Here is a 70,446-nt window from a genome sequence, read left to right as displayed (position 1 = left end):
CATTAAAGAATGAAAATTCCTTTGCTCGAAGCCTCAGTCTTTGGAAATAACAACGTACAGGCCAGAGTCACTGCCGCCACCGCCACCGCCACCTGTGCATGCTGTCTAGGAAGCCCCAGCGAAGGGCACAGGGTCCCCTGGCCTCCCATGGCTTCCCCTCTTCTCTCGGCTTCCTCAGGCCCCATTGGCCATACACAGGTCCTGAGGCAGCCTTTTCCAAGACAGCATGACTTGGCAGAGGTCAGGTCCCCAGAGCTGAGCACTTGGTCATCAGGAGGACGGCGACAGCTGCCTTGCTCTGCAGATCAGCGAAATGTGTTTGCTGAAGATTTCCTGAAGCTCAGTACTGGACAAGGGTCGGGTCACAGATCCTGGGTTGAATGGAGCCCAGTCACAGAAATGACCCCCGCTTGTGTCTGCACAGTGGGGGTGCTGGACCCCTCTGGGGGGTCTGAGCCTCACCCGAGGGGCCCAGCCAAAGAAATGAGTATTAGAAAGAGACTGAAAACTGTCTGCAGATGCAGGTGGGTCCCTGCAGAGAAGTGCAGCAGGGGAGCTCTGGGTGAGCTCCCAGCAAAGCCAGGGCCATGGGCATAAGTCAGGGGGGGACAGAGGCTGGGAGCAGGGAGCAGGTCGGGGACAAGGAGAGATTCACTGGGGATGAGGCATGCTGGCTGCAGGGTGAAGTGGGTGGGTACCTTACACCCTGAGACCCTCAACCACCTCTCTCCCATCCCACTGTGCTCTGGAGCAATGAACCCCACAGTACGGGCCTGGAACCAGCAGCATCAGCAGCCCCTGGAAACTTGTTCCAAGTGGAGTCTCTCACCCCAACCCACACCCAGAATCAGAACCTGGGCAAGCCTAACTTGTGTTTGACCAGCCCTCCGCTAGAGTGGGATGGAGCAAGGGCTCCAGTGAAAGACCAAGGGGGCTAGGCTCACACCTCAGTGACCTCACCTGTAAAATGGGACGCTGCTACCACCTGAGCAGGTAGTGGGATTCTGAATAGTTAGAGGCTCCAGCCCAGGGCTGCCCACAAGCAGGGTCTCCGTAGCCAACAGCCATGAGCTGTTCTCACTCGCACCCACCTTCCCCGAACCTGCCTCAGTTTCCAGGACAGATGATTTGGGCAAGCAAATGATTCGCCCCTTCGCCTTCAAGGGCGACCTCACTTGGTCTCTCTTCCAAGGCTCAGACCTGGGTACTTAAACCCCAAATCTTTCCGATTTGGAGAATGCCGATAAATTACTCCCCCCAGTCTGGGTATCAGCCGGGGAAATAAAACAGGGTCATTCCCTCTTGCCGCCCACACAGGAAAGATCATGAAAGCCCCCACAGCTGGTTCGGAGCTGCTTTTAGTTTGTGGGCAGATGCTCTCAAGACACACTAAAAAAGCAAAAAGTTTGTTGTGAAAGGTACTAAGAAATCAGCCGCACCCAAGAGTCTGGATCCTGCAAGGGAATGAAGCATGAAGCAGGGGCAAAGTTTCAGAGGATTGTGGGTGCTTCATCCAAACTGCTCTCATTCATCCATTATGCGGACTCCTGATGAGGGTCTTGGCATGTCCCAGGGGCTGAACAGGAGTGAAGGGGAGGACATTTAGGGTGGGAAGGGCCACCCAGGTAACTCCTCATCTACTCACTGCCTGAGGCAGCAGGGGTAAAATGACCCGACCACTGACCACAACGTGACCCTGTTCACATGCAAACTCTTGTTCAGGGAGACGTGAGATCTTCACAAGTCGGGGCTGGGGCAAGGTCTGAGCTGAGCTCTGATAGGCAGGGCTAAGGGCGCAAGATGAAGGGGTAGTATGGGAGGGCGGAATAGCCACAAAAATGGAAAAACCAAGGCCGAGTTTCTTGGTTACAGCAGCTGGAGTTGTTATAAAAAGTTCCAGGTGTCCACAGAAGTTACCTGGGGGAAATGTGAGGCCCCTCCCTGCAATGAACATTGAGTCTTAGTGTATTGCTGGATTAGACATTTCTGCTGCCCTCAGGAGGGGTCTTGCCTGGGGTCCTTTCTCTCCAGATCTCCACCCCCCCCAGGGCTGATTACAGCTGTGGTAGGAGGCGGCCTGCCTGTGCCCCCGGACCTCACACCACCGCGAAGCCCGTGAAGGTTTCCTCTCAGTCCCTCCTGTGTGTTTTCTGCAAGCCAGATCCGGGGTCTCCAAAGTGGCCGCCCCTGCTCTTGCCTGGGCTCTGTGTGCCACTTCCCCACCCACACCCACTTATGCTGTGAAGACAAGTCTGAGGTCAACCCCGCTGGCAGGGGACCCCCACGTGGCCCAGAGCCACAGCCACATGACCTGGGCTACCATTCTTCATTCTTCAGTGCCAGCCTCATTCGAGGATGGGTTGCAATTCAAAGGGGACATCTCCCCCCTCACAAGGAAGGCCCTGGCCTGGGGGCGCAGGTGGGGCTGAGAGAAGAACAGCACACAGGACTAGTGGGACCAGCCCCAAGTGGCTGCTTGGTGTCCAGCCAGAGCTGAACAGAGGGAGGCTGTAGGAACCAGGGCTCCCTGGAGGTCCTGGGGCAGACAAAACCCAGGATGGGCAGGTGGGGGCCTGTCTCTGAGCTGGAAGGGAGAAGCTTCCAGACATGATTGCATCTGACCTTCTCCTCGTGTCTCCTCTCTTTGGCGTAGGTCCCACAGTGAGCTCAGCTCCTGCGCACTCCTGGACTTCAGCATGGGGACTTTGTAAAGTTTGCAGTCCACAGGAAATTTCCAGCTCTGGAAGGACCCACATCCTCTGCACAGAGCCCTTCTCATCCCTGAGGGCAGTCTCATCCAGACTCCTCTTGGGGTTGGATGAAGAGATTGGGTAAGGGAGGGGGAAACTGTTCTGAGTGAGGACACCTTAAGCTTCCGAATCATCTTCCTGAGAGACCTTCCTATCAGCCATCCCGCTGGCCTGGAGCACTGAGGTCTCCAGAACCTTCCAGAGCATTCCTCACTTGAGCAATCCCAGCCCAGGGCAACTCCCCAGGGAACCTAGAGAAGGTGAATGCTCCCCTCACTGAGGATCCTGTATCCTTTTCTTTAAAGGGCCAGAGGGAAAAGAAGGAGTCTGGGAAAGGGAAAATCTTTTTTTAAGGGAAAATCTCTCAACAAAACACTTCCTGATGCTTGTCTAACACTAAAAACCTAGTAAAGTCTAAACTTCTTTTGTGAAACACTTCTCAAAAAGGTATTTATCTAAAAGGCATCTGTGTTTGGTCTCAAACGCAAACCCTCCAAATGTCAGGCCTCAAATGATTTATTTGGGGCATGTTGTTCTCTTCCTGAGAGTTCTCTCCCAGCTCACGCCCCTGGCCATGTCGCTCTTACGCTGGTTTGTACAGGTGGCTTCTATTACCACGGCACGAGGCAGCCCAGGAGGGTATGTGAGCTGTCTTGGCAGCGGGCCTCGCACCACCCACCTGTGGTCCTGAACACACCTTGCCTTGGCCCAGGCTGTCCTTTCTCCCTGGAGGTCCTTTTCTCACTGCAGGACATTTGGCCAGCACTCTGAATCCCCCCTAGTCCCCATTCAAAAAGCCTGGGGATCAATGCAATGCAGTTAAACGAGGGGGCACCCTGAGCTTCTTTCGGTGTGTCTTCACAGAGTGTTTGAGTGGGGATTGGGAGCCGAGATTTCTGAGTGATGAGTTAAAGATGAACAACAGAAAGGGCTAGGAGGAAGCAGGAAAGGCTTTCCAGGCAGGTCAGGGCTCAGGAGCAGAGGGACAAGGGTTATGGGGAGGGGCCAGCTCCTTGGGTCGCAGGCTGCACAAAGTCCCCTGACAGCCCTTCATCCTGTATCTTAGGTTGCACTCGCTCATCAGCTCCTTTCCAAAGAGGCCACTGAGAGCATGGCCCTGCCTCTGCTGAGCTGGCTCACTCTACGTGCAGGGGGGCAGGATTTCAGGAGGCAGACATAGTCAGGCCTGGAGCTGGGCCTAGAGAGAAACAGATCCCCAGCAAGGGGACGTCCAGGGTGCACACCAACAATGCCACCTTCTCTTTGCGGCTGTGGTTCTTTAAATCACAGGAAGTCAGGAAACACAATGAAAGCTTCTGAATCCGAATGGAATGCCCACGAGGGCCACACAGCACCCACGTGGCCCAGGGCTGGGCAATTCAGCAGACTCTGGCTTCTCCACTCTCGTTTCACTGTGGGTGGTTTGTGCCAGGAGACTGTCCCACCCACAGGAGCTCCAGGGAGAGACTGGGAGCTGTTTTAGACTTCAATGCCCAGTAAGCACCCTAGCCATGTGCCTATTTAATTTTACATTATTATAAATCCAGTAAAATTAAAAATCCAGTTCCTCAGTAGCACAAAGCCACATTTCAAGTGTCCAACGGCCACATGTGGCCGTGGCCATCACATGGGACAGACAGCACAGTGTGGACTGTTTCCAACACTGGAAACGTTGCATAGGACAACACTCTCCTAAGGGATAAAGGCCAGGCTGGCCTTCTCAGCAGGCAGCGAGGGAGCCCCATGTGGCCTCTGTGAGGGGTCTACAGCTAGGGAAGGAGCCCTGGGTGAGCCTAGGCTCAGGCAGCAACCTCTGGGAAGTACTGGAGTGGACGCACTGAGGGCACCTGTGATCTACCTGAGATCAGCTCCCTGGGGCTTCTGGGCAAGGTGTGCGGTGGCTAACGGCACTGGGGGCAAATGAGGGCCGTGCTCTTAGGCCCGTCTGCAAGCACAGCGGTCTGGCGGAGCCCCCAGCCTGTGCCCCACACTCTGCACTGGCCTGCAGGCAGGCTGTGGGTCCCTCTCCCCACTCCACCAGCTCGCAGAACACCAAAGACCTGAGATGGATCTGGAAGTCGTACACTGTGCCTGGAGCTGCAGCCCACACCGTCCTGGGCAAGGAGCCTTCAGAAGCCATGACAGGCATTAAGTCAGTGGACTTCCTATTTGTCAGCATTCCAATAACACAGCAGGCTTTTCAGGCTCCAAAAGACCACCCAGGCTAGAGTATTTGTTCTGCAAATCCTGCAGGCTGTAACCTTTCAGGCCAGAGCTGCCACTTCCAGAGGGGCAAGGGTAGGCTGCTGAGATGTTCCCTGGGGACAGAGACCTGAACACGGCTCCTTCCTGCTGGGTCAGCTGGGGTCTCAGGGGCCACCCTGATTCCTTCCCACCTCTGGCCTCCCCAGGAGGGCAGTGCTCTTCTCAGAGCTGCACCCTCTACGCCCACGTCAGCCCCCGGGCACCCTGGACGAGGACGCACTGCCCATGTCTCTCACCATCTGGATCAGGTGTAGTGGTGTGCTGGTAACGGTCTGAGAAGCACCACAATGGAGGCTGTTGGTTTTGGTCACTGTAGTATCTCCATTACTAGAAACAGCACCTGGAATACAGACAATGCCCAGCAAATGTCTGTTAGATAAATGAACTCTTCAAGAAGGGCAAGTACATGGGAAATGTGCAGATTGGGTGAAATACGACTCACATATGACTTTTTGAGCAAAAGTAAGTCTCACCTTTATGTTAGTTAATCATTTTTTGTTCCATAACTGGGGAGGGGAAACAAAAACACTAGGGACACTGGGGACCAGGTGGCATTTGAGCCACTTCTCCCCTTCGCCTCAGCGTCCTTCCCACAAAGCAGGCTTCCCTGCAGGCCTCCAGCTCAAACCTCCTGCGACCTTGTCACTAGTTTTTTCTCCCATTGTGGGCTATGTACCAAGGAGAAACATCAACCATCTTACCTGAAGGTTTTGCCATTTTAGTCTGAAACTAGACAAGTCCTAAATAGGCTTTTCGATGGTAAAGGTGAGCTAATTTTTCATTCACCTCCAGCTAATAGGTGGTCCTCTTCCACTTACAGAAGTGAAAGGGCTTCTCAGTGACAGGCCATTTGTCAGAAAGTTATGAGTAAGTACAAGCAAGGCTGTATAGGAAGTGCGTATTGAATGATATGACACACTGGCTTCTAATTGCTGCTGCGTTTCTGATCAATAATACATGTTTTCAAAAAGCCTTCTGTCTGCATTTACACAACGGACTGTAACTACTGCAAAGGATCCATTAAGACCTATTTTAAAAAGTGCATTCGTAAAAACTTGTCTAAATCTGCAGGACAAGGCAGATTATGAAACCGCCTGGGGAGATGTTTTTTCTAAAAAGCATTCGAGCCATATTTGCTGGACTTGCCAATCCGAGCTCCCTGAGATCTATATGGCTTCTTGTGAGCCTTTTCCCGGGCCCAAGTGATACAAGAGGCAGACACTGCCAGGCCTGAGGCCCCATCAAGCTCCAGTGGCCTTGGGCCAGCAGTGCCCTCGGGCTGGAGACTCTGTGGGGACACAGTGGACTCAGTGTGGGCAAAGCCCCGAGGAGCCAGGTGGGGCTCCCAAGTGTGTAATGACGTGATGAGATAAGGTCTGCTGCAACAAAGGAGACTCTCAGCTTCCAGGGCTCTCTCTCCTTCCACTGAGAAGGCTGCAGGTCATGTAGGAGGGTGAGGGAAAAGTGTTAGCTCAGGCAGGCCAGTCTCAGTTGGGCTGCCTTGTCCAGACAGGTGTGCACTATTACCTGTACAGTTGCAGAGCCAGCACAAGGGAAGCAGTCATTTGGATTCAGGGACCACCTGCTTTCTGTGCTAATTCAGCAATGTCCACTGACCTCTATGGCCTCTTGGCCTCAACTCCTACAGCTGATGGGAATCAGTAATGACAACTCATTGGCTGTCTGGGGATTCACTTGTCATTGGGCACCTCGGGAAGGGGACTCTGCTTTCCCATTGAGGCCCAGGGACATTCCAGATCACACAGACAAGAGACAAAGCCAGGACACAGCTCAGAGCCCACCTGCAGCCTTCACACCATGCCACTGCCCTGGCCTCCCAGCCAGACAGCTCCCTGGTCAGAGGACGCTGTAAGAAGAGGGAGGAAAACGCCTCCTGAGCCAGGAACTGTGCAGATCCTGCTGATGCTTCATTTGGGAGTGGCCTCACAACACTGAGAGGCACTAACCGTGACATTCCCAGGTTACAGATGAGGGACCTGAGTCCCAGGGAAGCAGTTAGCCTGGTTCTGGGGCTAGGCGAAAGGAATGGAGCTGAGATTCCTCCTCGAGAAGAGGGAAGGGGAGGAGGCATGAAAGGAGAAGGGCAGAAAAGCAGAGAAGGGGAGGGGAAAAGGAGGGGAAGGAAGTTCAGAGGAGACAAGTCTGTTGTGGGGTCCATGGAAGGGTGAGTTGGGGCAAAGAGTTGAGGTCAGGCCTTCCAGGTGGATGTGGGCCCTGTCTGAGCCTCAGGGTCTCTGACAGTATGCAGGACACAGTTGCTCCTCTCTGGAGCCCTGGGCTGTCTGGACAAGGCAGCCCAACTGAGACTGGCCTGCCTGAGCTAACACCCAGCTCCTGGTCAGGTCCGAAGAGGGTCCTCTCACTGGCCAAGCTGAGGTCCTGTCTGCAAATACCAGCTGTGGGTGAGAGGAAGGCAGGCAGGGCCTCCATACAGCCAGGGGAAGGATATTCCTGAGCCACCTTGGAGCCCCAGCCTGGTGTGTTGTGTGTTTTGGGGACAGCATATTTGAAATGGAGGTAAGTGGACGGGGAGCCCCACGGTGGCCCTCCCAGCCGGTTAGTGAGCACTGGCTCTCCTTGCAGCTGCACCTGTAGGACAGCAAGCAGACCTGCCTATACCTTAACACCCAATGGAGTGACAGTGCAGCAGTTTATTACCTCTGCTTACAGAGGGGAAACTAAGTAACAAGCAACTAGCTGCAGTGCACACAGTCAGCTTCAAAATCCCTATGCTTCCAGCCTCTGTGTCTGGAGCCCCCTCCAAAACCCCCTCTGACCACATCTGGCCCCAGGCAGGGGCCTAACAGGCCTCCTCAGCAGTTCCTGGAATAATGTCTAGCCTTTTAGTGCCTGCAGGACTCGGCTGTGCTCCTGGCTTTGTTTCCTCATCCCTGTAAGGTCCCCGGGGCCAGGATTTCCTATCCTTACACTCAGTCTCCACTCCTAAAAGCAGATTTTCTCCCTGAGTTGCCACAGCCACCTGGGTCCATGATCACAGAGCACCCTACCCTCACCAGCAGCTCCTGCCCACCTGGACAAGCCGGCACCAGATGGGATCCCTGTCTGTGCTGGGCTTGACCTCCCTTCCCTGAGCTGTCTTTTGGGGCCAGACCCAAGGGGCTCCAGGTAGGCCTCACCTGCTCAGAGGCAAGGAATGCTGCAGGAATAACCTGTGAGCTGCCCACCCATGGAGCACATTATCCTGTGCTGAGAGCAAGGCCTCACTAACACTATTTCAGTCACTCCTCCCAGCCATCCAGATGGGGGAGCACTATTTCAGCCCCCATTTTAGAAATGGCAAAACCAGAGAGGTACAGTAATTTGTGCAATGTCACATGACTGTAAGTGGCAAAATTCAAACTGCTCTGACTCACTCCAAAGCAGAATCCCGTATCAGAACCTCTCGCCGGATTCTTTTTTAAGATGTGGATTTTTATGGAGGTGGAGCCCAGGAATCTATGATAAAAGGGGGGCTGTGGGCAGGGGTGGGGAGCACTGCCAACACTGGGACGTACCTCCCTCCCCCAGCTCCTAGAGAGCTTCTCAATGCCTATGGCAGCCCATGTCCCTCAACAGGGCAAGGATGGTACAGCCAAGTGCCAAGCGTAGGCATGGCTATGATTTGTGGAGCACTCACTTGTGCCTGGCACTGAGCTCCACCCTCACACATACTCCCTTTTCTATCCTCATCCGTTCTGAGGGGGATGTTTATAGTTGGAAGCTGAGGCACACAGAGAGATGACTAGGGGAAGCCAGGAGAGAGAACAGGAACCTCCTGCAAACTCTCCCATGCAACTGTCCCAGGCACTCCTAGGACAAAGTGGAGCAAAGGGAGGGGCTTCCTGGGGAATCAGCCCTGCACCTTTGGATTCAGCTGCAGCTCAGGCTCTGACCTCGCTCTGTGGGACCTTAGGGAGGCTGCATTCAGTTCCTCTCTGCTGGGAGAAGCAGCGCCTCACTGGTCTTCTGCTCTTCTGGATCTTGAGCCAATGAACAGTCCTGGGCAGGGCTGAGCCAGCAAGCCCAGGACTTCACTCCTGCCCCTACTGGGTGTCCTTCAGACAAGTCCCTGGGCATGCCCGTGGGGGAGGGGACGCACCCAAGTCCACACATGTTAGTACATACATATGCACATATGCACACACATGAACATGTATGTGCAATGGTACACATGTGAGGCCCCCGTGACACTGATCTAAAAGGAGGGCAATGCCCACACCATAGTGTCAGGTATCTATTCAAGACCCCCAAGGGTGGAGATGGAAAGAGAGTGCAAGGGGGAGGGGGACTCAGGCAGGAGCACAGCCTCAGATGGGACACACAGAGCCAGCCAGAATCCAGCCTGTTCAGTGTCAGCCAAGGCCTGGCCAGGGTACTCCCTGGGAGGTACTAGGGTGAGGGTGGTTGGAAGAATGAGTCAAGTCACCCCTCTTCCGTCTGCATTTTCCTGCCACAGGAGCCTGTTTGTAAAAGTAAAGTCCCCCTTAGCCCCTCCCTTTCTACTCAGGTTCCTTCCCTGGGCACAGCCCTGAGTGTCCAGCCTTGGTAGCCATTAGCACCAGAAATAAGGCTCTATCTACAAATAAGGGAGCCCCCTGTGGCTACCAGCCCTATAAATCTGAGGGTGTGGGGCTCTGGGCATGTGAGACAGGCAACACAACGTCTAATGGTTGAAGGGTGGCTCTCCTGAGCCAGGCATGCTGTGCCCTGGCCTCTTGCCACAGGCCGGCTCTGGCCATCTCAGCTGGCAGAACCCCCAGCCATCCTGTCTTGGCAGCTCCTCCTCCTGCCTGCAAGGCTGACTTCACTTTGACTTCATATCTGCAGAGTGATGTGCAGACCTGTATTCAGCCCTGAGCTCAGCCAGGCAAGAGGGTGGAGCCCCAGCCTCTTGTGCACAGCAGGAAGAAGAGACCCTGAAGGGCGCCCCCAAGGCCAAAGTGCGCTGGACCCTCCCACCCCAAGGCTTCCATTCCTCTGGCCCTGGTGGAGGCCAGACCTCAAAAGGTAGCTAGGGGGTAGGAGGAGAACGGTGGCTTTTTCCCCACAGGGGTCTAGAACCCGTCTCCAACCTCATCCCAGGAACCCCATGTTAGGGGTCTTGAGTTCCCCCTTTCTGGGATTGTATGTGTTTGTGGGTATCCTTTCTTCGGGCAAACATTATATTATTTAAGGCTCCTGTCCCTCCCTGCTACTCGCTCTCCAACTCAGTTCCACATGCAAAGAGCTCTTCTTTCGGGGTGGCTCCTCTCCAAGCACCCCACTAGGCCGCCAGGACCAGGTCTGAGAAATGGCGGAGGATGCGCTCCGCGCCAGGTCCCCGGGTCCGCTCCGGTGTATCCCAGCCCCGCTGCCCAGACCCCGCATCCCCGCGTGTGGGAGGCGGGGAAGGGTGAAGGGTTGGTCCCGCGAGGGTGCACAGGCTGAGACAGAGTGGCTGTGCGTGCGGACCGGGCTGAGGTTGGCAGGCCAGCGGCCGGCGCCCCGCTCCTCGCTCCGACTCCTGCTCCGCTTGGACTCGGCCCGCGCCCCACGTCCCGCACGGGTGCGCCCCGGAGCCTCGCGGATCCGCAGGGGCGCCGCCGGGCGGGTACCCCGGGCCCCGCCCCCACCGCATCCCGCCCGCACCCCGGCCCCGCCCGGCCCGCCCCCTGGCAGCGCCGCCCCGCCCCTGCCCGCTCCTCCCGCGCAGCCCGCGCCTGCCTCGCCTCAGTCCGGCGGCCAGAGCCCGGCCCGAGCAGCGGCGAGCGCCCCGGTGTCGCGCTCCGACGCTCCGCGCCCGCAGTGTCCCCCGCGCCCGCCGCGTCCCGGCGGGATGGAGCGGCCCGGCTGAGCACTACACCCCCTGTCCGAGCCACCGTCCTCTTGCCGCGGTCCCGGCGCACACGGGCGATGGCGAAGACGACGGCGGGGCTGCGGTGGCTGCTTCTGCTGCCGCTGCTCGGCGAAGGTAAGCCCTGCGGCGGCCGGGGCCAAGTTGCGGCGGCGGCGCGGACGCCCCCGAGAACGCGTTCTGCCTGCGGCGGGCCGCGGGGGCGGGGCGGGGGGAGCGAGCTGGTGCGGCGGGCGGGGCGCCTCGGGGCCGGCGCTGGGCGGGTCTCGGGCCGGCCGCGGTCGGGGCCCGCAGTCTGGGCGCGCTAGGACCGAGGCGCGCTCGTACTGTCGCCCTTTCGTCGCAGGCAGCGCGGGACGGGCGAGGTAGCCCTAGAAAGCCAGCGACCTGTGCGCGGAGTTCTGTTTCTGCCGGACATCGCTGCGCCCTGGTGCCCCTTCCGCGCTCCACGTCGGGGCGTTCCTGCTCCTGCCCTGACCCCCCGGCCCGCAGCGGGGTGAGGAGGGGATCTCCTCGCTTATAAAACGTTGCTTCTCTCTCGTGAGTTTTTTGCCGCCCAAGTCTTTTTAAAAACCTAAAGCCTGTGGTTTCTGGGAAGCCTGCCCTCGATGGCCCGCTCAGACTGGCCAGCGCAGCTCACGGAGGGCCCACCGCGGTCCAGCCTCACCGGCAGGCATTTTCAGAGTCGCACGCCGCTGCCAGGCAGGGGCATCTGAAGGTGCGGCCTTTGGGACCACATGACGGCTCTGGGTCAACGTTTAATAAGCACTCTTGCCCATCTTGGAGTACGGTGTAGGGCCGTGTGCCACCAGTGTTGGTGCTGGGAGCATTAGATATGCTCTTGCAAAGGCTGGTCACCACCCCACCCCCAAACCCTGACAGGATGAACCCCAAGGCGGTAGAATCTTTGATTCCCCTCGGTCATGCATTTTACTTCCGTTCAAACCGTCCCTGACTGATTCCCTCCTGCTGTGCTTCTGAATGAAGTTTCCCTCAAAGAGGGAGAGTCCTGCCCACCTCCCGGACACGACTTACAAAGGGTTTTCTCTCCCTATGGCCTTTGGGGACAGAAGAGGCGGTGGCACCCTGTCTCTAGCCCCAGGTCCTGAACAGATTCTGGGTCCACAGGCCTGCACAAGGCTTCGTTTGTGTGACTGGATCCCAGTCTCAAGGAGCAGATACTGAAGCCGGAATCCTGCTCAGTGCATCATAGAGAGGGCAGGGGAGAAGCCCTTTCTTTGCGGTGGGGATGAATGTGGGAAGGGAGTCTGTTTCCAGTATTGGGACCCTGGGCTCAGTGCTGCTAGAGGAAGACAGCAGGAGGCTGTGAATACAGCCTGGGGGCAGCAGTAAACAGGAACAGGGTGTTATAGAGATCTCCTGTAACTCTTGGGTTGCAACTTTGTAATTGTGGGCTTGTGGTCAGGTGTGAGCCAGAAGCAGAGTGCTGAGTGCAGCCTCCCCATACCATCCCACAGCCTTGTGCTTAGCTGTTGTGCTCAGTGGAACTGTGGGGGGGGCTGAACTGTGGGGGCTGGGCTGCAAGGGTGGGCCTGTGGCATTTGGCAGGAATAGGTGGCTTTTCTATCGCTGTGGCCCACAGAGTTGGGTGGCCAAAGACAGGCTCTCCAATCCAGGGAGAGTGAACCCCCAACTCTGCCCATCCTTCCCTTGGGATGACCAAGAAACCACGATCGGTGGCACTGAGAGTGGAGCGGTGGCCCCACACCACACAGGAAGAGACCGCCGAGGCCTTGGAGAGGCCTGTGGGTGCCCTCTACCAGGAGCAGCAGCCCTGGAACTGCCAGAGCCTGGGTCTCAGTGAGCCGCTCCCCCGCTGCTCCCCGCCTGCCACTAGCGGGCCTGCAGCTGCGCCTGGACCCGCCCAGCCTGGGAGCAGCTGGGCCTCTGGGCTCCCTCTTGTGGATGCAGCGCTCCAGTGTCTGACCTGTTGGGAGGAGGGGCTGGGTCTCTAGAGGATGCAGGTCATCCCCTGCTGGGCAAGATACCTCCCCAAGACCGGAAGCTCCCTTCCGTTCTGGGTGACTGACAGGAGGTGGGTATGGGAGGTGACTCAGAAGGGGTCAGTGGCCATGAGCAGAGAACAGGGAAGGAGCAGCGCTGCCTCAGGGCTGGCAGGGGTGGGCTGGAGAACTCAGGGAGGCCCAGAGCAAGGCCATGGAACATAGACAGACACCCCCCAGCCTGCCTCCCCCTAGCCTGTTGTGTATAGCCGCACACACCTTCAGAAAAGGTGCCAACGCAGACAGACTACCAGAGCAGCGCAGGACTTGCCTTCTCACTTACACCCTGGTTTTTGTGCTCACACCCACACACACACACACCCACATCCATTCTTGCACACACATGCTCACACTCATAGTCATCACCAGGACACACTCCTGCCCTTTCTCAAGGAGACATGTTCATGACAGCTGTGGACACACACGCTCCCCGCCTTGCCACTCACACACACTGGGATCCCGCATGTGCACACTGGGACACTGGCCCTGACCCCCGCTCCCCACCCATCTGCGCTGGCTATCTTGAAACCAGAGCTAGAGAACCTCCACCTAGAAGTTGTTCTTAGAAGAGTTTCTGGCCCTTTGCTGCTCAGCTCAGGTCCAGCCATCCCTGAGGCGTAGCTGAGGACTCAGAATCCCAGCTTCTGGGACTCCACCTGCACATGTCCCAGGCTGACCCCTTGTCCGGCACCATCTCCAGGACCGCCTGCAACTCCTCAGTAGGACCACGTTTCTCATCTTCCTGGCCTGGCTTCTTAGGTCCCATTTTGCTCAGCCTTCTTGCTGCAAGGCAGGCCTGGGCAGGTGCTGCTGCCTGGACCAGCAGGTGTCTGAGTGGCCCCTGGCCAGGGACTCTCCCCCGCTAGTCTTACTTTCTCTTTCAGCTCCTCCCTTCTCTTTGGCCAGGAGCTAATAGAAGGTGGATCCTGCTTCACCAGGCTCTCCTGGGCCCTATCCTCTTACCCCCACTCCCCGCTAAGCCCCTCTGGCCTCTGAGAGCTTGACCCTCACTGGCTGCCCTAGACCCCAGCAGGGACCAACCTAGCCAGGGACAGAGGCTGGGCCAGCTGGTGGGCTCCTTAGGGTGGAGCCTGAGAGCAGAGTTAACGGGAAAGTTTAGCGAGCGCATTGCTAAATTGTCTTTATTCTACAAAATTGCTTTAGGGATGGCTAACTAAATCAGTTTCCTTGGTGGTGTGAAGAAAATGGGACTCATTCACCTAATGGGGAGCTAATGGACTTTCAGGCAAGGGAGGAGAAAACTAATTAAAAATTATGGTATCTGTTAAAACCCAGACTGAGGAACTAAGGGGAAGGAAGGGCCCGGAAACTGCCACTCCCACTGAGGCCTTCCCCCACTCTGAGACCTGAGAGAGGACGCCTCCCTCGCCTGGCCATCACTGGATACAGCATCAGCCTCACCACAAGGGGCTCCCAGCCTGCTGGTCTATGCTGAGCACGCCTGTCTGCTAGCTCACTGTGTCCTCCCAAAACCCTGTTTTCCCATTTCACGGGTGAGGCACCTGAGGCTCCCGTAGCCTGTGAACTTGAGCCCAGAGAGAGGACTTAGTGACTCCCCACCCCTAGGTCTCTGACTTTCAGCAAGCCCATTCTCTGGGCCAGAGATGGTGGGAATCGGGTGGGGCTGAGGAGGGGTCCTGGGATGGGAAGGTGGCCCTGAGCCTGCTCCCACACCAGTGACTCACCTGATCAGAGCTCCAGGGACCCTGGGGACAGCCTGGCCCAGGTATGACAGTGTAGTATACCTCTGTGCTGAGTCTGAAACAGGAGTCCCTCTGGGTCTCAGCTGGTTTCTCAGATGGGACCACTGCTTTAGCTGATTGCTGGGAGTCTTGTGGGTCTCGGGACTGCCACCAGGCATGGCTCTGTCATGGCCGGCCCCAGGGGAGGACGCATGTGTGCTCTGGTGTGGCAGGAAGAGGTGTGTGTGCTGGTAGTGCAGGCCAGAAGTGTGTCCCCTGCACCCACCTTCTTCCTGGGGACCCAGCACCTGACAAAAGCTACTGCACTGAAGAGAGAGGGGGTAGGGTGAGGGGCAAGGCTGGGCTTCAGGGGGCATGGGTGCAACTGTGTACCTTTGTCCAGGGCAGGGCCCTCCACCCCAGGACTCCAGGACAGACTGGGAGAAGGAAGCGCCCAAAGGGACACCCAGAAAAAAAGGCAGTGTTGAAGAAGTGCCCCCTCCCCAAAGTGGCTCTTCCTTCCGTGCTGTGGAAGTAGCTACATTTCTACTGTGGAGCCCTTTCCCCCATCCTCTGAGTGTGGGGGAGGACACTTCCTGGTGTGGGGATATTATGCAGTGACCTTGGTGGCCACTCAGTTCAGAGGCTGACCTCTCCCTTCTCCTCATTTATGCAGTTGTTTTTCTGAGTGATTTGGCCCCTGGAAGACTGGAGGGGTCAGTAAGTCTTAGAAAGGTCAGGCCCAACATGTCTCTCTGGGGGCCTGGAGAAGGCACTCCTGGGGGGCTTGAAAGGGTCAGAAGACTTAGGCCTCCGAGATCCCACCTGGCTTTTCCTTCCTCACCCCAGAGTGGCAGAGAGTGGCCACTCTGGGCAGCCCAGGGCTGGCACAATGCTGTGACTCCCGAGTCAGGGCTCCACCTTACTTTGAGGACCTTAGAAGACAGACCCTCTTTGGGCGTAGAGCCCCTGAGGACTTAGAGGCCCTGTGGGCTGGGCCCTTCCCCTGTCCTCCCTCCCCACCTGGTCCTTCCATAGAGCCCTGGCCTCATAGCTGTGTAATTGTGGGAGCCTCTGGGACCCTCCCTCTTCCCCCAAGGCTGGAGGTTATGAAGCCAGTGGACCCCTGAGCTGTCCACCCTGAGAACCCTGGGCAAGGTGGGGGTAAGGCAAGAGGTGGCGCATGGTGTCTGTTCCCTTAGCTCCTCTCCTATTGGAACTGATGGCCTAGAAAGTGCCCCTGTGGAGTAATTGACGCCAGTGGACCTTGAGGGAGGCAGTCCAGGCACCACCTGGGCCCTCAAGGAGAGCAGGTGGCCAGCTTCAAGCAAACACCTCTGTTTGCTTTTGCTTTGTGGGTGGCTCCACAAAGCATAGCAGACAGGACACCACCACAGGAAGGTCACCTGTGCACCTGGATAGGTGTGTGCCCACCTGGTGGGCCAGCCAAAGCAGCCTCTCCATGACATCAGTGATGTCCTTTGGGGCTGGGGCTCTTCAGACCTTCTCAGGGGTGGCACCTGAAGGTCCAGGTCCTGGGGGCCCCAGTTCCCCCCACCCGCCAGATGTGAGGGCCTTTGCTCCTCTGTGACAACGGGTGAAGATGTCTGGATTCTGCAGGACCAAGGGCTCCAGAGAAGTGCCTGAGGGACAGTGTGGCGCGGGAGGAGAAGGCAATGGGGCAGAGCTCCGAGCCCTGCCCGGAGCTCCAGCCCTCATCTGGGCTCTGATTGGAGAAAGAGCTCTGTTGCTAAACAATCAGAAAGCCTGTGCCAAGACAATGCTCATCAGAACTGGTTGGAATCCACCCCCCACGGTCCATGTGCCTGTGTGATTGCCAGAAAATTCAAATGATTCTTACTCTTTCAAAAAGGGAAAAATTAAAAATGTAATTTCCTAAAATTTAACCAAAGGCTAGAAAACACTGGGAAAGATATGCGCTCTGTGCCAGGACCTGGGGATGGGGTGAATGTGGGGCTGAGCTGGTGGCACAGTGTTGGTGGGCATCTGAGTCGAGGGAGAGAGTTTATTGAGATTTTTCCTTGGACTTTTCCGGCCAGTGCAACAGGCAAAGACAGAAACAGTGAAACGGTGAAAGACACGAGCCAGGGCTGGCGCTGGACACGGGCTTTCTCCAGCCTGCTCTCCCATTCTGCCCTCCACACTGACCGTGGGGTCTCCTTTCTGGAGAGGAGAGGGGTGGAGTCAGGCACAGGGCTGTGTGCCAGCAGCCACTGGCCGTGGAGTGACGCAGCGCGCCCCTGTGGAAGCAAGGTGACTGTGTGCTTAGCACCACCGGGAGGGAGTGAGCCCAGTCGGGGAAACTGCGAGTGGTCCCTGCTGCAGTGGGACCACGGAACCCTGGGAGGTCCTGACAGAGAACCCCTTGGAATCTTCTTTGCTTCCCCAGATACCTATCTGCCTGTCTCTGCGAGGAAAGGCAGGACTGCACTTGGTGACAGAAACCCCAACACAGTCCGTGTGTGTCCTGCTTGTGGCGCCTTCGTCACCCACTCCATGCCCAGGGTGCACAGGGAGGGCACAGAGCTCTGAGCAGCCGTCCTGGAGGGGCCCATAGCCAGCAGCCCATGTTTCACAGGCTGGAACCCCGCCACAGGCTGGGGGTCCCTCCCGGAACTTGTGCCCCTGTGCACTGGCTCTTCAGGTGACCTCTAGTCAGCACAGCAGGGGCCTGTGTCAGGCCTAGCAGCTAGGGGAAGAGAGGGAGGGGGTCATGGTGGCAAATGATTACAATTTCCTTTTTTTTTTTTTTGAGGTGAGATTCATGTAACATAAAGTTAACCATGTTAAAGTGAGCAGCTCAGTGGCGTTGGGTACAGTGCTGCATAGGTGTCACCTTTACATAGTTCCCAAACATTGTCATCACCCCAAAAGGAAACCCCATATCGGTTAGGCTTTGCTGCCTGTTTACCCACCCAGCCCCTGCTAACCGCCACTCCCGCTCTGTCTCTACGCATGTGTCCGATTTGGATATTTCACATAAGTGGGCCTTCCACTCACCCGTCCATGTTGTAGCATATATCGGTACTTCGTTCCTTTTCAGGGGTGAGTGATGTTCCGCGGCAGATACAACCACATTTCTTTATCCGTTCATGTCTTGATGGACACTTGGGCTGTGTCCACCTTTTGGCCATTGTGAATCATGCTGCTACGAACATTCATCTGTTTGAATCCTTATTTTCAGTTCTCTTAGGTACCTGCCTAGGAGTGGAATTGCTGGGTCCTAATGGTAATTCTAAGTTTTATTTTTTGAAGAACTGCCAGACTCTTCCACAGCAATTGAACCATTTTACGTTCCCACCAGTAATGTGTGAGGATGCTAGTTTCACCACAACGTCACCAACTTACGTTTTGGTGGTTGGTTTGTTTTTTCTGTTTGTTTGTTTGTTTTTAATTATAGCCATTCTAGTGGGTACAAATGGTATCTCATTGTGGTTTTGATTTGCATTTCCCTAATGATCAGTGATGTTGAGCATGTTTTCACGTGCTTCTTGACCACTTGTATCTTTGGAGAAACGTCTATTTAGGTCCTTTGCCAAGGCTTTAATTGGGTGAGCTGTCTTTTTGTTGTTGGGTCTACTTTGCTTTATCAAATCTCCACGTATTTCTGGGGAGCACTTTCGTCCAGTGGTATTCGTGTCAGTGTCTGAGCCCCAGGTCCCTTTAGGGGAAGACAAGTTCATCTGATGTCCTTCTCTGGGGGTTGAGTCACCATGACCCCACAGGGACCCTGAGGACATTCTCAGAAGACGTAGACCCTAAAGCCTCATTGAACTTAAACATCCCAGAAGCAATTGTGTCACAACTTGTGCGTGAGCCACTGGTGCCCAGGGACTGCACTGTGAAGGACAGGAAGGGAGGGATGCCATGAACCCGTGACCCAGCAGCCCGCCTGCCAAGGCAGTGCCCTGTTTTGCCTCAATACAGAGTCTGAATATAACGAGGCAGAGAGGTAAGTTGATTGCTGTCATTTACACTGTGCAGTGTCATGCTGCCAGTCCTTTGACAGTGGTACTTACTGAGGCAGTGACCGCCCTCCCCACCGTGCCCCCAGAAGACGCACAACTGCCTCTTGGAGCCCAGCATGGGGCAGGGAGGCCTTGGCTGGGGGGTAGCAGGAAGCCTTTACAAGCGTGGCAGGTCTGATTCCAGAGTCGGGACGGGTGGGGAGAAAGGAAATCCAGCTTCTGTCTGCAGGTGCTCTCGACCTGGGCTGTCCCAGCAGCATTTTCAGGGAGTTCTCCGCTGGGGACAGACCCAGAGAGGCCACGTGCCCAGCCAGTTGCACGGCCAGGTGGTGAAGGAGCGTAGCCCTGTCTGCCCTCGACTTTCTGCTTCCTCCTGTCACACTGCAGGCTCTCCTTCGAATTTAGGCTCATTTCCTCTTGTCTTTTCAGGGGCCTAGGAGGACATGTGTGGTTCTAATCGTGTTCCAGCCCCATGTCCCTCACCTCACTGGGGCCACCTAAGCAAAGCCCACCCTAGTTTCCATGGTGCCCACCATCCGACCTCTTGGCCCCAGTCAGGAAGTTCATTCCGTGCCTGCTCCTGCACAGACGCCACATAGACTCATAAGGGATTCAGAATCTGATCTGAAAGGAGCCTCAGCATCAGGTGTAACCCTTTCATTTTGCAGATGGGGAAGCTGAGGCCCAGAGGGAGTTGTGAGCCCGCACCTGGGGAGGCATCAGCTGAGGACTTGGTTACCATGACCTGTTTTCCATACAGCCGCACCAGCCCTGGAGTCGGGTTCCTTTTCACAATTGAAGCTGAGATCTTTGAGCTCTGTCGCCCCCGGGGGCTAGATGACAGTGTCCAAACGCAGGTAGTGTGTGCCCAGCACTGGTCGGCTGGGCATGTAGTGGCCCTTCCAGACTTGCTGACTGGGCTGGCCCAGGTCTACACTGTGCTGCTGCCTGCCTCTCTTGGAGGCTTCCCAGCTCTCTGCCCTCCACTCTCCCAGAAGAGTGTACCCTGAGGCCTTCCTTGCCCCCCCCGCCCGAGGGAGACACCAGCTTCTGCTCCAGAGACTGGTGACCCTGCCTGGGGGTCCTGCCTGCAGCCCACCCTGGCTGTAGCCCACCCTGGCTGTACACCCTGTGCTCACAGCGGGAGTTGGGGGAGGAGAGGACAGGAGGCCCGAAGCTGCCGGGAGGGGCTGAGGGGGGCTCCCAAAGGGAGCACGGTGACATCCCAAGCCTTCCCCTCCTTTCACGAAGGAGGGAATGCGTGCTGGGGCAGGAGGGTAGGCTGGCTTGGCAGAAGTCCACAAGCCCCCTAGAAGATGGGGCTCCCTTTCAGAGGCCCGACTCGGCCCCCGCATTCCTCTCAGACATGACGAGGAGGAGGATCCAGACCTAGGATGGCCTCCCAGCTCCCCTTGGGGCTGCAGTGGTCCCAGCAAAGCCCAGCTCTGACTAACAGGCTGCTGAGGGGTCATGGAGACACCTTTATCCCAGTCACCCCATGTGGGTGTGCTGTGTGGGTGCTGCTCTCCCAGGGTCTGCCTTGACCCCATCTCAGGTACAATCATGGGTCACCATCCAAGTATAGAAGCCAACTTGCTGGATCTACCTTCTCAAATGTTTGGTGGTGCTGAGACCCAGCAGGGCCAGCTGGAAGGACCTTTCATGGCTCACTCCTGTGCCCAACAGTGCCGGGCATGCCAGGCCCCGAGCGTCTGGGGGCCTGGGCAGTTGTGCCCTGCACACCCAGCAGCCATTCCCCTGTCTGTGCCTGTCAGGCGTGTGCCGCTTGAGCAGACTCCTGCCCTGTTACCCTTTCCCATGCCTTCCCCCTACTTCACTGACATGTAAAAGAGTGAATTTGTGCAAGGGAACTTTTAGGGGCACCTGACTTTTAGAAGAGGGTGAAGGAGGCCGGATGGTTATTTATGGTAGCATTTTCCAGCTGGTCTGCAAGCAGGAGGGTGGGTGGCTCAGGGGCCCAGGTTAGGTACCCTGGCTTCTCTGTACATGTGTGCCTGGCCACTGAGCACAGGGCCCTGTGGCCATGCACACTGGCCTGGGAGAGGCCTGGGTGTAAGGCCTGACTCACTGTCTCCATGGCCTTGGGCAAGGTACTTAGCCTCTCTCTGCCTCGGTTTCCCCCTCTGTAAGACAAGAATCATAATCGTTCCTACCTCTGGCAGTTGTATTAAGTAGGACAATGCATGCGAATGACTCTGAATGGGGCCTGTCACCAAGAGTGCTCTGTAGGAGTCTCACAGGTTGATGTTGAACACAGGTGAGAAGGGTGCTGGGCCGGGAGGTGGGGGATGAGGTCGTGTGGGGGTGGGGTGGGGGAATAGGCAGGACCATCTCTGTTCTAGGCGCTTGAGATAGTGGGATGACAGATTTGTTTAAGGCGGAGGGACCAGGGTCAAATCCGATGGTGTCCTCGGTTGTCACCCTCAGGCCAGGGCTGGTATACGCAGTCTGCCGGGGCTGTGGGGCACAAGAGCCCGGAGCCAAAGGGGCCTGGTGACCCGCACACCGCACACAGTCATCAGCAGGCCATTTGGGTGGCCAGTCTTTTTGCAGCCAGGCCTTGCCCTGGGTAAGAAATTAATTGTAACATAATTGGCAGTTTCCTTTGCATGGAAGCCGGAAGGAACTGCCGGTGAGGCTGGTGATTAACTCGGCAGCTGGGCAATCACATTTGGACAGAAGTGTCCATCATCTCAGTGAGGCCACTGCAGCTGGCCTGGACAGGGGTTGACATGTAGGAGGTGGCCTCGGGTGCATGTCTGGGGCCCTGGCCCCTAGAAGCAGAAGGACGGGGCGTACAGGCAGAGGGTGAGTCTGGACTGCTGGCTTCCAAGCTGCTGAGCTGCAGACCTCAGGCCCCGGAACCTCAGCTGAGTCCGGCCTCTTCCCTGCTCTGGGCAGAGGGCTATATGGGTGACAGGGGGGTGTCAGGAGACCCTGGCCCTGGTTGTACCACCACCATTAGTGCAAGAGGTGAATTCTGAATTCTGGGCTTGTTTCCCAGTGCTGAATGAGGAAATGATGTCTCTGACCTACACTCAGAGCTCAGGCAAGGTATGCAAGAAGGAGCTGTTCACTAGTGTGGAGCTCCTGCACGCCTCTGAGGCAAGAGCTGGCCCTGGGTCTCCCTCTTCCACCAGCTGATCTGCCAGGTCTCCAGCATCCCTGCCCAGCCAAGGCCCAGGAGGACAGGTGTCTGGGAAGACACTGCACCCCACATTGGGCCCCCTGCCCTCCTCCACCATGGACCACACCATGGGGGTTCAGGCTAGAGGGATGTAGGTGGGAAGGGCCTTGAGAGCTGTGCTCTGTGTGAAGCTCCCGACCAGACAGGCCTGCAGAAGCCCTGGGCTCTTCTGGGCGGAACTCTCAGGGACATGGAGAGCTCCGAGCTCATTCTGGGGAGCCTGGCAGCCAGCGTATGCCAGGGCAGTTGTTCGCTCCTTCCTGTGTCCTGGGCCGATCCAGCTTGCCCTTGCTGTGTGCCCAGCCTGGCCCAGGAAGGCCACTCAGCCTTGTGGCCACAGTGGCACCGTGCCCAGTGAGGGCTGCTGGCAGCATTTTGGGAAGAAGGAATTTAAGACTGGGACTAGGACTGCACTAGACTGACTAGTATGCCCACTGGGCACCAGTGAACTAGCTGGCCCTGGCACTTATTGTGTGCCCAGTGTATGCATGAAGCTGTCCATCTGTTGGACACACCTACAGAGGCCAGGGTTTTTTCCTCAATGGTTTTGTAAACAGGCTTAAATCCAAGGCATCAAGATTGGGACAAGCTGTCCGACTTCCCCTAAGGAGGCATTGGCTTGTGAGTGAGTACAGCTCAGGAAAGCCAGGGACCCATGAGCAGAGGCACATGGCTCTCAGTGAGGTGCCTGGGGACCCTCAAGTTACCAGAACCTGCCCAGGCCATCCCTCAACCCTGCTCTGTGCCAGGCATCCGACGCAGTGAGCAAGACAGGCCTAGTGCTAGCCCTGTTGGTCCTTACAGCCCAGCTTTCTTCCCACAATGTGTGTGGGTCAAACCTGGCAAGGCCGCTTTCATTGGGAAGCCTCAGGATGGCCAGCAAAGTAAGGATGGGTAGTGGTGGTGATGGGGGTAGTGAGCATGATGATTGTGGGGGGTAAAATGAAGGTGGTGATGATGGTGTAGATGGTGGTGGGAAGGTGAAGGTGATGACGGTTGTGGTGATGATGGTTACAGTAAGAGTGGTGGTTATATAGTGGTGACAGTGTAGGTGGTGCTGATGGGAGTGGGGAAATGGTGGTGCTGCTGCTGGTGGTGGTGGTGTAGCCACACACAGGCAGGCACTGAGAGTGCCGGCAGCCCCACCTACCTAGTGCCACAGTGGGGCCAGCCTGTAGGGCCCTTCCGTGCACTCACAGGCAGGGCTGCGGAGGAAGCAGCCCTGCCAGCCACGGTTCCCACGTGAGCGCAGGCCTGTCTGCTGCTCCTACCCACGCCGCGGGGGGCCCAGCCAGGTCCGTGAGTTCTCTGACCTCTCTGAGCTTCCTCACCTGAAATTGTACTAATGAGAGTAGCCCCTGGGAAGGTGAGATGGTACCATGAGGTGGATCAAGCACTGTGCTGAGAGCGGGGCCTAGTATGTGGACATCAGCCTCTGCTTCTGTCAGCATCAGGTAGGAGCTCTGAGAGTTAAGAGAGCAAAGGCCAGTGTGGTCAGCGGCATGGTGAAAGGGCTGAGCTGCACAGGGTCTCATCCAGGAGCGAGGATGGAGAGGAACATGCACTTGGGAGCCATGGACAAGGTTGGACAGGTGAGCTCAAGGCCCAGAGCCATGGTCTAATGGTGGGAGATTCAGGCCGTGGCTGCTGGCATCAGGCTAGACATGGGAGGCCCAGCAAAGGGATCAGAAAGACAGCTGGGAACAGGTGTGTGTAGTGGCTGCCCAGGGTAGGTGGGAGCCCAGGAGGCCACTGAACTCCTGGGTACAGGGAAGGCAAAAAGGAACTGGGAATATGAGGGAGGCTCCTGGCAGGGTGATGTGAGTGGTTGTACAGGGTCTGGGGTTAGCACCTTGTCATGTGTGGGGAGGACGCAGGGCCACAAAGGCAGAGGGAAGTATTCTGCGTCAAAGTTGGCTGGCCTGGTTCTGGGCTCTGCCTTTTCTGTGGGGACCAAGTGATTTTCTGGAGCAGGGCCACATCATGACCACCGTGGGTCCAGGCCCTGTGACCTCCGTAGGCCCCTTTTCCCATAAGAAAGGTAATTGTGTTTTATGACTGTGCTGGTATAAAAACAAGTATAATCCACACCATTTTATTATTACATATTCTTCTTATTTCTTTCTGATTTTAAGGTAAATTAAAACTAATTTGTGTGGGCCCCTGGCACTGCCCACTGTGCCTGCTGGGCCGTAGGTACTGGGCCTCTACAATGGGTACCCACAATGGCGGTGCCTGTCGAAAATGGAGGCCCACTGGGCCAGTGCTGAGGGTCTGCCCGTGTGACTGGCCTCTATGTCCCTGCACCCACCGAATGGCGAGCTCTTAGTCATTCAGGTCTCTCCTATATCGTTGTGGTCCTGTGAGTGACCAGCAGCCAACACAGGAAACCAGCCATGCCAGCTATTTACCTGGCCTATTAGAGGTCGCCAGGGTGGCTTTGGTGGAATGCCAGAGGGGGCCAAGAACTTCCTGGTTCTGTTTGGCCCTGATTCCGGCTAAAGAGAGCACATCTTGAAAACTGAGACACTCCTCTATGACATCAAAAGCAACAGGCAACAAAAGGAAAACTAGATAAATTGTACTACATCAACATTTAAAACTATCCATCAAAGGACACTCAACGAAACGAAAAAGCAACTTATGGAATGGGAGAAAACATTTGGAAATCATATAGCTGATAAAGCAAGGGTTAGTAGTCAGGATGTATAAAGAGCTCCTACAACTCAACAACAAAAACCCAATTCAAAAATGGGCAAAGGACTTAAACAGACGTTTCTCCAAAGAGGCTGTACAAATAGCCAACAAGCACGTGAAAAGACGTTCAAGAGCACCAGTCGTCAAGGAAATGCAACTCCAAACCACAGTGAGATACCACCTCACACACCAGGATGGCTACTGTCAGAAACAGAAGTTTACAAGCATGAGTAAGGATGTGGAGAAATTGGAACCCTCCGCACTGTCGCCCAGTAGGCATGTAAAAAATTGCAGCCACTATAGGAAACGGTATGAAATTCCTCAAAAAAAATTTTTAAAAAATGATTATCATATGATCCAGAAATTCTATTTCTGGGTATGTAGTCAAAAGAATTGAAATGAGGATCTAAAAGAGATACTTGTACACTGACGTTCATAGCAGCACTATTCACAGTAGCCAAAATGTAGAAGCAACCTGTGTCCATCGATGGATGATTGGTAAACAAAATGTAGGTCTATCCATAAAATGGAATATTATTCAACCTTAAAAAGGAAGGAAATTCTGACACATGCCACAACAGGGATGAACCTTGATGACATACATTACCATAAGTGAAAGAAGCAGGTCACAAAAAGACAAATACCGTGTGATTGCACTTGTAGAAGGCACCTAGAGTAGTCAGATTCAGAGACTGAAAATCGAATGGTGGTCGCCAGGGCTGGAGGGAGTGGGGAATAGGGAGTTGTTGTTTAATGGGGACAGAGTGTCGGCTTTACAAGATGACAAGACTTCTGGAGAGGGATGGCGGTGATGGTTGCACAACATTGTGAATGTACTTAATGCCATTAAACTGTACACTTAGTTATTAAAATGGTAAATTTGATGTCATGTGTATTTTACCACAATTAATTTTAAAAACTGGGACCCACTTTCATGCCCCTCCAAATTTGTTATTTGCCATAGAGCCTCCCCTGATCTGTGCTTTTTTTCCTAAAAGCAAAATTATGTTACAATCCTTTGTAAAAGCAGCCTCCCGCTGGGACAGAGTACAGAGGTTTCAGGGTATGTGAAGCCCACTGCAGGTGACCCTGCCTGTGCATAAACATGTGTGTGCGCACACGTGTGTACACGCATGTGCAGGAGTGAGCACATATGTTCTGGCCAGCATGTACAGTTGGCAATGTCCCTCATCATCAGTAAGTCACCTCCTGAGCTGGGGTCAGTGATTGTGTCCTCAACCGGACACCTGTTTGCTGGCTTTGCAGGTCGGCTAGTGTGCCAGAGGGCACTGCATGCTCACATGCGCCTATGAGCCCAGGAGGGCACGCCCATAGTTCTGTGCACCTGGTGCTGCTGTGGCCACCCTCCACCGTGTCTCCTGGCGTTGGTCAGCCCGCCAGAGTGTCTTAGCTGCGTCTGATTTCACTCACCTCCTCTCCCAAATTCTGACAGTTCCCAAAAGTGCCCAGCCATTTCCCACCAGTTCATGAATCCATTTATTCATTAGTTTGTTCTTCATTGATGCATTCATTGATTCATGACATGAGGTCATTCTTTCAGCTTGTATCTAGTGAGTTGGCCAATGTGGCTAGAAGGTGGGCTCCTGGGAGAGTGGGGAGGAGGTGAGTTGGAGGTGGGACAGATGGGGCCGCCCCCCTGATGAGCAGCTATATTTTTATTCTGCAAGCAGTGGGCAGTTAATGCTATGCCTCAGGCAGAGGGTTGTATGAGGCGACTGAGCCTGGCTGCTCTGTGGCAAATGACCTGTGGGGTCAAGAGTGGGCTCAGGGAGACTGGCTGAGCACTGTGGTGCCCTCCAGGTGGGTGAGGGGAGGGCAGGAATGTGGCAGCTCGGATAGGGCGTAGCAGAGGGCAATCTGGGGGCTGGTGTAAGGGGTGGAAGAGGGAAGGGCTCAGGGTGAGTCTGAGGTGTTTGGCCTAAATGGGGAAAGGGGTGAGAAGAGTAGGAGGAGCAGGGGGAGGCCAGGTTGTCCCCTGCATTAGACTGGGGTGTGGCAGTGGATGGGGCAGGTTAGTGGACATATGCATCTGCACTTGGGATAGAGGTCAGGTCTGAACTGACGAACCCTGCAGTGTCAGGAAAGGTGGTAATTAGAGCCATGGGACTGGCTGCCATGTGCTGGAGGAAAATGTGGAAAGAACAGGAGCTCCTGTCACCTAGAGGAGATCAGCATGGAGGTGAGCGGGCTGGCTAATCATGAAACTGGTAAACAGCAGACAGGAGGTCCTAAAAGCCACCGGTGAGCAGAGAGAACAGCAAGGAGTGACCGTTCGAATGAGCCTGGAGTGCTCAGCAGCAGCAGAATCGTGCTTATAAAGGACTAAGAAAATAACCGTCCTGCAGAATTGTGTGCCCAGCTAAAGTGCCTTTCAAGAATGAGGTGACAGTATTTTTCATTTTAAAAATTTTTCAGTTATAGTTGACATACAGTATTATATTTTAGGTGTATAGCATAATGAGTAGGCAGTTATATGCCTTACAAAGCGATCACCCAGCAAGTCTAGAGTAGGTAAAAGTATTAAAAAAAAAAAAAAAAAGGCAAGAGACACACAAGATCCAGGTTGCTATTTGCTGTGACTGGGATGGAGTGGGTGGTGGGGTGTGGGGACAGCAGTTTTGTGCAGTGTCCAGTTAGGCTGCCCATAGGGTCCTGCAGTGTCTGCTTCCATCAGGAATGTTCCGCCGAAATACATTCCTTCTGTGTGTCAAATGTTCAAATAAAATAAAGAGAAAACGTGAGTGGAATATGGGAGGAGGGGCCATGGGTGGACAGGCCACATCCCGAGAGGCTGATGGTGCCAAGTGCCGGTGTCTGGGCCCTGGGTTGGGGCTGGGAGGACCCCACACAAGGACAGCTGGCCTGCCGGGGGAGGGGTTGCGGGGAGGAGCCTATGGGTCTGTTTCCTTTCCCAGTGAAGATGATGGCATTAGGAAATCATCTGTTAGGGAGACTGCTGTGCCGTAATAAAACTGTCACCTGCGCCATCTGGCACTCGGCAAGGTGGGAGCCAGGCTGCCCGGTGCGTGGGTCTGCAGGAAGGGTGTGCCCTGTATGCAGATGCAGGTGCTGTTGTGGACCACACGTACTTTTTGGATCATGCTGCTTGACAACTTGTTTCCTTTCTTGAGACCCCAAACCTGGCTTTTGTGTGGCAGTCCTAGGATGTTCTCAGTTGTTTGGGGCTCTATGGGTTTCCTTGGCAGGGTGACCACCGTGGGTGGGACTCACTGATGCTCACAGTGGCGTGGAGAGCAGGCTGAGCGGTGGGATGAGAGGCCAAGGGCATTTGGCCAGGAGGTGCCTGCGTGGTTGGATGGCAGTACATCCACTACGGAAGGTGGTGAGGAAGTCGCAGGAACTCAGGTGAGCTGTGTGTGGACCCTGGTGCCAGCACTGGCCAGGACCCTGGAGAGCTGACAAAGGTGAGCCATGATCAAACCCGGCTGGGCTCAGTGTGTCTACAGTAAGTGAGCAAGAGTGGGATTGGGGAGACGGTGCAACAGTGAAAATAGGTGTGCATTGGTGAGAGTATGCAACCATGGCTGCGCGTGTGTGTGTGTGTGTGAGAGAGAGAGAGAGAGAGAGAGAGAGAGAGAGAGAGACACACACACACCGACCAGGGTGGGGGGGAGGGTATGTGTATCATTCTGGGTCCAGTCACCCACACAGCAACAGATACTGGAAAAGTTCACATAAGTGTTACGAAGCTGTGATGCGAGAACAATAGCGAGGCATCTAAGAGCTCTGTGGGCACCTCAGGCTGAGGGAGGTCACCCAGGGAAGGAGCCTCCTCCCCAGGTGGGGTCGGAGCACACAGGAGGAGCTGGCAGCCCACTGCATGTGGAAAAGTTGGTGGGGTGGCCAGGGCCAAGGCTGGGCTGCAGTCCTGAGGCCAGCAGGAGGGGACTCCCTCCCCCAGGACACAGGAACCGAGGCTATGGATGGGCACACAGAGGGGTCTGTGTCTGGGGGCTTCGGGAAGGTGATTGCCGGGCTCGGGCGTGGGCTGTGCAGGCACCGAGGTACTGCGTGGGCTAGGGCAGAGCACTCAGGATTTCCCACACCCCGTGCAGCAGCAGCCAGGGAAAGCATGGTGTGGCGACCAGAAGCAGGAGTGAAACCCTTGTGTGCCTGCAGGGGACTTTGCACACGAGGCGTAGCGTCCTGCTCACTGCAGAGGAGGTGCCCAGAGAGTTCCGGTGCATGTGTGCCCTTGTGAAGAGTTGAATAAATGAGAGGGAGGAGAGGACTCGGGCCTGGTTCCATCTGCAGTAACTATGAATAAATGAAACATGCCAGCCAAGTTCACAGCACTGGAACCTGCCTTGCCAGGTTACAAAGAGGTAAAGGCAAAACCACGGCTGTGCGACAGACGTCATCGGTGCCCAGCTGGCAGACCCGTGAGGAATTTGCTTGTAAAAGGAGGTCTTGCTGGGAGCAGGACGGCACTTCATCCCACTGAACATTAATTCTGTGTCTTTTCCCTACAGGCGAGGGCAGAGTAGGAGCAGGTGGGGTCTTGGGCCACTGCACCTCTGCCTGTTTCCATCTCTTGCATATCCCATGCACAAACAAAACAACACATGCATCAGGCACATACACAAGCCTCGAAGGTTACTGGGTAACCTTTGGCATGTGAGTCAGGACCCACCATCTCCTCACCCCTCAGCATGGTGCCAGGGCTCAGGGGCAACCTGAGTAATCAAAACCACGAGGATAGAGAATGAGGCCAGCCAACCCTGTCCAAGCAAAAATGTTAGGCTATGTGTCAGGGAGGATTGTGTCCCCAAACGTCCTTCAGAGGTGGAAGGCATGGGTGGGAAAGTCTTTGCACGTCCTGCTTTGACCTGCCCAAAGTACCAGAGGCAAGTCTGGGCCTCCGGCTGGGCAGTCCTTCCTGGCAGAAAGGTGCCAGCAGTGAGGGGCGGTCAGCCAACAGGGCCCTGAGCCCCCCGCAGTCTCAGCTCTGCCCCGACCTGGACTCCTGCCACAACTCTGTTAGCTGTTGTACTGAACCCCGGGATGGAGCCCCTCCAGCTGTTTGACTCGGGGATGCGCCTCACCTCCTAGCCTGTGTTCTTCACTCAAGTGGGGCAGTGAAGAGATCTGCATACGGCAGTCGGAAAACCTGAAGTGAGAGGTGTGTATGATACATACCGGTGCAAAGGTGAGGCCTAACTGCAGCGACCCTGGCTGTCTCTCTCCCAGCATGCCCTCCTGTTGTTCAGGTGGAGAAACTGAGGTCAGAGGAGACCAGTGCGCTGCAGAGGCTGCAGAGCCCTGTGAAACTGATGCTAAGTGGCCTGCCCCGGCTCCCCTCATTCACCCACAGAGATTAGCTACATCATTTGTGGGGCCCAGTGTGGAATAAAGATGTGTGCCCCTTGATCTAGAATGATAAAGAATTTCAAGACAGTGACAATAGAGCATTAAACCAAGCGGGCGCTTTGGGACTGCCCTGGCTACACCCTTGTAGGCTGGCCCTGCACCCACCTCCTCCTTCCCCCACTTGGAGCATGTGTTTTTCCATCTAAAAGGGTTTGTGACAGGAAGAGCATTAAGGAAGCCATGCCCGGCTGCAGGGACCACCTGGGAGGCATTTTAAGTACATTTAAGTCTGTTTCTGCTCATGATCATTGGCCACAAATCCCTTTGGCAGCAACAGACTGGGCCCCACATGAATTGTGCAGGGCTGGGCTCTGTGAGCCAGGAGCAGACAGGGCCCATTCTCCCCTGCACATGTGGTCTGTGGGGGCGAGGGGGACTGGATCGACATGGAAGGAGGGGCTCCCGGGGGCTTGGCCCGTCCCACCTCCTAGCCCTGGGAACCATGGAAAGTCCATGCACTGGGGGAGACATCCTAGACAAGGAGCCCCGTTCTGGATCGGCTCTTAACTACCTGGCAGGTAGGGCCCCTAATGAGACTCATCTGCAAGGCCCTTCCTGCAGGGTGGCTCCAGGGGCCTCTGGTTCTTACCCAGTGACCAGGGCCAAGGTATGCGTCCCAAGAGAACAAGCTGGCAGGAGCTGTATTGTCTGTCATGACATCAGCTCGGTTGTCACACAGTGTCCCCTTGCTGGTACTCTGGGCGAGAATGAAGATCCCAGCCCCATGGAGGTGTCAGGCACACCGAGGTGAGCTGGTAGCCTGGTGGGCCTCTAGGAGACCCAGCTGCCCTGGTCTGTGTGCTGTCATGGGTTCCTTGCAGCCTGGGAGTCGGGGCCCACTGGCAGCATGGCAGCTCGCTAGTGTGTGCCCTTCTGCCAGCTATACTCAGCATCTGCCTTCTTCGTGGCTTTCACAGCTCTACCCACTGCCCCTCAGTGAGCAGTCTTTTAGGCAAAATTTACATAGGTTGAAACGCGCAAATAATGACGGTACATTGTTGACAAATGGATGGACCCACCTGACCCACCTCCTTATCAGGATATGGAACGTTTATATTCCCCAGGAGAGTCCCAGTTTGTTGCACTCCACCCTTAACAGGTAGCCAGTCTGATTTCTATCACCTAAAATCAGTGTAGAGTCATGCCATGTGTATTCTTTTGTGCCTGGCTGCTTCTGCTGGGCCTGATGTCCGAGACCCATCCAGGTCATGTGTGTCGATAGCACACTCCTTTTCGTCGCTGCATGGGGTGACAGGCTGTGATTAAGCACCATTGGCTTCTCCATGTCCCCCGAAGGGCACTGGGGATGCTTCCAGTTCATGGCTGTGAATGGCCCTGCTGTTTGTAAATAAGTATCTGATGGACATGTGTTTTCATTTCTCTTGAACAAATGGAGTGGTAGGAGTGTGTTTAGATAAAAATGTATTACTTTTCTATAAAGTACTTTGTTTTTGGTGACTCTTGGCTGGCCTGCTTGTCTGGCAGTGTCTGGTACACTGGAAAACTCTGGCTCCAGGTGATCTGTTCAGAACCCTGAGTTCACTCCCCCTCTGTCTGGTTGACATGCGTATCAAGCTTGGGTAACTGAGAACGATTTCACAACTGTTGTATACTGCTCCTCTTCCTCCTTTTTCTGTCTTAAAGCAATACATTTTCAGCTAATGTTCAGCTATACAAATAATTGTGTGGTGATGTTCTTAGCACTACAGATGAGAAAGTCCTACTAAGATCAGAGTTTTTAATTAGTGAACTTTTTTTTTTTTGTCCACGAGAATCTCTTACCAAGTGTGAAATAAAGCTGCTGGGGAGCTGGCCTGCCTGGGAGGCCTGCTCCAGGCCCATAGTCACCCTCCTCATCCCTCACGCGATTCCCTGCTCCCTGCAGCCCCGCTGGGACTCTACTTCTCCAGGGACGCTTACTGGGAGAAGCTGTATGTGGACCAGCCGGCCGGCATGCCCCTGCTCTATGTCCATGCCCTGCGTGACACCCCCGAAGAGGTGCCCAGCTTCCGCCTGGGCCAGTACCTCTACGGTGCGTACCGCACACGGCTGCATGACAACGATTGGATCCGCATCCAGGAGGACACAGGCCTTCTCTACCTTAACTGCAGCCTGGACCACAGGTCCTGGGAGAAGCTCAGCATCCGCAGTAAGGAAGCAGCCCTACTCCTACCCCGTCTTCTCCTCCCACAGGCCATGGCACACCACGCCAGGCTCAGGGTGGCCTCCCCAACTCCTGCAGTGTACAAGTGCAAGGGGCAAGGTGAGGCCTGCCTCTGTGTCAGGCCTGGCGAGGGAGCCAGGTCAAGTTTGGGAACGGCTGATGCTGCCTGGGAGTTTGGAGGACTCTGTGAAGGATAAGCGTGCTCTGTCCTTGCTGGCCCCAGATGCCTTTACCAGTTGGGTTAACAAGGGTTCAGGGCTGTGAGAGAGGGGTTAAGAGGGGCGGGAAAAAATCCCAAGGTTTTGATTTGGTAGATTCAGAACTTGCTGGAGAAGCAGCAGTTTGCACAGAAAGCCTGTCTTACTACCACCAGCAGCAAGCTGCTTGTCATGCGGGGCGGCCTGTGGGGTCTCTGATCCCACTCCCCACATAAGAATGCAGGATATGGTGAGGCCAAAAAGGAACACCCACGGAGCCATACATAGGGGAGTCATACCACTATAGTCTCTCTGGCGGCTGGAGAAACTACCGCTGGAGAGGCGGTTGGAGAAACAGGAAACAGGAGCAACACAATCCGCAACCCGCCGTACTAACTGCAATCCGCTCTTGCTAGCTCAGCCACCATCTTCTTGGTAGCTCCCATTCTCTGCTAGCATAGTCAGGACAGTTATGATAGTGGCCAACGGCTCACTGGTTAGAGCTGACGGCCAACTAGCCACAGCTGATGGCCATTTACTAGCTGAGCCAGCACCTTTCTATGTGAGGCTGAGAGCCTGGAAACTGCTCTCTGGGGCTCGGTCCCCACACTGCCCTTGGCACTGATGGGGACTTGGTATCAGGGAGGAAAGTGGAGAAGAAGGAAGACCCCTCCTCAGAGCAGAGGTCAGAGCTGAAATGAAGGCTATGAGTGACCCTGGTCCTGGAGGGGTGTGGACCAGCGTTTTGCGTTGTAGGGCATAAATTGGTGATCACACACCCAGGAGCTCCCCTGAGACATGACCTCACTGGACCCCTCACACCAGCCCTGAGCACACACCCGTGTTCGGGGAAGAGGCAGACAGCGTGCCTGTGATAGCAGGGTGGGTAGTAGTGCCCAGCAGGGACAGAATGACTACACCCACCTGCCACGTAAAACCAGGGTCCCCAAGTAAAGATGTTTCTTGGGAGAGGTGGTATCTGAGATGGGTCTTGTTTCTGCACACACTTAGTTATCCCTGTGGGAACTTGAAATGCCAGGGTTCCTGGGGTCAGAGCCAGAGTGGAATTTGCTGAGGGTACCGTTTCAGGAGAAGCACGTTCTGCTTGTGATTGGAGGACAGCCTCGTGCACCTGTCAGGCCCAGTCAGGAGAGAAATCACGGGGAAAATTGTAGAGAATTAGTAACTACAATGAGGTTGAAGCAATGAAAACCAGGCTAGTAAGAGGCAGAGAACTAATGAATATGGGAAGAGCAGGTGTAAGGAGCAGCCACTACCCAGGTCCAAGAGGAGGCCCAGGAGGAGTTCCCCACCCCAGCTCAGGTCCAGACCTTATCAGGAGGAGGGTCACTGAGGTGACTCCATGATAGAACTTGCTGGAAATCCCACCTCTAGGTGCTGGGGAAGTCTGTCCATGGGGTATGTCGCTACAGAGGTGCTCCATGATGAAACTGCCTGGGGGAGGGTGTGAGGGGAGGCCCACGTGTGGCAGCAGTGGCCGTGGGAAAGCAATCCACCTGGTGGGTTGAGACCCAAGGGCTCAGGGCACCCCTTGAAGGGGACGGTGTGTGATAGAGGCTGGTTGTGGGAGGTGGGAGGAATCAGACCCATTGCTCAAGGCACCTCCCTGCAGAGGGGTATTGAGCTGAGACCTGAATGACGAGAGAGGCACCTCCAGATAGAAGGAGCAGGACCACAGGGCTGAGGCAGATAGCCTCCCCCCAGCCCAGGGCAGTGGGGAGCGAGAAGGTGATGGGCCAGGCCAGAGGCCAGCAGAGCCCTGCGGACCACAGTGAGGACTGGGCTTTACCTTGACCCTGGAGCTCCTGCCCCCCCCCACCTGCTCCCCACCACCTGGCAGGTGTGGCTGACACCGCGCTGGGCCTGGCTTCTCTCTCTACAGATGGTGGATTCCCCCTGCTCACCGTCTACCTCCAGGTCTTCCTATCACCCACATCCCTGCGTGAGGGTGAGTGCCAGTGGCCAGGCTGTGCCCGCGTCTACTTCTCCGTCATGAACACCTCCTTCCCGGCGTGTGGCTCCCTCAAGCCCCGGGAGCTCTGCTTTCCTGAGACAGGCTTCTCCTTCCGCGTTCGGGAGAACAGGCCTCCTGGCACCTTCCACCAGCTCCGCTTGCTGCCCGTGCAGTTCCTCTGCCCCAACGTCAGCGTGGCCTACAGGCTCCTGGGAGGTGAGTGGGCTCCTGAGGCCAGTCCTTGATGCTGCTGTGTGCCGGCCACAGCACTGCAAGCCCTTGACAGGAGCCAGGCAACTTTCTCTTCACCACCACACCACCCATCCATTTTATATTCCGCTGTGTGCCTGTTATGGGCCAGGCACTATTCTAGGGGTAAGGATGTGATGGTGAACAAAACTGCCCGCCTGGGGCTTCCATTTCTGTGGAATGGAGCCCACACATGTGCTAAAGAAACCAGGTAGCCTCTGCAGGGCTAGGTGGGAAGTACAGCAAGAGGGCATGGAGTGCTAGAGACTGCTGTCTAAATGGGATGACCAGGGGGCACTGGGGCAGAAGCTGCAAGGCTAGCGCCTTGGAGAGTGCTGGGGTGGGACCTCTACATACGGATGAGGGCAGAGAAGTTGCTAGGGGCTGCGCAGGGCTTCCCACTGAGGAAACGGGGAGCCAGGGAAGGCTTTTGAGGGGGGCATTGACAGGACCTGGCTTATATTTAAAGGATTTGTCTGGCTGCTGTGTGAGGGATGATTGGGGGAGGAGAGGTTTAGCTTGGAAGCAAGGAGACAATTAGGAGTCTGCAGGAGAATCTCTGAGCCAGGGGACGCAGACTGGGAGGAGGGCGGAAGCCACAGGGCAGAGAGAAGCAGGCAGGCTCCGGGCCACGCTTTGAAGGAGTTCAGCAGGATTTCCTGATGAGTTGAATGTGAGGTATTGAGGAAAGGGGGAGCAAACAAGATTCCAGCATACTCTCTGATCAGCTACAAGGACAGCCGACTGGAGGTGGCCATGCCACAGGATGGTCCTGGTGGTGAGGGGAAAGGGAGGAAGGTGGGTCCCAGTGCAGATTAGGAAAGACAGCTGGGTGGTCATGCAGGAAACCATTCTAAAGTAACTGGGACTCAAAAAGGATAGAGGCTGGATTCACACCCAGTTTATCGACACACCCAGTAATAGTGTTAAAGAAAACCTCAGTAAAATAAAAGGAATCACAGCCACAGCATCCTTGCATTACTTCCTCTATGGCAGGGATAGACATCTTTGTGCAAGATTCTTGAAAAGCATGTGGTTTAGCACGCTGCCCTTTCTGGCTAAAAATTACATAATGAAATTTTGTTAAGCATGTGTTTTGTAACCATTAACAACAGAGGGAAACATAAGATAAGCATTTCCCACATGTGTAATCCACATGTAATGTGGGGCTCTGATGGGAGAGATGTGACTTGCTATCAAGTGGAGTTGATGTAACCCTCCGTGGTTGACGCTAGGGGTGGTCAGTGCTGACCTTCAAGCCTTCAGCATGTCCCCTTTTCTGTTTGTTTTTTTTCTGGAGGATGAAATTCCAGGATAGGTTTGGGTTGAAGAGTGCGTTGTTACTACTGGTCATCCCCTCAGCAGGTTGTGGGAAGATGGGTAATCACTGACAGAGCAGGCACATTAGTCTCCTCCCATCTTCTGGGAAGGAAGCAGGCAGGGAGAAGCACTCCGACCCACACAGCTAGGTGTAGAGCAGTGATGCCAACCTGGCATTCAGAAACGTCTGTGTGTAAACATCAGACCATACAGCCAATGTCCCTGTGTTTGTTTTCAAGTGATGGGGTCATGGCTTTATTTCTCATATTCTGCATCATTTAAAAAAATTCCTAACGTTTTCAAAAAGCATCCAATGCTGGCAGCTGGATCTCTGGGCCTGCAGCCTGGACGAGCTGGTGCCACCCGTCCCCACAGCTGAGGCCAGGTGGGCGGCAGGGTGCGCAGGGCCCTCCCTAGGTGGTGTGGGTGAGCACCTGGCGCAGGCCTTCCCCGCGGTGCCCCATCAGCACAAGTGAAGGCTGTCGCCGCAGGAATCCTCACTGCAGATTGCGGGGAGCCCTGTGCCCCCCAGCCCAGGGCCCTGCACCCGTGTCCAGCCTCAGAGCCCCTCCCCTGCCACCACTCCTGCGGGCCCTGAGGGGCCAGGATCACGCGGGCGTGCCTGGTGTGCTTGGTGCGCAGGTGAGAGCCAGCCCTTCCGCTGCGCGGCGGACAGCCTGGAGGTGAGCACGCGCTGGGCGCTGGACCGAGAGCGCCGGGAGAAGTACGAGCTGGTGGCCGCGTGCGCGGTGCGCGTGGGCGCGCGCGAGGACCACGTGCTGGTGCCCTTCCCGGTGACCGTGTACGACGAGGACGACTCGGCGCCCGCCTTCCTCGGGGGCGTCGACACTGCCAGCGCCGCGGTGGAGTTCAAGCGGAAGGAGGTGCCTGTCGGCCTGTGGACTTGGCCGTTGTCGCGTCCGTCTGTCCAGTGTCCGTCTGCGTCCGCCATTGATTGGTCGGGCTAAGCAGCAGCCCGCCCGGCCTCTCAGCCTGTGTCCGCCTGTCCGTCCGTCCCCTCCAGCGCAGCCGCGGAGAGAAGGGGCCAGCCCCGCTGCTCCCGGACGGCTCCTGACGGCGGGAGGGGCGGGGGGGGGCTCAACCTGTGTCCCCGCAGGCGGCGAGGCCGAGGGTGCGCGCGCGTGCAGCTGTGCCCTAGGAGGGCACAGGACGACAGCCGGGAGGGCCCTGCCCTCGGGCGCTCAGCCCTCACCGAGCGGCCTCGGAGGCCCCCGGAGGGCAGTCCCGGAGGGCAGCCCGCGCGCGGAGGAAAGCGGGCTTGGCCCCTCCCGGCAGCGCCCCGCCCATCCTGGCGCGCAGCTCCCAGGTCGGGCAGGTGGAGCGCGACTGCCACCTGCTGGTCCCGGACTGTCTTGCAGACGGCCGGCCGCGGGCGCAGTGGGAGCGTGGGCGGGTGCTTGGTTGTCTCTGCCAGGAACAGGTTTGGTAAGTGGGCCGCCTTGGGGTGACAGTAGGGAGGCTGGTTAGCAAAGAGAGAAGAGGTGCCCTGTGGCTTTGCTTAGAACCTTCCTCTCAAGCCCGCCAGACTGGTGTAGAGAGGCTGGGAGAACGTACTTGTATACCTGGGCTTGGATTCCAGCCCTGCTGTGTATCGCTGTGTGACACTGAGCCAAGCCCTCCACTCTGTGAGGCAGGTCTGCCTCTGGGGAGACTGGAGTGTTCACTCTGCTCTGTGGGGACCTGGACAACACCTGCCAGAGCACCAGGGCATCTGCTCTAAGCCATCCTTATGGAAGTCTGTAGATGCCTATCACACCTGTTGCACAGGTGAGGCACAGTGTCCCAGGGAGGGTGACTGGACCAGGCTGACAACTGACCCTGTGGGGATTTGAACGCAGGTCAGTTTGTTCCTCTAATTAGCTCTGTGCATAGCTGCTCTAGCTGTAGGGCACATGCCCTCTCTCAGTCTCAGGCTGCAGCAAACTGACTGGGACTTCCTGTTCTCTGCAGGGCACTGTGGTGGCCACACTTCACGTCTTCGATGCCGATGTGGTGCCAGCCTCCGGGGAGCTCGTGAGGCGGTACACAAGCACACTGCTCCCCAGGGATGCCTGGGCCCTTCAGACCTTCCGTGTGGAGCACTTGCCCAATGAGACCTTGGTCCAGGCCAACGGCAGCTTCATACGGGCAACTGTGCATGACTACAGTAAGAGGGGCTGGCTGTGTCCTGGCTGGGCCCCCAGGGAACCGGCATCCACTTTTCTGGGGCAGGAAAGTAGTCTGCACACATGGGCACCTGCACCCATGGTCCTCTGATTCTCAGGCAGCTGCCCCTTCCACCCTTCCACCCAGCCCTTCCTTGGCTCTGCTGGGCTCGCCTCGCCCACCTTGGTGGGTTTTCACAAGCTGTTCTCTCTCCATGAACGGCCTCATGGCTGACTCTGGCAGGACCCCACACACCTCCCCATGCAGATCATGCTGGGGTTCACTGCCCACTGGAAACACGTATGTCATCGCCTGAGGCCTTTCTCTGAGCTTGGCACTTACTTTGCTGCTCCTCAGGTGCTTGATGTGCCTGGGGAACATTGCCCCCCTCCCAGCCAGCAGCTCAGTGCCCTTGAGCTCAAGGATCCTGAGATGGCTGTCCTGTCATGTACCTGCAGGGCCAGGTGCCAATTGCCAGCAATGCTCACCTACAGAATGAGGCACTTTCATCATCTGCCTCCCTGCCTGCTTCCACAGCCCTCCTGCCCATGTTTCCTGGGACCACCTTCCAAATATCCCACTCATACTTGGATCCTTGTTTTGGGGTCTGACTCCAGGGGAATCCAGGATCATTTCACCTCTTTGTGCCTCGCCTGATCCTGTTTATTTGGCATCCTCCCTTCCCCCACCAAGCCTTTGAAGGCCTCCTGCCTTGCGCAAGGGAAGCTTGTTGCCTAGGCCCTGGACACTCGCTCTGTCCTCTGTGTGTAAGGGTTCCACGCCCATCCTTCTGTCTCAGCTGAACTAATACCAAAGCCTTGACGTATGGCATGTGCATAGAGGCCTTGGGGCCTGTGGGGTCCAGGCTCCACCAGAGGCCACTGCTGGTGAGAGTTCTCTGGGGGGCTAAGGGCCAGCACGTTCTGCCCAGGGCGTTGGTGGTGGCATGTCTTTCCCGCATGTGCCCACACCCCATACACACTCCTGACACACACACACCTCACACATACTCCATACTCACCACACATACACACCACACATACCACACCCCACACACATCACACACACCCCACACATACCACACACCCCATACACACACCCTACACATACCATACACACACAGACCCCATATACACCCCACACATACATGTCACCTACACAAGCCCTACACATTACACATACATATGCCCCAAATATACCCACTACACACATTCCACATACATACCCCTACACCCTTACACACCACACACATACACACGTACACACCTCCCAGCTGATAAAGGTCCTCTGGGCTTCCAGCTCAGTACCACAGCTGACATTTAAGCGGTGGTTCTCACTGCCATCTGTCAGGTTTGTTACCTACACTGTGTGAGAAAGCACGTGTTTGCATTGTGCACATGGGCAGGGGTGTGTCTGGGAGGAGGTTTGCAGTGGTGTGGGCCGTCATCACTATGCCCCCACCTGCAGGGCTGGTTCTGAACCGCAGCCTCCCAATTTCCGAGAGCCGTGTCCTGCAGCTGGCCGTGCTGGTCAACGACTCCGACTTCCAGGGCCCAGGAGACGGCACCCTCCTCCTTCACTTCAATGTGTCGGTGGTGCCAGTCAGCTTGCGCCTGCCCAGCGCCTACTCCTTCACCATGAGCAGACAGGCCCACCGTTTTGCCCAGGTGAGCTGCGGAGAGGTGGGTGTGGAGAGGCAGGGGTCCCCAGAATGGGGTGCTCTGTCTCCAGGGTGCAAGCAGGGCAGTAGGTGGGCGGGACCCCCTCCCTGGGCTCCAAGTCCACAGAGAGGCCCAGGGGGAGCCAGGGGCACAAGGCCGGGGGGTTGGGGCTGTGGGAGAGGAGGAGAGTCACGTGGACAGTGCTTGTGGGCTCTGGGCCCCTTTTTGTCCTCTCCCTTCTTGGTATTTTTAAAACACGTTTTGTGCTAATGTAAGACCAAGGCCAGATAAATCTACGTATGCATACCTGGAAAGGTGTTCCTGGTGGATTGTTAACTGAAAAAGTTGTTTGCAGAAAGGTTGGGGTCACGTGGCTCCCTATGTTCAAAAACAAATCTTCGCTGCTGGGAATTTGCAAGCGTGTAAATACAGGCAGCACTTACCGGGTGCTTTCTTCAGGGAAAGGTGGGGGAGCTTCCACTTCTGGAAGTTTATTTGCTGGAACTTACCTTGCATTTGTCACTGGAAAATAATGATTGTAAATAGAAGAAAATAAAAGTAATCAGTATTTATCAAAGAAGATGAGGGATAGAGAGGAGTGATCCCTTCTTCCCATATCAACTGATGTTTAGCATTTTAGTGTAGTTCTTTCCAGAACATTCCTCATAAACACTTTGTAAAGTTTACTTGGAGTCACAGCAGGCATATGACAACGTACTGCTTCCTCCTAATGGAGCAGCTGTGGGTGACATCCTCTTTAGAATGTCACGTTCAGGGCCATCTCTTGTTACTGTCTCAGTGGTTTGGTCAGTTTCTGTGGTTGGTTCCCATGCCCCCTTCACTCCTGGCATCCACCTGGATCCAGCACAGGAAGGGGAGGATGTCTTTTCCCTCCCTTGGACACATTCAAGCTCCGTGACCTGCCAACCTGGGTCTTCATGGAGGAGCCGGGGCATGGGGTTCTAAGGCAGTGGATGGTGACAAAGCACAGGGGCCTGAGAGGTCTCTGAGGGGCCGAGTAGGCACAGCCATTGCTGGAGTGGCTTCCTGTGCTCCAGCAGCCTCAGGATGCCATAGGGCCTTCGTCCCAGGCCAGCCTCAGACTCGCTGTGGTCTCTCCTCCCTGCCTAGCTTTTATGATTGTAAATTGGGGATGTGGTGACTTTGGGGACCTTTGAGGATCACTGAGCGAGTGAAAGTTTGCATGCTTTGTGTAGAGAAGAGCTGAGAGACCAAGGAGGTGGTTTTGTTGTGGTGTCAGGCGTGGGCGTGGAGCCCTGGATCTGAGCACGGACCTGCTGTGTGACTGCAGGCAGGGCCCCACCCTGGAACTTGACTAAGTCAGAGCTCCTGGTTTTAAGCAACTGCAAGCCCAACTCTAGAGAGGCCCAGGGGTAAAGGAGAGTTCTGCCGCCCAGCTCCAGGCCCCAGCAACGTGCTACAAGCCTGTCAGCCCCTCTTTCCCAAGGGTTCCAGCCAAAGTGCCAGGAAAGGCCCTGGTGTCCTATGAGACAGGCAACCACTCTGCATGATCATATGTGTGGGGGCCGTGCTGACCGACCTGGCCAGGCATCTGGTGGGGATGGTGAGGACGGGAAGTGGTGGGCCCCAGGCCAGAAGCACCTGGGAGGTGCATAGGAGGAGGCCAGTCTTCCTTTGTGCCTGAATGAGAACCAGTGAGGAGCGAGCCAGTGTGGCCCCCCTCCCCGGAGTGCCAGCCTCTAACCCAGACCTCAGTGCCTGACCTTCCACCGTCCAGCCCCCAGCAGCAGGATCGGTGGTGGTGTGATGACGTGGGCAGTGCAGGACCAGGCAGGTGGATGGGGCCGCGGAGGGAGGGGATTCAGGGCGTACTGCCATTCCCAGGGGAGCAGGGAACTGTCCTGGGACACGGCCTGCCCGGGAGCCCCTCCAGCCACGATGGTAGGCTAGTCCAGCTGCCCAGCTAAGGCGTACCCTGTGCCCCACGCCTAGGTTGGGAAAGTTTGTGTGAAAAGCTGCCAGGAGTTCACCGGCATCCACATGCAGTACAGGCTTCAGCTTTCCAGTGCCAACTGTAGTGCCCTGGGTGTCATCACCTCGGCCGAGGACAGCACAGGGACCCTGTTTGTGAATGACACAGAGGCCCTGCGGCGGCCTGAGTGTGCCCAGCTCCAGTACACATTGGTGGCCGCTGACCGGCTGACTCGCAGGCAGGCCCAGGCCCCACTGCTCGTCACCATGGAGGGGACATGTGAGTGCCAGCGCCTCATGGAGGGGGGAGGGTGGGGCATGATACTACATGGGCTTCCCCCGGACAGAAGGGTCCTGGTCCTGCTCCCCTCATGAATCTGCAGCTTCCCCATGCCTGAGTCTTCCTCCCTATAAAATGAGAGTAACTGCACATCCACAGCTGAGCAGGAAGGATGACAGGATCCTGAGAGCTGAGCCCAGAGAGGCTGCCTGGTAGACGCATCCCACACTTGCTTTGGGCTGCCGGGTAATGCATACCACCCTGGTTAAACTTGAATTTCAGGTAAAAAAACAAACAATGTTTTGGTAGATGTTCCATGCAACCTCTGCATAGTCTATTGGAAGACAAATTTCTAGGTATGCCAATGAAATGTAGGACAGACTTACACAAAGCAGGTATTCACTGTTTATCTGAAATTCAGGTCTAGCTGGGCACCCTGCATGTTGCTGGCCGAGTCTCGCCCTCGTATCCTCCCTCCGTATTCCCCAGCACAGGAGCTCCCCGCCTTTGTGACTTACAGTGCTGCCCCATGTCCCTATCACTCCCCTGCATCTGGTGCTGAGTTACTCCGTCTCCTCTGGGTTCAACCCATGGGCCAGCTTGGCCAGTACTGCCCCCTGTCCTCCGGTGCTGGCTGAACGCCGGGCCCAGGCTGGCCCCCTGTGACCTGCTGTCTTCCACCCCCAGACGTGGCTGAGGAGCCGGGTTGCCCCCTTTCTTGCGCGGTCAGCAAGAGGCAGCCGGAGTGTGAGGAGTGCGGCGGCTTGGGCTCTCTGACGGGCAGGTGCAAGTGGAGACAGGGAGATGGTAAAGGTAAGCCCCACAGAGCCAGAGGCCTGCAGCCGGGCAAGCGAGGGCTGGTGATGGCTGAGTGCAGATGGGGTCTTTGCGGTCCCTGCTCACTTCACGTCTGCGCCCCAGAGCTTTGTCCCATGTGGCTCCGGATGCTGGACATATGTGTAGGGTGTAGGTGACATGGGGGACCACAGGAGCCCAGGGCTGCACTCCCTTTGGGTTTGGGAAGGTCTGGGACAAAGCTGGGCTGTGCAAGGGACAGAGGGGCTCTAGCTGGGAGGTCCCAGGCCAGGAAGTGAGGCCTTGAGCAGGAAAGGCCTAAGCTGGCTTGGGTGTGGACATCACCAGACTCCGAGCCACACTAGTCCCAGTCACAATGCGGCCTTGAGAGGGTCCTGGCCTTGTCTGGCCTCTCTGGCCTCCTGGACTGCCCTGCCCCTCCATCCCTAGCCTCCCGGCTTCCCTTGTGCACTGAGGAGCCCCGAGCGTCTCTGGGGGATGTGTGGGCTTCATGCGGGGCTTTTTCTCTGCTCAGGCCTTGGAGGGGCAGGGTTGGCCTGGGAGGCCCTGGCAGTCTGACCAGGGCGGTACTCGCACGTGGCAGTGACCACGCTGTGTGTTGTAGGGATCTCCAGGAACTTCTCCACCTGCTCCCCCAGCATCAAGACCTGCCCTGATGGCCACTGTGACGCTGTAGAGAGCAAAAATCCCAACATCTGCCCCCAGGACTGCCTGCGTAAGCAGCCCACCGGGTCTGCCCGGTCACCCTGAGCCCGGATAGGGCCCGGTGGGTGGGGTAGTGAGTGGGAGAGGCTTGGGCTCCCACCTGCACTTCAGCCAGACCAGCCAGCTGTGTTCCTGGGTGTATGTGCCCAACTTTTCTCTGACATTTCATTTGAATAAAGGGCTCTGTGCCCTCCCGCCCACTCACTTCTCCCTCCCCCATAAAAAACATTGCAGTCTGATACCCTGACCTACACAGCCCAGTGTCACTCTGCCATCTCATGGGGGTGCAGTACCCTGCCCCCAATTCTGCTGGCCATCCCTGCTACCCCTTCTGTGCCTTAAAAGTAGCCATGTGTGGACCTTGGCAAGGGTCTTGGGCAACCTGGGTCCAGCGTGGGTTCCTCCTCCTACCTACTGTGGCTGGGGCACCGACTTGGGGACAAGTCATGCTGAGACTCCTGCCCAGACTACTGGGACTGCTGAGCTCACTCCCACCCCCCGCGTCACTGCCCTCCCCCCCCACCCCGCCCTCGGCAGCTGACATCAGGCCAGAAAAGGCGCCTCTCACACTCCTGTCTGGGTGGTCCTGGCTTGTCAGGTCACCCAGGAGGCTGAGTGGGCTTCATCTGTCACCAGGGGGCGGCAGCATCGTTGGTGGGCATGAGCCAGGGGAGCGTGGGGGCATTAGAGCCGGCTTTGGTACCTGCAGCTGCTTCCCTGAGGATAAGAAGTGCTTCTGTGAGCCAGAAGACAGCCAGGGTGAGCCGGTCCGGTCCAATTGGGTCAGGTTGGGGCCAGTGCGGGGCAGGGGTTGCCACACCTCCCTGCAAGCAGGAAAGCAATTGAAATCCAGGAGACCCTTCTCTCTGAGCCTTGGTTCCCCCAGCTGTGCAGACAGGGAGCTGGGTCAGGGCCTCTGTAGAGTGCCTTCTGGTCAAAAGTTCTACGGCAAAGATTGGGATGGAAAATGAGTTCTTCCCGCCAAATAACTCAGTGTCTACTCGACTGCTCCTGTGCCGGGCCTTAGCTGCGACCCCACCCTCCAGCCAGAGCCTCCACGTGCTGCTGGGACAGTGGGTGCAGTGGGCAGCGGGGTCCAACTGAGCACACGGGAAGCTTTCTTGCCTGAGGCCAGGGACACTTTTCTGGTATTTGAGTTCTTACGGCATGGCCCTAGGTCCTGAGCCATTTTCCTTACCTCCCCACTTTTTATTTTAAAACAAACAAAAAAAAGAAAAGTCATTGGGGACACAGAGGAAGAACTTGACTTCCCTGCAGCCCTCACGGCTGGCTGGCTTCAGTGCACTATCCCACAGCTGGTACAGTGGGTGCACTGCCTGTGCTTTTGGCTTCAGGCAGGCTGCTTACACTCTCCGTGCTTATTCCTTCTGTAAGGGGGTGGTAACAGTCTCCAGGTAGGGGAAACGTCCCTCACAGTACCTGTCCTGCAGTTAGTGCTGTAGGAGTGTTTGCAGGTACTCTTATACTTCGTGCCAGCAGCACTTGCCAGGCCGCCTCACAGTTTGTCACAGCTGCCGCCTCCCAGCTGCCGTGGGTGTGACAAGCTGGAGCCATGCTGGCTCCTGTTGGCACTGGGGGGGCCCGACCTAGAGCGGTGTCGCTCACGGCTGCCCTGCCCACAGACACCCTATGCGATGAGCTGTGCCGCACAGTGATCGCAGCAGCCGTGCTCTTCTCTTTCATCACCTCTGTGCTGCTGTCCACCTTCTGCATTCACCGCTACCACAAGAACGCTCACAAGCCGCCCATCGCCTCTGCTGAGATGACCTTCCGCCGACCAGCCCAGGCCTTCCCCATCAGCTACTCCTCGTCCAGTGCCCGCCGGCCCTCTCTGGACTCCATGGAGAACCAGGTCTCTGTGGATGCCTTCAAGATCCCGGTGAGGGTCCTCACGGGGCCTCGGGCTGGGGGCAGCCCCTGCAGGTGGCTCTGCAGGTGGCAGTGGCCTCTGGCATGCAGCTATTGGGAGCTGCAGAGGGGAGGTGAGCATGCAGGGCTGTCCTGCAACCCACACACAGCCAGTGCATGAGCGTTCCAGCACCACCATCCTAGCATGCCTTCACCGAGCTGCTTGCCAAGGCCCGTGGAAACTAATGGGTGCTGGTTTAGATGCACTGAGATTTGGGCCCTGAGGTTACCTGGAGGGCAGGCCATGCCATGACATACCTAACAGGGAACTCCTGAAGATGTCTCAAGGGCTGAGGGGCCCTGAGGAGTGTGGATTTTCTTCTCAGAGGGTTGGATCCCTGGGGGTTGGAGGCTGAGTAAAGGAGGCCTGTGCTCTGCCTTCATTTCTGCAGGATGCTCTGTTGGGGAGTCTATAGGGGGAGTGCCGAAGTGGGTGCCTGTCCTGAGACACTGTCTCCATCCAGGAGCGAGGTGGCAGCACGGAGGGGCTTGGCCGGGGTGGCAGCAGTGGGGAAGGGAGTCTATCTGCAGCATGGAGGGAGGGGCCACCTGGTGGTGGGGCCAGGGTCCTTGGCTCTGTGACCAGCCAGCTGACAGAGTGCCGACCAGAACCAGCAGGTTTCCAAGGCCCCTTCGCAGTGGGAGGACCTAGGTCTGTGGTCAGCATATGCTTCTCAGGGCCCCCATCCTGGCCCTGCCTCCCCTTGGCCTGGCCTGCCCCTTCAGCAGCCTTGCTGGGAAGTGTCTGAGGTGTTGGAAGCCAGGCTCTGGGAGGAAAATGCTCAGAGTGGGGGGTACATGGGAACAGAAGTCCCACCGTGAGGCTGGGAAGTGAGAGCGCAGCGTGAGCACCTCCAGGCAGGAAGCTCAGCTGCGGGGGCCACGGGGCCCTGGCAGTCCCCAGCCCTGGTTCGTAGGTGGTGCCGCCCAAAGGGTGCTTGCCCCTTGGTGAGGTCCTGGGCCCTGGAGGCTATAGCGAGCTGCAGCAGCCTCTGTAGCCTCCCTCCCAGCCTTCCTGGTTCCAATCACTGAGCAGGTGGGGTCTGCAACCTTAGCCCAGTAGCATCTCAGCTGCCTCTGGGATGAGCCATGTGATTCCTTTATATGCCCTGGTAGTTGGCGGTGAGGTGTGCTGGACGAGCGGGGCTGGTGGGTGCTCATGTAGTAGACACACACCACCACGGCCCACATCATCTTCAGTCTAGACTGCAGAGTGGCCAGAGCTCAGCCTGAGGCCCAAGGGCCACAGTGACCAGCTCTGAGGTCTCAGAAGTGTTAATCAGCCTCAGTTTGCTCTTATATAAAGTGGGGAAATGATATTTAACATTTTTAAGAGGACAAAATTGATAATAGCCACACATGCTCAGTGTGGTCTCTGTGTGCTGTAAACAGTTCTCCAGGGCGGTTTGGAGGTGAAGACACCAGGGCAGTAATGACGATGATGTCAGCTGGCCCTGAGTGGGTTCCTGAGGAACCTAAGACACCAGGACATCCAGGAGCTGGCTGGCAGGTAGCCCTGATTATGGTGCTGAGCGGAGGCTGCCTCTGTGCCCAGACATCAGGAAGCACGGCTCTGCTCATCCAGGGGCAACGCGTCCCTAGTGGTGTCATCTCTGTGGTCTGGGCAAGCCTGGTAGGACCCATCACGAGGGGCACCCAGAAGCCACAGTCACACTGCAGAAAGGCCTGGGGAGATGGATGCTCAGTGCCTGCACAAGACGGGAGGTTCCAGACCGGCTTTGTCATCCGCAGTTAGAGTTCAAGTCACAGGCTGAGTGTCTGGGAAGGCCTTCCAAAGTCGTCTGGGGGCGCCCAATGTGGACAAGACCTCAGTAGGGAGGCAGGGTGTGTGGACGGGAGTGTGGTGAGCAGCTTTGGCACAGTGGCCAGCCCCCGGGAGGAACAGCCTCTTCAACACAGTGGGTGACAGTTCCCCAGGACTAGTGGTGCTTGTCCAGGCGCTCCCGTGCAGGGTGCTGCCCAGGACACTTCCTAGCAGCTGGGCGTCCTAGGCTGGGAGGCGACTGGTATGCTGATTCGGTCATCTTGGGGATGCTGTGCCTCTCTGGAGAGGGCACACGAGGGCCTGGGCTGCAGCCCAGTCAGTGCCTCATGGGCCTGGTGTCCAAAGCAAGGCAGTGAGGCCATGCTTCAACATGAGCACCTGTGGGACTGAGGAAGCCCTGACCCCCTCACTTGAGAGACGAGGATACAGGCCAGGGTGGCCTAGGGTGTGTTCAACAAACCAGAGACCAGTGGAGTTCAGGCCTCCAGAGTCAAGCAGAGTCATGGAACGGCACCTCAGGGCCCAACCGTGGGTCCTGCCCTTGTGGACATGGGTGACCTTCATCTACTGATTCAGGTGAAGGTCAATGCACACCGGAGCTTGTCCACCAGGCACTTGTTTGTGGGTCTTGCCTTATTCTTTTCCTCTTACCTTAACCATCTCTCTCCCCTTTCCTCTTCTCTCCCTTCCCTTAACCCCAATGTAGGAGGATCCAAAGTGGGAATTCCCTCGGAAGAACTTGGTTCTTGGAAAAACTCTGGGAGAAGGCGAATTTGGAAAAGTGGTCGAAGCAACAGCCTTCAGGCTAAAAGGGAAAGCCGGGTACACAACCGTGGCCGTGAAGATGCTGAAAGGTACCTGTCCAGACAGGACACATGGGTGGCCCTGCCATGCACACCTGCAGGAGCACCAAGGCATAGATGAGGCCGCCCACCAGCTAGGGTACTGGCGCGTCGATGCAGCCCCTCACGAGCCCCCTGTGGCTGTTCCTGAGTGTCTGCAGTCTGGGGACCCCTGCCATGAATGACCTGGGCCAGGGTGGTCCCTGAAAAAGCAGGGTGAGGACGTTCCTCCCTTGGAAAGTTCTAGAGTGGTATTGCTTCTATACCAATGTTGGGTGAAGATCCAAGTTTTTAAAAAATTAAAAGCCCTTTGGTTTTGAACTAAGAGCTCTTCCCACTTCATCTGCTCCATTCATTCCTCTCAGCCTACTGTTCCCGGGAACCTGGTGAAGAAACCTCTATGAGGACTGCCCTGCCTCCGTCTTGCCACGAGTGATCAGTTGTACTACAAGCTTGGCTCTGATTAGGCACATGCACACACACACTCTCATGTTTCTTAGCAGGTTGGGTGGATGGCCCTCTGCCATGCAATGAACAGGTTCTGGCCCAAGTGGACTGACCGAGTCCTGGGGGCAGTGCAGGGTGCGAGTAGGCTGGTGCTCACACGGGTTCCAGTGCGGCAGTCGAGGGGCCACACAGTGCAGTGCTTCCAGATGCTTCCCCAAGCCCCCAGACTGGGGTTACCCCTTGCCCGAAGGGGGCACAGTAAGGCCACCCTGGGTCCCCACACAGGGTATAGGATGTCCCATTGCTCTGTCTCCTCTGGAAGCTGTCCTTCAGTGTCCAGACAGGTTTGAAACCAGAAGCAGCGGTGTGGCACAGCTGGGCAGTGGGCCACGTGGCGCTGACCAGGACTCTCTAGCCATAGCTTCTGACTCAAAATGCCTCCACACCAGGCTCTTGGTGGAGACCCAAAGCCAGCTCCACCCACTCTTGGGTCCCACCTCATGGCAACAGGATTCTGTGAGGTCTTGTGCTCTTATGTCCCCCAGCACCTTGCCCCAGCTGTGGAGTGCTTGGTTATCTGGTGAGGGGACTCCAGAAAGATTAATGAGGGGTATCTGTGCACCACTTTCTTTGGAAGATTGTGATTGTGGGGAAATAATGCCACTTACACACAGCCCAGCCCTGGGAGGCTGTCCCTGGAGAGATCTGTTGTGGATGGTGGCTTCTGGGGGTTCTTATTCCCCAGAGGCAGAGCATGCCACTGTCAACCACCTCACAGGCTGACAGTAGTCCCGAGCTATGAGATCCTTGGGAAGGGTGTCTGAGGAGATAACAGGGTCTGTGCAGACCCCTGGTATGGGTCCATATGAAGGAGCTTCCAGAAGGGATGGGTTTGCAACTTGCTCTGTTTACGTGCATTTCAGAGAACGCATCCCCAAATGAGCTGCGGGACCTGCTGTCAGAGTTCAACCTCCTGAAGCAGGTCAACCACCCCAATGTCATCAAGCTGTACGGGGCCTGCAGCCAGGATGGTGAGACCGGCCACGGGACAGCAGCTGCCAGGCACAGGCCAGGGACCCTGTGCTGCTCTACTCTTCCTCCTCCCTCTTCCCATCCTTTCCTCCTCTGACCCCTGTTCTCTGTCCTCCTGAAAGCATGGTTTCTGTTTCTGGCCCTGTCCGGAGCCTCCTGTGTCTGAAAGGGCTGGGAGGAACTGCTGTAGGAGTGCTTACCTGAGGAGCTGCTGCTGCTCCGGGAGGTCTCTCTTGACATCTAGTTGTCAGCACCCTGCTCCAGGCGGAGCCCTAGGGCAGGGATCTCTAGGAATGGATGATGCCTCCTAGGCACCTACTGGGGATTAGGCATGCCGTGACCTCCAGGTGACCCTGACCCCAGCCCTGCACGACAAAGGCATTGTTGTCGTTTTTCACCTAAGGACACAGGAGACCAGCCTGGTCTGTTGGTTTCGCAAACCCACTGTGCCTCCAGGGACCTCTCACTGTTTGTGCATGTGTGTGTGTGTGCATGTGTGTTTTGGGAGTGTGAGGGAATTGAGCCAATAAGGAGAGGACAGCAGGGCTGCTGGTCAGTACCAGTAGGACTCAGGGCTGGGCCTCAGCACTGCAGCCCAAGAGTTGCTGAGAGCAGGCAGGAGCAGGGAGAAGGTGGCCACATGTGATCCAGACCCTCTGCCTCTGTCAGCCATCCCCAGGCCATACTTTGCACAACCGGGGAGGCATGAAGGCTTGGCATCCCAGCGGCAGACGTGCATACCCCCAGGCAGCATTGAGTGGGGGGGCCACCTGCCGTGGGCACCCCGGTAAAAGGTCATGTTCAGCTACCCAGGCAGTGGCTTCAGCACAGGCCTCAAAGGGTGGAGAGGAAGTGATGTGAGAATGAGCTGGGGCTCAAGTCCTGGAGCTTCCTGGAGCCTGGGCACTTGCCACCCAGAGAATGCTCTGTCCGTCTGCCCACTTATGGGTGGGGTGCAGTGTGCCCTGGCATGCGTCCCCCCACCCGTACTTTGTGAGACTCCCCGAGCTGGCCTGACTTCTGCCTGCTGAGGTCCCACAGCCCCTTCTGCCCCCAGGCCCGCTCCTGCTCATCGTGGAGTATGCCAAGTATGGCTCCCTGCGGTGTTTCCTGCGGGACAGCCGCAAGGCGGGGCCCAGCTACGTGGGCAGCGGGGGCAGCCGTGGCTCCAGCTACCTGGACAACCCAGACGAGCGGGCCCTGACCATGGGCGACCTCATCTCCTTCGCCTGGCAGATCTCACGTGGCATGCGGTACCTGGCCGAGATGAAGGTGTGTGCCACCCCAGCCCAGTGCCCAGCTGCCTGCGCCGGCCTGGGCCTCAGGGGTTCCTGCTGTTGTCTTCCTTGCAGCTCGTCCATCGGGACCTAGCCGCCAGAAACGTCCTGGTAGCTGAGGGGCGGAAGATGAAGATTTCGGATTTTGGCCTGTCCCGAGATGTGTACGAAGAGGATTCCTATGTAAAGAGGAGCAAGGTATCGGGTCCTGGAGTGTGCTACCCGAGGTCCCAGGCTGGGTGGGAACAAGAGTTCAGTGTGGGTCACTGACCTCACAGGGTGGGGTCAGACCCCTTAGCAGGCCTGGAGAGGATAAAGCAGACTTTTAGAGTATAAACTTGTAGGCCTCAGCCCTAAATCCTCCCCTAATCCTGGGTCTCCGGAGACCCAGTCCAGGACTCATCTCTGAGCGTGTTCCTTCTCTTCCTGAGGACTACACCCACCCTTCCAGAGCTAGCTTCTGGAAAGCTGGGCCCTGCAGCTTCTCTTGCTTTTAATCACTGTCACTTTTGAAAGTCACCTAATGCTGTGGAAATAACTACCCTTTTCTCCACAGTATTCCTCTCCCTTCTACAGAATAAAGGTCACTGTTTCCTTTCTGTGTAATTTACCTCTTAGCACAGAGGAAAATTAAGTGAAATAAACCTAAGCTTGGTGGTCATTCTTTGCAGAAAGGAATAAACCACTTTACAGGTGGATGTTCCACTAGGCACCCCTGGCTGGGTGAGTCTGGAAGGCACAAGGAGGACCCTAAAGACCAGGTCCAGAGACTCAGCATAGGGTTCTCAGAAGCTTTCTCCAAATCTCTGTGAAATAGGTGCTTGGGGCCCCTCTGGGGAAATCTGGTTCCCTGGCATTGTCCAGTTTCCTGTGGCATCTGTCTTGGCCCTCTTTGTTCTGTTGCTCTCTTAGCCCCTCTCATGCAGCCTCCCTCCAATAGACCAGACAGGGTCAGCTCACAGGCCATTCAAGAGTCACGGTTCACACAGAATTCAGAAGGGACACTGCTCAAAAAAAAGTAACACAAAAAGCAACCACATATACTTCAGCTTTGCTCCAAAGGGTAAGGAGAAGCCCTTGTGTTGCCAGTCTGTGAGGATGAGGTTTCGTTACTTCTGGGGTTTCTGTTGAGACAGCCTATCTCAGTATTGCCAGAGGGGAAGTGGAGAGGGGCTGCTCCCTACCCCATAGAGAGGTGTGGACAAAGCCTTCCTGTTGTCACACTGGTCCTCCAAGAAGGCACTGTGCCACGGAGCCGAGAAACACAGACATCCCAACACAAGGGCCCATGAGAGTACAGGCTGCAGTCAGTGTTGTTACAAACATGTGCCCCAGAAACAGTCACACTTCATTAATGAATCCTAAAGAATGCTTTAAATAAAAAGTAATTACAGTAAATGCTGCATTAAAATCCATTCTTAATTGATTTGTGCATTAAGACTTACCTACTGAAAAAAGCTGTTCATCAGCTTGCATTGGGGACACTTCCGGACAACATGGTGGAGTAGGTAAATGCTGTGCTCACTTTCTCCCATGATCAAATCAAAATGACAACTACACTACAGAACAACCACCCTGGAGAACCTCCTGAAGACTCACTGAACAGAAGTCCTATAACTAAGGATATAAGAAGACGCCACATTGACACTGGTAGGACGGGGCAGAGACACAAAACGGGCTGGTTAAGAATCAGGAACGAGGACTTGGGGAAAAAATGGCGGTGTGAGGTGAGCCTCTGTAGCGCTCCCCTGGAATTTACAACGAATCGGACAACAATAACTCCACAAAGGACTCCCTGCACAGCAGACAGGCAAGACGAAGAGGCTGACTACTGAATTCACCTCCAGGTGGGTGAATCGCGCGAGTGGGGGAGGAGGGAGAGGAGAAGTGTGGAGACAGAGCCACGCGGGCGCAGGACCCAGACCTAGCTCAGTACTCGGTGCTCACTGCATCCCGGAACTACTGCAGCTGCGGGAGAGGGAAAGACTTGGACGGCTAGGGCTCCGCTTACGGCCCACAGGGCTGAGGGGGCAGCATACAAAACTGCTGAACCCAACGCTCGCTCACAGCAGATCTCAGAGCAAACACTGAGGATAGAGGGCTGAAATCGGTGGTTTAAGCCCTCACTGCCGAGCAGAGAACAGAAGCCTTAGGCACGGAGACTAGCCGCCCCTCCCTACCCTCCCAGAGCTCGCCCCGCCCCCACCTGCCCGGTGCTAGAGCAATTAAGCAGCAGTGTCAGGTCAAAGGACAGAATATTTGCTGCTCTGAGAACTGTGGACCGCAGACACAGATTCGCAGCTCAACTAGTTCCGGCAAAGGGGAGGGAGCTGTGGAAGCAGGACAGGCTGTGGTGGTGGTCGCCACCATTGCTCTGGGCCACCTCTCACAACTCACCCGCCCCTGGCCCCACCTTTCTGGGCAGATCCCTGCAGGAGTAAACAGAACTGCTGAAACAAACGGGCTCTGAATCTGGTGCAGAAAGAGCTTTGGAACTTCAAAAGGTCTTCGCATACCTATCAACCTGTTGTACAAGCCACTCCTGTAGATGTCTAGGAAGAGAAATAGTAAATCAGTGATTGCCATGAATAACCAAGGCAACAAGATAGCTCAGAAAGAAAGTGAAAAGTCTCCAGAAAAGGAACTTAGAGATATGGAAATATGTGATTTAAATGACAGACAATTCAAGATTGCAATTCTGAAAAAACTGAACGAGATGCAAGAAAACACAGAAAGGCAGTTTAATGAACTCAGAAACACAATCAAAGAACACCATGAGCATTTTACGAAAGAGATTGAAATTTTGAAAAAGAACCAAATAGAATTTCTGGAGATTAAGAACTCAATAGAAGAAATTAACAATAAAATATCCAGCTTAGGTAGTAGAGTTGACCAGATGGAGGAAAGAATCAGTGACATCGAAGATAGGAACCTGGAATTTACACAGATGGAAGAAGAAAGAGACTTGAGACTTAAAAGAAATGAAAGAACTCTACAAGAACTTTCTGACTCCATCAGAAAGAGCAATATAAGAATAATGGGCATACCAGAAGGAGAAGAAAGAGGGAAGGGAACAGAGAATATATTCAAACAAATCGTCGATGAGAACTTCCCAAACTTGTGGAAAGAACTGGATCCTCAAATCCAAGAAGCAAATAGAACACCTAATTACCTCAATCCCAACAGGCCTTCACCAAGGCACATTGTCTTGAAGCTGTCTAAAATCAATGACAAAGAAAGAATCCTCAAGGCAGCCAGGGAAAGAAGACGGTAACTTAGAAAGGAAAGCCCATTAGATTATCATCAGATTTTTCAGCAGAAACTCTACAAGCAAGGAGGGAATGGAACCAAATAGTCAAACTATTGAAAGAGAGAAATTATGAGCCAAGAATAATATATCCAGCAAAGATCTCCTTTAGATATGAAGGAGGAATAAAGACCTTTCCAGACATCCAGAAGCTGAGGGAATTTTCTAATACACGACCTGCACTACAAGAAACACTAAAAGAGGCTATTAGACCACCGTCAACAGGGACAACTTGTGGCAACCGAGACATAAAAAGGGGGAGCGTAAAGGCCTGAACTGGAATATGGGAATAGAGAAAGTAAGCGTACTGAAGAAACTGGAATACTCTAAATATCAAACTTTCTTTGACATAAACTTAAGGGTAACCACTCAAAAAATCATCCAGAACTGAAATATATACTGTAATAAAAGAAGAAACAGAGGGAAACATCATAGAATACCACCACACAGAAATAATAGACAACAACAAAAAGGCAAAGAAACAATGGAGACACAGCCTTACCAGAAAACTAAAGACAGAATGACAGGAAATCCTCACATATCAATAATCACCCTAAATGTAAATGGACTGAACTCACCAATAAAGAGACACAGAGTAGCATTGGATCAAAAAACTAAACCCAACCATATGCTGCCTACAAGAGACACATCTCAGCTACAAGGACAAGCATAGACTCAAAGTGAAAGGGTGGAAATTGACATTCCAAGCAAATGGTATCCAGAGAAAATCAGGGGTAGCCATAATGATTTCCGATGAAACAGACTTCAGGGTGAAAAAGATAACAAGAGACAAAGATGGATATTTCATAATTGTAAAGGGGACTATACAACAAGAAGACATAACAGTCATCAATATTTATGCCCCCAATCAGGGAGCACCGAAATATAGCAAGCAACTACTAACAGAACTAAAGGGAGAAATAGACCACAACACAATTATACTAGGGGACTTAAATACATCATTGATAGCTATGGATAGATCATCCACACAGAAGATAAATAACGAAATAGCAGCCCTAAATGACACATAGGTGAAATGGACATAATTGACATATATAGAGCAATTCATCCTAAAACATCAGACTATACATTCTTTTCTAGTGTACATGGAACATTCTCAAGGATACACCATATATTGGGACATAAAATCAGCCTCAGCAAATTTAAGAAGATTGAAATCATACCAAGCATATTCTCTGATCACAAAGCTTTGAAATTGGATATCAACTGCAAAAAAAAGCAGGAAAGAAACACAAATACATGGAGATTAAACAACATATTTTTAAAGAACGACTGGGTCAAAGAAGAAATTAGAGGAGAGCTCAAAAGATACATAGAAACAAATGACAATGAAAATACATACTACCAAAATTTTTGGGATGCCGCGAAAGCAGTTTTAAGAGGGAAATTTATATCATTACAGGCCTATCTCAAGAAACAAGAAAAATCCCAAATAAATAACCTCATGTTACACATTAAAGAACTAGAAAAAGAAGCACAAGCGAAACCCAACATCAGCAGAAGAAAGGAAATAACAAAAATCAGAGCAGAACTAAATGAAATAGAGAACAAAAAGACAATAGAAAAAATTAATGTGACAAAGAGCTGGTTCTTTGAAAAGATTAACAAAATTGACAAACACTTGGTTAGACTCACTAAGACAAAAAGAGAGAAGACACTAATTAACAAAATCAGAAATGAAAAAGGGGAAGTTATCACGGACACCACAGAAATATAAAGGATTATCCAAGAATACTATGAAGGACTATATGCCACCAAATTTAATAACTTAGAAGAAATGGACAAGTTCTTAGAAACATATAGCCTTCCAAGGCTGAATCATGAAGAACTGGAAAATCTAAACAGGCCGATCACCAGTAACGAAATTGAATCAGTCATCAAAAACCTTCCCAAAATCAAAAGTCCTGGACCAGATGGCTTCACCAGTGAATTCTACCAAACCTTCAAAGAGGATCTAATACCAATCCTGCTCAAACTCTTCCAAAAAATTGAAGAAGAGTCAGTACTCCCTAACGCATTTTATGAGGCCAACATTACCCTGATACCAAAACCTGGTGAGGACAACACAAAAAAAGAAAACTACAGACCTATATCTCTGATGAATACAGATGCTAAAATCCTAAACAAAATTCTAGCAAATTGAGTAGAACAATGCATTAAAAAGATTATTCATTACGACCAAGTGGGGTTCATCCCTGGGGCACAAGGATGGTTCAACATTTGCAAATCCATCAATGTGATACATAACATAAACAAAATAAAGGACAAAAATCATATGATTCTATCAATTGATGCAGAAAAAGCATTTCATAAGATACAACATCCATTTATGATTAAAACACTTACTAAAATTGGTATAGAAGGAAAATACCTCAACATAGTAAAGGCCAAATACGACAAGCCCTCAGCTAATCATATAATTAATGGTGAAAAGCTGAAGCCCTTTGCTCTACGTTCAGGAACACGACAAGGTTGTCCCCTATCACCTCTGCTTTTCAACATAGTGTTGGAAGTCCTCGCCAGAGCTATCAAGCAAGAGAAAGAAATAAAAGGCATCCAAATTGGGAATGAAGAAGTTAAATTGTCACTCTTTGCAGATGACATGATGCTATATATAGAAAACCCTAAAGACTCCACCAAAAAGCTATAAGAAACAATCAATGAATATAGTAAAGTTGCTGGCTACAAAATCAACGTACAAAAGTCCATTGCTTTCCTATATACCAACAATGAAATCTCAGAAAAAGAGATAGAAAAAACAATTCCTTTTGCAATTGCAGCAAAAAGAATAAAATACCTAGGAATAAACTTAACCAAGGATGTGAAGGATTTATATGCTGAAAACTATAAGACATTTTTGAAAGAAATTGAAGAAGACACAAAGAAATGGAAAGACATTCCGTGCTCATGGATTGGAAGAATCAACATAGTTAAAATGGCCATATTACCCAAAGCCATATACAGATTTAATGCAATCCCCATCAAAATCCCAATGGCATTTTTTAAAGAAATAGAACAAAAAATCATCAGATTTGTTTGGAACCACAAAAGACCCCGAATAGCCAAAGCAATATTTAAAAAAAAAGAACAATACTGGAGGTATCACACTCCCTGATTTTTGCTTGTACTACAGGGCTACAATAATCAAAACAGCTTGGTATTGGCGGAAAAACAGACACATAGACAAATGGAATAGAATTGAGAACCCAGAAATAAAACCACATAAATATGGACAGATAATTTTTGACAAAGAAGCTAAAAACATACAATGGAGGAAAGACAGCCTCTTCAATAAATGGTGCTGGCAGAATTGGATAGCTACGTGCAAAAGAATGAAACTGGACTGCTATCTGTCACCATGTACCAAATTAATTCAAAATGGATCAAAGACTTAAGCATAAGACCTGACACAATAAACTGCATTGAAGAAAACATAGGTACTAAACTTATGGACCTTGGGTTCAAAGAGCATTTTATGAATTTGACTCCAAAGGCAATGGAAGTAAAAACTAAAATAAACGAATGGGATTATATGAAACTGAAAAGCTTCTGCACAGCAAAAGAAACTATTGACAAAATAATGAGGCAACCAACTGAATGGGAGACGATTTTTGCAAACAGTGCCTCTGATAAGGGGCTAATATCCAAAATATACAAGGAACTCATGAAACTCAACAACAAAAAAACAAACAACCCAGTTGAAAAATGGACAAAGGACCCGAAGAGACATTTTTCCAAAGAGGATATACAAATGGCAAATAGACATATGAAAAAATGCTCAACATCGCTAATCATCAGAGAAATGCAAATGAAAACCACAATGAGATATCACCTCACCCCAGTCAGAATGGCTTTCATCAACAAGACAAATAGTAACAAGTGTTGGAGAGGTTGTGGAGAAAAAGGAACCCTTACACACTGTTGGTGGGAATGCAGACTGGTGCAGCCGCTATGGAAGGCAGTGTGGAGGTTCCTCAAGAAATTACGAATAGAATTACCATACCACCCAGCAATCGCTCTCCTGGGTATCTACCCCAAAAATCTGAAAGCATTTCTCTATAGAGACACGTGTACTCCAATGTTCATTGCAGCTTTGTTTACGGTGGCCAAGACATGGAAACAACCAAAATGTCCTTCGATAGATGAATGGATAAAGAAGTTGTGGTACATATACACAATGGAATACTATTCGGGGCTAAGGAAAGATGATATTTGTGACAACATGGATGGATCTTGAGAGTATAATGCTAAGTGACATAAGTCAGACAGACAAAGCAGAGAACCCTATGATTTCACTGATATGTGGTATATAAACCAAAAACAACAAAAGAACAAGACAATCAAATGAGAAACAAAAACTCATAGACACAGACAGTAATTTAGTGGTGACCAGGTGGTACTGGGTTGGGGGGTGGGTGATGAGGGTCAGGGGGATCATATATATGGTGATGGAAGGAGAACTGACTCTGGGTGGTGAACACACAATGGGATTTATAGATGATATAATACAGAATTGTACACGTGAAATTATGTAAATTTACTAACAATTGTCACCCCAATAAATCTAGTTAATTTAAAAAAAAAAAGAATCAGGAACGACATCTCAGTTGCGGGAATTTCCCCTGAAGAGTGAGGGACCCCAACTCCACACCAGGCTTCCCAGCCTGGAACACCAGTGCCCGGAAGAGGAGTCCCCACAACATCTGGCTGTGAAAATCATCAGGAATTCCATCCAGCTGAGACAAGACTGCTGGAGTCCCAGCCATCATCTTATAGGGCTTACACACAGACTCACAAATACTTGCTCTAAGCTCCAGCAAAGGGGCAGCAGCTCAAAAAGCAGCAGGGCCATATAGGGACAAATTGAATTCTGAATTGTCTGGCTTCGGTACAAGGGATCGAGGGGCAGCTCTTTCTGAAACCAAAGTACCTGCAGACACCATTTGTGGTATGTTCTTTTGTTGAGCACAGCCCTCACCCAGCCTGCAGGAGCAGGCAGGTACCAATTCTGACATTCCATTGACCAGGATAAAACCGCTCCTGCTCCACCCTGGTGATTCTCTGAGACCCAGCCCAGCCCGAACCTCTTTTGGAGGCTAATCCACACAAGCTGCTGGCCTGGGCCCATACTGTGGACTTTCCTAAAATTTATGAAAGGTCCACAAGCCCAAAACAAGCAATGACTGGCCTCAGGCTGTCCTGTACCTCTTGCTAAGCAGCCCCAAGCCTGGCACTAGTAGCAACTGTCCTCAGTTCACAGTATAACCACTCCCAGGCTCCTCAAAGCCTAGTACAGGTACCCACCTACTGCAGATCACTTTCTAGCTCCTACCCAGTGGCCCTGGGACAGACATGGGCAATGGCTGACTTTGGCCTGCATCATAGCCCCTCCCAAGAGGCCCCAGAACCAACATACGTGATGACCAGCTTCAGATAACACCGGAGCACCACCTAATTAGTGCCACAGACAACAAACCCAAAGTGTGGACTCGGCAGGCACCGGTGCCCCCCTGGGGCAAATTCCACTCTGTGGGGTCAGCACCCCACAACGTCTTGTCCACTGTAGTCACAGCCAGTCAGCCTGAGGGTCGACTCCAAGTGCCAACAGCAATCAAGGCTCAACGAAAACAGGAGAGCACACACAGCCCACACAAGGGACACTGAAGAGCATCTGGCTCAGGTGACCTGGGAGGCTGTGCCACTGGGCCCCACAAGGCACTTACTACATAAGTCCACCCTGCCAAGATTGGGAGGCATAGCAGATCTACCTAATACATAGAAACAAACACAGGGAGACAGCCAAAGTGGGGAGACAAAAATGTCACAAATGAAAGAACAAGACAAAACTCCAGAAAAAGAACTAAACAAATTGGAGGCAAGCAACCTACCAGATACAGAGTTCAAAACATTGATGCTCAGTGAACTTAGGGGAAGAATAGGTGATTTCAGAACTTCAACAAAGAGGTAATAAACATACACAAAAAAGGCATAGAAAAGAACCAGTCAGAAATGAAGAATACAGTAACTGAAATGAAGAACACATTAGAGGGAACCAACAGTAGATTAGATGAAACAGGATCTGATCAGCAAGTTGGAAGACGAAGTAATGGAAAACATCCAATTAGAGCAGAAAAAAAAAAGTGATGTGTGATGGGACCTCTGGGACAACATCAAGCATAACAACATTTTCATCATAGGGGTAACAGAAGGAGAATGGCGAGAGCAAGGGATTGAAACTGTATTTCAAGAAATAATGACTGAAAACTTCCCTAATCTGGCAAAGGAAATAGATACACAGGTCCAGGAAGCACAGTGTTCCAAACAAGATGAACCCAAACAGGCCCTCACCGAGACACATCATATTTGAAATGCCAAAGATTAAAGTCAAAGAAAGAATCTTAAAAGCAGCAAGAGAAAAGCAGTTGCTTATGTACAAGGGAGCTCCCATAAGACTGTCAGCTGATTTCTCAGTAGAGATTTTGCAGGCCATAAAGGAGTGGCAGGAAGTATACAAAATGATGGAAAGCAAGGACCTACAACCAAGAGTATTCTACCCAGTAAAGCTATCTAAAATTGAAGGAAAGATAAAGAGCTTCCCAGACCAGAAAAAGCTAAAAGAGTTCATTACCACCAATTCAGTATTACAAGAAACATTACAGGGACTTCTTTAAGAAAAAGAAGGAAAAAAATCAAAAGTATGAATAAGAAAATAATGCAAAAAAAAATTCTCACTGACAAAGGCAAACCCATAATACAAGTAGTAGCTCGGCACTAAAATAGGTACAAAGGTTAAAAGGCAAAACCAGGAAGATCATGTGTAATTACAACAATAAATTAAGGGATATATATGAACATGCACACACACACAAAAAGTAAAAAATAATAACAAAAACATAAATGTGGAGGGGGTAAGTAAAAATGGTAGTGATTGTGGAACATGTTTGAACTTAAGGGACCATCAACTTAAAATAGACTGCTAGAAGCATAGTTTGCAATATACGAAGCACATGATAACCCCAAACCAAAAATCTGCAAGACATATACAAGAGGCAAAGAGAAAGGACTTTATGCACAACACTGCAGAAAGTCATCAACATACAAGAGGAGAGCAAGAGAATCAGAAAGGAACCAAGAACTACAAAAACAATCAAAACAATAAAATGGCAATAACAATACCTATCAATAATTACTTTAAATATAAATGGATTAAGTGCTCCAATCCAAAGATGAATGAATAAAGTAGTGGGACATATATAAAATGGAATATTACTTGGCCATTAAAAAATAATGAAGTCTTACCACTTGGGACAACATGGATGGACCTAAAGAGTATTGAGCTAAGTGAAATAGGTCAGATAGAGGAAGACAAATACCATATGATCTCACTTATATGTGAAAAATGAAAAAACAATATAAATGAACAAGCAAGACAGAAACAAACTCATAGATACAGAGAACAAACTGAGGGTTGCCAGATGGGAGAGAGTTGGGGGATGGTGGAAAAGGTGAGGAGATTAAGAAGTACAAATTAACAATTACAAAATAGTCACAGAGATGTAAAGTACAGCTTGGGGAATACAGTCAATAATATTGTAATAACTATACGTGGTGTCATGTGGGTGCAAGACTCATGAGGGGAATCACTTTATGAGTTATATAAATGTCTAACGACTATGCTTTACTCCTGAAAGTAATATAATATTGAATATCAACTGTAATTGAAAAATAAAAAAATAAAAGCTGGGTTGGAAAGCATTTGGTAGGTGAACCCCCTCTACAATGGGAGGAGGGGGCACTCTTACAGAGGATACTCAAAGGGCCCTGGCATAAAATAAGGGGAAAATCAATGTCAAGGCACATAAACATATTTCTTCCCTCAGAGCTTCTTGGAAGAGTCTTTAGTGTGTTAGTTGGCGTCCAAAGTCTCCAAGACAGAAACGCTGGATATTGGTTTCCCAAACTCGGTCGCCCTCAGACATCCAGGCAGATGGTGCTGGATGGTGCTCTTGGCCCGCCCATTGGGCAGCACCACCTAGGGTTCCTCAGAGCTCCCCAGATGTGGTTGTAGGGGACCTGACTTCGGCTTGGTGTCAGTTTCTTGGGTTTCTTCTCCAGAGGGATGTGTGTGACAAGCACAGCCTGTAGCTGTGGGCAGGCCAGCTGATTGTCCCCAGCATCTCAGCCATGCCTGGGAGGGCCAGGCTGGAGCTCAGGCCCCTCTAAGGCTGTGGTGGCCGTTCTGTACCCAGCAGCATTCTGGGTGTCGTTACTCAGCTTACCACCAGAGGTGGAAGTGCCTGGGACAGGGCCCTACCTTCCTCCACACTCTTCCTCCATTTCCCAGGGTTTCAGAGCAATATTAATGCCCTTCTTTTACTCCTTCCTTAGGGTCGGATTCCAGTAAAATGGATGGCAATTGAGTCTCTTTTCGATCATATCTACACCACCCAAAGTGATGTGTAAGTGTGGATGGTGCCGTCGGCGGATGGGGGGTACAGGTGAAGGGGGCCATGACACCAGTCTGGGCAGCTCAGCTGGGGAACAGCACTGGCCCTGCCTGCCTGCCAGCTCATGCCAACCGTCCGCAGGGACCCCTGAGGGGGCTTCATGTGTTTATTTAGCAGATAACCAGGGCCCAGCAGTAGTTCTGAAAGCCGCAGTGGCATTCTGAGAGCAGTGAGCAAATCCTCCTTGCCTCCCCTTTTTCCCTCCCCTGCCTCTCCCCTCCTTCTCTGGGGGTCTCAGTGATACACTGGCCCAGCCAAACCTGGCCCTTCCGTGGCCCAGGGCAGCAGTGGCCTGGAGTGACTTCTAGCTTATGCCCCACACTGTTCAGACAGGAACCCAAATTCAAGTCTCCCAGGTCAAAATGCAGACTTGATAATTTTCAAAAACATAACAGACTTGTTTTTAAATGTTCAGCCATCAATAGATGTGCATATCTTGAATAATGTAGCCTGCGAAAAGGCAGTTCTTACAATTCTAAACAACCATTTTCTGATTATGGAAGCTGATTGTAAGACAATTGGAAAATGCAGAGAAAAGCGTGATGAAGAGACAAAGTGACTTGGATCCCACCACCCCTACTGCAGTAACTACTGCTGGCCTTTGCAGGCAGGGCCTCCTAGTGTTTTCCGTGGTGTGAAGATACATGCTTTTTATTGCTGTAAGTGGGCTCGTGATAATGCTGTTTTGTGATGCGATTTTGCTCCCACTTCACAGTCAGTTTTCTCTCACAGTTTAGTATTTTTGAACAGCAATGCTTTATTTTCTTCTAAGACTTTATGAAAATTCCAAACACACAGAAAAGGTGAAGGAAGTGTGCCAGGAGCCCTGGCCCCTTGCCTGGGTCCCACCTGCCTTTTGCTGCACTTGCCGGGTTGCTCTGGGCCATCTCTGATGCTCCAGCAGTTGGTCACCGTGGCCTGCCTGCCAATGCCCCTTTGTGGGTGTGGGGACTGAACTGGGAAGCATCGCACTGGTGGGGAGCAGGGCAGGCAAGACAGCTGTCCCCACCTCTGTCAACAGCTGTCCCCACCTCTGTCCCCATCTGTCTGAGCAGTGGGGCCCAGGCTGACACCTGCTCTCTGGGCAGAGAGGAGAGGCTGGGCTGAGGGGTCCACAGCTGCAGGGAGATAGATGTCTGCTACAGGCTGGTAGGGCCACTCACCGGTTGTCATGCTCCCTGTAGGTGGTCCTTCGGTGTCCTGCTATGGGAGATTGTAACCCTGGGGGGCAACCCCTACCCTGGGATTCCTCCTGAGCGGCTCTTCAACCTTCTGAAGACAGGCTACCGGATGGAGAGGCCTGACAACTGCAGCGAGGAGATGTGAGTAGGCTTTCCTTTGGCCCCGCATCTCTCCTATACAGACACCCGGGTTTGGGTGGGAAGGGGCACATGCACTCATTCCCTCCCCCTCCTGAGCAGCTCTGGGTGCCAGCCTGGGGTCAGCTGTGTTGGGGGGTAGTGACAGGGCAGAGCATGTCGGGCAGAAGTCGCAGAACCACCCTTAAGCAAGACAGCAGCTGCTGGGGACCCCAACTCCATTGGGCTGGGCAGGCTTCCTGAGGAGACTAACGAGAATGGGGGTGCAGAGCCCAGGGCAAAGTGGTGGGAAGGATGAGAGGACACTTCAGACTGAGAGAGCAACTGAGCCTGGGTCATTTGGGGAGGGCAGGTTAATTCAGAATGGCTCACAGGGCACAGATTGGGGAATACCCAAGTGGAGGTGCAAAGGCAGGCCAGGGGTAGATGGAGTACCCAGCCTTCAGCCCCAAGGCACCTGTCTTCACACACTGAGGTTTTGCCAGATGATTCTTGAGGACAGGTGGGGGACACATGAGAAAGGGGTTGTCCGCATGCAGAGACATGCTGGTCTGTTTTTCCCACAAAGTCGGTGTGCGCTTGCCCTGGTCCCAGCTCAAGGCTCAAAGGGTGAATGGCACCACCCCCTGGCAGCCTGGGCTGGCAGCCAGCTAGCCAGCGTACGACACACAGTGGCCCTGGAGGCCCCGCAGCCACGCCGGGGTCCCACAGAGGTGAAGAGGTGATAAAGGTACAAGAAAGAGGTGTGATTGGCACAAGTTTGTTTCCTCACCTAACTCATCCTTCATAAGAGTTTTAAGGACTGGCATTTCCCACTCAGCCACCATAGTGGGCACGGCATCTTGTGTCCCTGAAAGGAATATGAAAACAAATCTCTCTCAAGGAAAGGGAGGCTCACAGGATGCTGGACCACTGTGCCTGGCACTCTGAGCCCCCGGTGACCACGCAGACCCTGGCCCAGCTCAGAGAAGGATGTCAGTGGTGCAGACACTGCTTTGGATTGAGAACACAGCCCCCCACCCCCCGCTCTGGGCACTGTGCTAGGTGGGGGCTGTGACAGGGCAGTTCCTGCTGGGTCGTAACTGCCCATCTACATTTCACACCAGGTACAGCCTAATGCTGCAGTGCTGGAAGCAGGAACCAGACAAGAGGCCAGTGTTCGCCGACATCAGCAAAGACCTGGAGAAGATGATGGTTAAGAGAAGAGTGAGTACCTGAGCAGATTCCCAGTGTGGGCCACATACAGATGAACGTGACATTGGGGGTGGGGGCGGTTCTGGCCCCAACCCTGGTCCACGGAGGTCCCTGTGTAGGGAAGATGGTCATGCTGACCCTGGAGGGCACCAGGCCCCTTGGGCTTCTTTTCAAATCATAAAGAAACCAAGATTCTTAGCTTGACACTTAGGAGGAGCTCTCAACAGACAGGTGTGTGAGGGAAATACTCCAAAGCTGAACAGAATCATTTCCAGTAACTGAACAGGAGAAAGTAGAGTTGACATCAGTGTCCTAAATTCAGATGCTGTGAGGGGTCCCCCTGGGGTGGGAAGTGACTAGTGAGTGGCACACCAGCCCTCTAAGGAACCTCTTGCTGTGGCCACATGTGACCTGTAGGAATATGAATGCCATCATGCCAAGTTTTCTGAGTTTTAAGGGATATGTATGTTGTTTCCCAGTTTTTAATGTTAGCAACTCATTTAAATTTCTGAAAGTCCAGTGCGGGCGAAACAAAACACATCTGGGAGGCTAGGTTCAGCCAGTGCGCCTACAGTTTGCAATTCTGTAGGGAAACTGGCAAGCCAACAAGTTTCAGCTAATAGTTATTGAGCAGTTACATCTGTCTTTGGTCCTGCCCTCCTGGTATACACATGGACACTTCATCCTCACATCACACATTTACCAGAAGCTGTAATTTCTGAAAACAGGAAAGTCAGAGGCACGGTGCAGGCCATTGTAATGAAACACCAGTACATCACTTGGGCGAAGCCTTCCAACGCTGTGTGCCTGTAGGCTCACCCTGAACAGTGAGAGCTGATGCCAGGAGACGCCCTTCCTAGAACAGGGTTGAGAAGCATCCAGGGAAACGCTGGGACTACCCTTCACACATTTAACCAGGGCAGCGGAAGTCACAGGCCCTGCAGAGGTCAGGCTTCCGAGCTGAAGCCTATGCAGTGTCCTGTGCAAAGCCCACATCAGTGACTGCAAATTTCGGACTCCTGGTGTGGTGCTCTAGGTGGCAGGAGTCCTTGGAGGAACGCCGGAAAGTGTCCCGCAGGTGGGGGACATATCTCGGCACTCCTTCCTGCATAACAGGGTTGCGGCGAGCTCCCAGAGCCTCCGCGCTTGTCAACAGGCCGGCACACAGTGCTGCAGAGTAGGGCCAGCACAGTGAGGAGCACATTTCTGCCCCCAAGAGGTGACTCTCTAGGGGCAGCGATGAGGACCAGGGACCGGGCCAGGTGGGTGTTGGGGGAGCACAGTGCTGGCAGTCTGCTGCTGGGCTCAGGTCTCTGGGAGGAGCCAGCAGGCTGCCAGTGGGACATGGCCATGGCGTCCGCCCTTGGGTGGGAGGGGTGTGCCCAGTGGTGGCACACTTGGAGGAGGTGGGGGTTGACTGGCCATTCCTCTCTTCCAGGACTACTTGGATCTGGCCGCGTCCACCCCATCTGACTCTCTGCTTTACGATGACGGCCTCTCAGAGGAGGAGACGCCCCTGGTGGACTGTAACAATGCTCCCCTCCCTCGCACCCTCCCCTCCACGTGGATTGAAAACAAACTCTATGGTAGAATTTCACATGCATTTACTAGATTCTAGCAGCAGTGTTTCCCCGGCACTACCCTTACTGTCTGTAATGCTTAAGAGTCCTCCTGGTCCGAAGGAGAGCCCCCCTGCTCTGAGCCTTTTAGTTTGTAAAGGCCTGGTGTTGCATCAGTTTATGTTCAGGCATTTTTCGACTGTTTTTTTTTAAAGGATGTGGAAATAAGTGTAATTCCCACTCTGCCCCACAATTTAAGATTATCATATTAAACTGAGAAAAAAAGAGCAGGGCAAGCTCTTGGGCTATTGAGAAAATGATGAATAAGTCATTTCCGGGGTGGGTATCAAGTCATAGTACTTCTAATTTAACTACTGGGATAAACTTACCCACTTTGGGAGGCATTTAATTTAGAAAGCAGCCAGCACCAACCTGCCTGCACCGGGAGCACAGCCAGTGGTCCCTTCAGGCGCCGTGGGGACAAGTGGGCAGCTCTTGGAGGCCACATGGTGCTGGGTGTCCGGCTACGTGCCCACCGTCAGGCAGGACACGTGCAGGCTGCTGTTTTCACATCCTTTGCATTACACACTGTCATGACCGCTGTCACTTAGGAGTCAGTGCTAAAAGCTGGAGCAAATGCTTTTTGAAAGAATGTAGTCTGTGGTGCTGTTGTCTTGCAATGGACAGTAAATACGGTTCTTGCCAAAACTCCTTCTTTTGTCTTCAATTAAATACTTGAAATTTTTTTTGTTTTCTAACTTCATCATTGATTGTTTTTGAAATCTACAAGTTTGAAGCATTTCTCAGCTGAGAGTGTTCCTTTTGCATGCCTCCCAGGTCACTTGATTCCTTGCTGGCTTTCAGTGTAGTGCTGAATGCCATTTGTCCTGTCGCCGCTGTGGGTCTCGGCTGTGTGTGCCCTTGGTCTGGAAGATTCTCTAATCTGGGGTGGACTTGGCTTCTTTACATCCGAGAACTTTTGATAGAAGCTGCCCATTGCAGTGAGCCATTTGGCGCAGCTGAGTGCTGAGGACGCCTTATGCTGCCTTAGAAAAGGAATTAAACAGGTCAACAAATACGTATCAGATGTGAGTTTGAAGCTTAGGAAGTCAAAGTGGTGGTTTCTGTTGAGTTACAGTTACCAGGAAAGCACGTGCTGTTTCCCCTAAACGTGTTCTGGAGGCCTGGAGCACAAAACTATTCATGTAATTGGCACAGAACCAGAACTTTGGTTTGAAACTCAAAGGGAGTTTTGCCAAGGCCTTACTGTCTGCACATGAAGTTTTGGTCCTTCAGTGCAGAAGGACCAAATTATCTGTTTTCGTTTTTAGGCATGTCAGACCCGAACTGGCCTGAAGAGAGTCCTGTACCACTCACGAGAGCCGATGGCACTAACACTGGGTGTCCGAGATATGCAAATGATAGTGTATATGCTAACTGGATGGTTTCACCCTCAGCGGCACAATTAACGGACTCATTTGATAGTTAACATTTCTTGGTGAAAGGTAATGGACTCACAAGAGGAGAGAACTCGCCAAGACTTCCCCCAGCCCCTCATTGTGCCCGTTCTGCTGGCTGGCGATTTTCCCTCCTAGCAGACGCAGTGCACTGGACAGGAGCTCTGAGACCAGTGTTGAGGTCCTTCCTTCCTCGTCAGCCCTCAGCAGGGCCAGTGTTGGTCTGTGTTCATCAGGGATCCTCTGTGCTCTCACGTGTAGGTGCCTCACTAACTACCTGAACTGTTTGATTTTTCTGTTTGCCACCAAACAAGACAACAAGATTTAAATGCAAAGTCTCTCTCTCTCTCTCTCTCTCTCTCTCTTTCTCTCTCTCTCTCTCTCTCTCTCTCTCCACATATATACACACACACAGCAGGGAAGAAACTGGCCCAAACAACCTGTCCTTGTTGAGAATGGGAGCCTGGCAAGGCCTCGTGGTGGCGTCATAACCCTGCCAGAGCTTGAATAGGAAAGGGGACCTTGGGACAGGTCTCAGCTCAGCATTCAAGATGCTGAGAATGGCTTTTTAAAATTAAAAGATACCTTTTCCTAACATTTAACTTTTTTTTATAGTGGTTAAAATGATTCTTAAATTTAGCACAATGGAGAGATTTGATGCCATATTTGCTGTGTAGACAGGTGGCGTGAGAGAAGAGGGCTCACAGACACATTTGCCCCATCACTGAGTGGTCACTAACACCCGACAAGAACAGTATGAAGAAAAGGGGCATTTGAGTTAGTGACCTCCCATTTAGGGACTGCTGACAGCAGAGCCATGGCTGCCGTGAGCACACCCACCAGCCTCAGCACACTGCACGTCCAGCCTCTCACACATTAGGAGTAGGTACGGGGTTCGACTACTGATACAACATTGACAATTGTGATGTGGATAAAAGACAATGTTTTGGCTCTTATAGAGCTTCTACACAAAGGTACCTGTGTCCAATCTTCCTGTGTCTGTAACTTAATGCTGCTATAGCAAGACATTTTTGTTTCTTAGACTCTGACCATGACTCATAAGCTTTTTGTCATTCTTTACTGCTTGTCTGTGGTCACAGACACTCTGCACTCCTCCGTCTTGTGGGGGTGGCTTTTGGAAAGTCATGGCGGCAATTCTGTCTAGAGCTGTGACTTTCCAGGAGAGGACTGGTTACCAAAATACGCCTGGTCTTCAGACAGAAAGCACTGTGACAGAACTTACAGGAGTCTCGTTACAATGTTGTGTTTTACAGGCATTTCACAAAAGAAGTAAAATGACAGCATTTTTGTGGCCAAGAAGGCTTGGCTGAGGATGTGTGGGAGTCCCATGCTGTGTATGTGCGTATGTACACACACCCAAAGAGAGAGCTGGAAAAACACTCACTGGATTGTAACATGGCTGTGGTTGGGGCTGTTTTTCAGATACACTATGATTCGTTCTTTTACAACTATCTAGTTGTGGTAAACCTTTGGTTTTCAGGTGTGCTGAATGGTAGTCTTAATAAATAAGGATAAACTCTCTCAAATTATTAAAAATGTTTACTCAGCTGGTGTGTTCTCAGCCAGGTGAGAACTCCAGGTGTAAGGGGTTGACCCAGCGATGGGGAATTAACCCTTGACTAATAATAGAGTTGTCTAGTCCTGAGTAATCAAAGTACTCATACTTATTAGTCCTATCAGACAATTTTAATATGCGTATATGCATAAGTTACTAAGTATTAAGTATTCCTGAGTATTAAGTAGCAATCAGTTACTAAAATTTGTAAAATCTATTTGTGATAGGTTATTAAATCATACCATGTTAATTTGCTTTTGTAAATCAAGGTGACTAAGAAAATAATTTCAGTTATGTAAATAAAATCATGTATCATAACATGTGTAAACTTCTTTTCTCCGTTTAACTTCTTAGTTGGAACCATGAGGTTTTTGACTCTGAAATTTCAGTGCAAGGATTAAAATGTCACAAGGGAATCTGCTTGGATGACCACAGGGGGACTAATGGTGATTGAAGGACTAGGTGGTCCTTGGGGATGTTATCAGCTGCACAATATGTATGTGAATAGGCAAGTTTTTAGTGACTTAAAAACTCAACTAATTCTGCCATTCAAGGAATCCCTTCAGGTTTTTGTCCCGGGAATAGAGTAGCAGTCAATGTCAGGTTCAGTGTTTGCAGTTCCCTGGCATTTGCTTATTTCTTGAAGCTGGGGTTGGACAGTTGTGGGAGAGAAATTGTAAAATGCATAGTCATGACTGAATGTCTATTAGAAGCTGGAGTAAAAATATATGCCCTGAACCACTATTAAGCTTAAAATACTAAAGGCTTCTGTTTCTGTCCTCCTGTTGGACTGCGTAGGAATTCC

General features: G+C 53.3%; 1 protein-coding gene across 1 annotated transcript; it reads left to right on the top strand.

The window, feature by feature from the left end:
* Positions 1-10,740: 10,740 nt before the first annotated feature.
* On the top strand, positions 10,741-69,965 carry RET (ret proto-oncogene). Its single transcript, XM_081075071.1, has 20 exons — positions 10,741-10,986; positions 31,788-32,051; positions 34,167-34,454; positions 36,450-36,691; positions 37,779-37,974; positions 39,441-39,640; positions 41,609-41,867; positions 42,555-42,680; positions 43,288-43,398; positions 44,025-44,147; positions 45,032-45,288; positions 47,810-47,957; positions 49,316-49,423; positions 50,482-50,696; positions 50,777-50,899; positions 62,418-62,488; positions 63,721-63,858; positions 64,962-65,061; positions 66,488-66,635; positions 67,940-69,965. Exons 1-20 carry the CDS (start codon positions 10,929-10,931, stop codon positions 68,095-68,097), a joined length of 3,333 nt encoding a protein of 1,110 aa, XP_080931197.1. The 5' UTR covers positions 10,741-10,928; the 3' UTR covers positions 68,098-69,965.
* The last annotated feature ends 481 nt before the right edge of the window (positions 69,966-70,446 follow it).

This window comes from Rhinolophus hipposideros (assembly GCF_964194185.1).
Source record: "Rhinolophus hipposideros genome assembly, chromosome: 15".
Classification (NCBI taxonomy): domain Eukaryota; kingdom Metazoa; phylum Chordata; class Mammalia; order Chiroptera; family Rhinolophidae; genus Rhinolophus; species Rhinolophus hipposideros.
The sequence above is the reverse complement of the archived record's forward strand: the minus strand, read 5'-3'. Positions and strand labels throughout refer to the sequence as shown.

What these genes read in the sequence shown, in the direction of transcription:
- RET (XM_081075071.1), top strand. Translation starts at nt 10,929, where the DNA reads ATGGCGAAGACGACGGCGGGGCTGCGGTGGCTGCTTCTGCTGCCGCTG. An exon ending in CCTATGTAAAGAGGAGCAAG is followed by an intron (nt 50,900 to 62,417) that starts GTATCGGGTCCT and finishes CTCCTTCCTTAG; the next exon opens with GGTCGGATTCCAGTAAAATG. An exon ending in GATTGAAAACAAACTCTATG is followed by an intron (nt 66,636 to 67,939) that starts GTAGAATTTCAC and finishes TTTCGTTTTTAG; the next exon opens with GCATGTCAGACCCGAACTGG.